The sequence below is a fragment of the Parus major genome, chromosome 3 (genome assembly GCF_001522545.3).
Source record: "Parus major isolate Abel chromosome 3, Parus_major1.1, whole genome shotgun sequence".
Lineage (NCBI taxonomy): Eukaryota > Metazoa > Chordata > Aves > Passeriformes > Paridae > Parus > Parus major.
Window position 1 is genome coordinate 15,177,633 of NC_031770.1, and position 70,434 is coordinate 15,248,066.

A 70,434-nucleotide genomic window follows, 5' to 3' on the forward strand; every position below is an offset into this window, starting at 1 on the left:
CCCTGCAGGGTCCGCACATGGAATAAAGATGGAAAAGTCTCCTCATGTCCGAGCACCCACAAGGTGGTGCCATTCAATAATCTTAGGAGAAGAGCCACCACCGAGGCATTGCGGAGGAAAAAACAAGATTACGAATTACGATTTATTGCACAAGAAACTCTGCTTTCTAAATCGTAGGCCAAATATCACCCGAACAGCAACTTGCACTCAGTCAATCCAAATGATCATATCAAGGATTCTGGCTTCTGCCTTGTGTGTCCTTCAGCCTCTTTCCTGATGCAGGTCGTGTCCACCTCTGTATGCAGCCCTAGGAACTTTCCTCTATATGGGGTGGCTCTGCTGCCCAAAAAACCTCAGGTCGGGACTGCCTCCCTGTCAGCACACCCGTGTGTTAAACAGAGACCACCTTTAACCTCATGGCCCCAGAATAAGCAGCTCAGTTTGCTTTGGATGGTTAACAAGCATGGGGAAAGTCCCTGGCAAGGGTTACTGTCAGCCCTCCTGATAATTCCTGTTTCCATACAGAGGCTGTTTGTTCTTCCTACACCATCATCTCCTGCTCACAGGACACACACTGTCCTCCCTTGGTGATAGACTCAGGATAACTGTGTCAACAGAGTGAAGAGTGGGAGCCCCTTGTTTTGCTATTAGCAAGACATCACCAGCTATACTCCACATCAGTTTTCCCACTCCATGGAGATTGGCCAGCTTATTTTCCAGCAAGCCTTGGATGAACAGAACATTTTGACATTTTGAAGACTTGGAGGCTTCTTGCCTATGTCAGATTCAGAGGAGCAGTTTAGAAGTGCACCACTCCCTCAGCCCCTGCCTGAACCCCTTGTTCTAGCAAAGCTGTTCTGGAGACTGGGGTTAGTTTCTGTAGGGTTCAGCTGGTTGTTCCTAACCTGCAGGCTCTCTCTTTCCCTTCAGGCCTTGTTCTTTGCTGAATGTCAAACTGCCTGCAAGATCAGTGACTTCGAAATCATGTAAACAGCATATGTTGAGCAGACATCAAAATAGTTGCTTGAGGTGCATACTGACTGTCCTCATAAACACAAACACCGGATTAGCAGAGCAAGAAGCTAAAACAATCTTTCAGAAAGAATTACAGCTCTTTTTTGCAGGTCTTTAACAGATTAAGCTGTTCTTTTTTCCCCAGTCAACTTCATCAGCAGCACTATTCAGAATCCTAATAAAATTCAGATGATAACACATCTGGGGGTCTTGAGAGCACCTCTACCTGTGGCTGTTCTTGACTTTATGGCCTGGAGGAATGCAGAGGAAAATTGTATTAACCTGTCTTTCAAAGGCAAGGAATTAAACTTGTTAGCATTGTGGTCTAAACTGTGTCAGTAAGTCCTATGTTTACCATTAAGCAATTGTCAGAACAACACAGGTAAATGAGCAGGAAAAGAGTTGTTTATGGCCTCAGTTACTCCTAGTTGCTGTTCACTGGTGGAGTGCAATAAAGACAAAGGAGAAGGAAACAATGGGAGACAATCTCCAAAGGTGATGCTCAAATGAAGTGTGAGGAGTCACATGGTTCAGGAAATAAAGGGAGAGAAAAGCAGAATGTAGCATTTGTCTTCCTCATGAATTTTGTCCTCTTTTGTTATCATTTGCATGGAGATCTATAAAATCAAGAAGGGCAGGGGCCTGATAAATGGTTCATTGTGCTTTCTTGTATGAGAACAAGAAATGAAACTAGCAATTAGCAAGCTCTCCACAAGCAGGAGGAAGTAGTCCTTCACACACTGTGCAAGAAAGCCCTAAAACTCCTTGCTGATTTTGAGATTTTAGATTCAAACCTTTACAGAGGTTCAAAAAGCAACTGGACAACTTCATGGGTAAAAAGAACCCATGAGTGCCTTCGACAGCAGCTCCTCCTTCAGAAAGCCTGTGTGTGCTCCTGGGGAGGAGGACAGCCAGCTCTGACAGAAGTTACTTATTCCAGACTGCCTGGTGGTGGGGAGGCAGTACCTGGGCTGTGTTCCAGCCTTGGTTTCCCTTCCCAGGTCAAGGGGATGTGGGGAAACTGGCAGGGTCCAGTGGGGCTGCCGTGTGTTCAGGGGGCTGCAGGATGCACCCCCTCAGAGAAGTGGAGGGAGCTGGGCTTCTTTTGGCTGGAGAGAGGTGTCTGAGAGGTGAGCTGGAGGTGGCCACAACCACCCAGCAGAGACTCACAAACAGCAAATACTTTTCAGGAGCAGTGGGCAATACAAGGAGTGGTATCCAAGGTTTGCTGTTTGGAAGAGCCAGGTTGGACTTTAGGGAAGACATTTGCACTAGGAGACCTGCAGAGGGGACTTTCAGCCAATATTTCCATGACTTGATGAGCACCAGTTTCAAAACTGAACACCTGCATTTTGCAGATCCCCAAAAAAAGTGGTGGGAGCTTTCTGAGGCAGAATCTGGAGACAATATATCTGATACGGGAGCACCTCTTTCTTGTTATCCCCTGATTTGTACTGAAACCATTACAGGTTTCCAGTGAGAGAGTCTGTTATTCATTCACCTCACTGAAAGGCCCATTCTCAGTGTTGCTGGGATGACTCTGTTCTTTGTACTGTAACAGAAGTGATGCAGTCACATCATGTTCCAATAAAGAGGCCCTGACCTCCAACAGTAGCTCCATGTGAAAGAAATGAGCACCTGCTAGGAAGCTGAGCGCCTGTCATCCCAGCCTCCCTGGTGAGGCATTCACAGGCTATTTTGGACCTCAACTGCAAGTCCACTTTCAGTTCTGCATGACTGAACTTGTCAAGCTGTGGTCCTAAAACACAGTACTAACATTTTGTTCATAAAACACAGGCATGCCAATCAGAGTACCCAATCCTCTAAGCTGTGCCCGAGACACAGACCCAGAGCAAAATTGCCAAGATGCTCTCAAAGAGTTTTCATGGCAGAGGAAAAACCTGAGCACAGCATGGCTGGGGGCTAAAAGTGAACATGAGAGCGGCAAGTCGGCCTACACACTGCCAGCTTTTGTTCAGGCATTTGGGCTTCCTGATTAGGATTTTAACAGAGAACAGCAAGTGAGATTTGGGGTTATGCTGAGGGAGTTCCTCTCAGCCATGGAGAGCATCATGAGACTCTCTTTGCTAAGGAAAGTAGAAGGGAGTAAAGAGAAAAGCAATGATATGAAGAGCTTGGGAATGAATGTTTGTAAGATCAAGGATATACTGTGGAAAGAGAAGATCTTTGTTGCTTGATAAAAAAGAGACCATCAAAGGAGATATGTACTGAAGGAATAACACCAGTCTCTTGTAGACCTCTTGTTGGGGCAAATAAGCCCTGCTGAGTGTATAGGGAATTTCCCCTCAACTTATGCAGAGCCCTTCTGTGTTTCATGCATTCTTCAGCCTCACTGCTAGGGCTAAAAAAAACCAACAAAACTTGTCTGTAATGGCTTGGTGGTGATTTTGTGGAATCCTGTCAATTATCCACTAGAAAATATCTTCTGTTCCCTTTGCTCTCTGTTAGGATGGGGCCTATTTCTGTCTGAAGTGTCTCAACCAACTTCAGATAAGGGTGTCCTGGAGATTAAATACTTCATAATCCTGGAATGTCCCAGAGCTTTCCTTCTGTACCTTCCTCAGCCTGAGATGTTAGAATATGGGAAAGGCAGGGAGCTTTTCAGAGGAAAATATTAATGGAAAATATAGGGAAATTGGGAAATCTGCCCCTACTTCTATCCACACTGGTACAGGATAACTTTTGTTATATTTAATAGAGAGTGTTTTAGTCAGGTTTTACATTACTTAGTATTTATATTGTTTGAAATTACTCTTCATTGCTCTGGGATCCTGCTGTGAGGAAGTTGCCTTGGTATTATTTTTATTTGGATTAATCTCATGAGGACAGATGAGCTCAAGTTAAACAGTCTGCACACAGAATTTTAAGATGTGATGACTTTGGACCTGAGGCTCCCCAGGCCAAGTAGCCCTGCTCTAGATCAAATGTTAAATTTCCTTAATGTCCCATGATGCTCAAATCTGAGGGCTTTGAACTTACTTCCACATTAACATGTCATTTCTCCTTATTACAGCTCTCCTGTGCTAGTGCAGAAACTCTAATGGAGGAGCCACAGGCTACCACTTGCAGCTGCAGTCCTGCTGTTTGAGCACCAATCCATCAGACAGCAGTGGAACATCACCTCTCATATTCTGGACAGGCAGGCTCTTCAGAATGTTTTCCAAGAAAATTATCTGCATAGAGCTCTGTAAAAATCTAATTCTACCCCATTAACCAATAGCTTATAACTGGCCCAGAAAAAAACCCCAGGTATAATAGCCCTGTGATAAATGGGGTAGCACTTAGTCAATTCATTTATGTATCTACTAAATGGATGCTTTAAACCCAAGAGCCTCACCTCTTAACCTTCCTGGTTAATGTTTCCAGATGACATGCCAAATGTATCCATTTTATAAAAGCACATTAAATTTAGAGAGGGGAAAAATCTGGTCATCTTGGTTAAACAGGATTGTTTCATAAAGAATAATACTGAAATTGTATTAACGAAGCTTCAAGACTGTTCTGACATTAAAAGGACTGATAATCATTCTCCATTTTGCTGTAACCAACTTGCTTATTAACTGTGTCTCAGCTCAGGACTCTAGTTTTGTACTGGGCTTCCCACTGTGCAAAAATAAAAGAGAAAGGTGACCCATGTGCCAGCAACCCAACCCAATGTGATAAAACACAACAGAGATGCTCCTCACAGGTCAGCCATGCTCAAAGTCAAGGGTCAGAACAGAGGTCTGTGCTTGGCAGTGTATTTAATGCATGCCAACAGTCTCATTCTCACTGCATTTTCCACAGAGCTCGTGACAAATAATTTTAGGAGGGAATTTATAGGATGACCTTGAGGGTGATGTCATGGTGTTTAAACAGAGGGACTCCCTTGCTGCATTGTGTGGAAAAAACAGCTTATCAATGAGAGTGTTGTGCTTTGCTAAATGGAGACACTTGAGCTGCACGAAAAGAGGCCACAAAAGGCCTTCAAGGAGCAAAGGTAAGAAAGAAATTTGGGGCTGGTGCTGCTAACAGAAGAGTTAGGCAGAGCAGTGGCAGGAGGTGATAATGGTGCTGGGGTGGTGTGGTTACTCCCTTTTTCCCTCCTCTGCTTTTGCAGTGTCTCACTCAAGTGGCCCCCACTCTCTGTCAAATATATCCAACAGACTGTTCTGCTGAGCAGCCTCTTCAATGGGCTCTGATGTTTCCAGCCCAGCTGGGACTCTGCACACCCTCTGCACTGGCTTCCATCACCACATACAGGAGCACAAAGGAGCAAAGACATGTAGGGATGAAGAATAGGTCACACAGTTAACTTGCTGTGGCTATGCAGAACTCCAGGGTTGTTGCAAGGAGTCTGGAAGTGCAGCTCTCTCAAACTGTCCTGTATTGTAGCCTCTCTGCTCCATAGCTTTTCATTAGCATGTCAGAAATATGTAAAGAGCTGGAATCAGGAGTGATCTCCATCCTGAATATACTGGGAAAGTAGGATATTCAAAATGATTGATGCTGTAAGATTTACAACACAGAAAGTCACTGGGACATAAGAAAGCAGCTCCTGAAAACATGGACAGTTGTAATCAAAGTCAGAGGCTGGATACATTTCAGGGAGGATGCAGCTCAGAGAATGAGAATGGAATATCCATTAGAAAGAAAGTATATCACAGATTTTATGTTTGACTAGGAAGACTGTTGAATCTTTGCCATTTGAGCTATTTAAAACATGCTTAGGATGATCCTGAAGTATTTGCTCCTGCCTTAGCCTAAGAGGTAGACATTGGTGATCTCTTGAGCTGGCTTCTGACTCTCTATTATCTGAGTCCCTGGTATCAAATACTGCTTTTCTGTGTCAACAACCTGTCACTGAGATAATGCACTGGACTATTTTTTTTCTCCTGGGAGTCTTATTACCTTGTGGCACTTGATGCCACCAAATCATCTTTATTGCAGTCTCCCGTGGGGATTTGTGGTCAGCCATTCGAATGCAAGCTGCCCTCACCAAGCTAACATGGACAAATATTTACCTGCAGCAGAGCACAGGCAGCTGTAGCTGCAGGCTCCTCTTTATTTATAGAGGAGCCTGCAGCTACAGTCTGCCTGTCTTTGGTCACCTGCTCAGAGCTGAGGTTAACACATGAGTAAGCAGTAACCTCCTAAAGGCAAAACTGCATTTGCAGAGATCGCTTTATCCCAGTCACCGCTATGGACGGATATGAAGTAATCCCTACGGACACGTGAAGGCTAAGCCTGCTTATCTGATGGTGCGAGGTCAGACAGAGGGACTGATAGGGGCAGGTGTTTATAGTAACAGCTCTGATTGCTCTGAAAAAAGACATCCCTCAAAGGGTTTCCTCAAAATATTGTCAGGTTAAAACACAAACTCTTGAGAAAATTAGGACTTTAATAATATATCATCTCCTATTTAGATATTTTGAATCTCTCAAACAAGAAATAGCTATGAGATACTTTCTTAGAGAGCCCAAGTTTATCAGATGTCACCTTGCAGGGTTAAGCCGATTAGCACAATGGTTAGGGAGGAAACTCTCCCCACCAGGCACAGTTATAGTAGCCGAGGTAGCCAAGGTCTTACCCAGCCTCCATGGTTAGGCACAAGCTGTGGTGGACCCAGAGCCAAGCGTGGGCTGACCAGGCTGACACTCTGGTCCAGTTGGCTCCAGTCTTTCCCAATTAAAGAGCTGGGTTATCCCTGCCTTCTCCTGCGTCAAGCCACCAGTCTCTCTGCAGAGGGAAGTGCACACTGTTCCATGGTCAAATTTGGCTGACGCTAGCCAATGGGCTCCAGATTTGCTGAGGAGCAATCAAAGGGGAAACAGATGGAAAAGCAGCGTGAGAACATAAGCTTTGTTTCCTTAGAAAGCCAAGCTAAAATGTTGTTCTTGGTTTAGAATAGCAAATACAGCCTCACATGTGCACAGCAACTACTTCTGCTACAGCCTTTTGTCTCTCCTGGCTGCAAAGCCATGGAAGCCCTGTGAAATATTGCCATACCCACCATTCTTAGCTATGCCAACAAAGTATCTCAAAGAGCAGAATCTAAATTAATATCTCATTGACCCAAAGTAGGTTTGGTTCCCCTCTGTGTGCTGGCTCCTGTCAGTCCCGTGGAAATTCACCAGAGAATCCAGCCTTTGGAGCAGAGCTAGTTGATCAGTAAGCCAAGAACTGTATGCAGAAAAATTCCCCAGTTCACAGCAGCTTGTAAGGTGAAGTGGGCTCTTTGGGAGAAGAAAGGGGTGAGGGGTCTTTCTGCAGGTGGTAGATGCTGGAAGAGAAAGGCAGTCAAGGCAAGCAGGGAGCACATTTTGGAGCCAGTTGATGAGCTTCCCATTCAAAAAAATACCCTAGGCTTAAGAGCTGTGCATTTCTGTGTTACACCACAGAATTCAGGTCTTAAGAGGGTACTTCAAAACAGCTGCTTTTCTGGTTTGCTGCAAGCAGTATCCTGGCTCATCCCTACAGTGACTTACACATGTACTTGTCCTGGAATATCCATAGTCCTCCCTGTCCTCAGCACAGCTGCCTTCCAGTCTGGGGCAGAGCAAGTTTCATGGGCCCAGAGGGGGTGAGGAACTAGTGTGGTGCAATGAGAGGTTTGTCAGAGCAGGAGCAGTCCTGTGACCTCCTGACAAGCAAGGCAGCTTGGTCCATTCTTTCCCTCCTCTGTGCATGTGGAAGCAATGCAAATCTGGCATAACCCTGGCTGATATTATTCATCAGAAGCTTTTTATTCATCAAATCTCACTTGATGGTGAGATTTGGCAACCAGCCAGTTCCATGGGGTGCTGTCTTCTTACAGCCATCATCATTTCATCTTCCCTAACATCTGCAAATTACCCTCCTTCAAATCATGCCTTTTAACTCCTCTTTTCTGGGATTTCAGTGAGAACTGTGGTTCACCCAGCAGCCTCTGATGTGATCTGCCCTTACCTCATTTTCTGTTTTTTCCTTCCTTGTGCTTCCTTCTCTGAAATAAAGCATGCTAAATCTCAACATGAATTTTGAATGCTGTTTAATCCCAATCTCTGTTGTTTCCAATTTTACGCCTGTACATACAAGCTACCGGTGGAGCCCAGTATGAAAGAAAATATCCCAGCATATAGTTGGCAAATGCAGCATGCTCAGCTCTTTTCTCTAAATGCTGTTTCCCAGTGCTTTCTTCAGAGAATCATCCCTGATTAAATGTGCCAGTATTTTTCATTGCATTTGGAGGATCTGCAGATCCTTCAGAAAAGTGGAAGCATGAAAAAGTAAGTAGGTAACCAAGAGCAGTTTAAGGTGGAAACTGCAATTGCACTTGCAATGTTTAAACCCAGATCTAGGGAAGAGATATCTCAGTGACTCCTGCACCCTTTAATCCCTTTGCAAACAGCAGCTGATGGCATTTGGATAAACATCTTCTGGAAGTGTGAATGAGAGACACCACAGTCATATCTGAGTTCAAGACTTCTTCAGGGTTTCCCAAGCTTTACAGTCAGACACTCCCAGACTCCAAGCCCTCTCCCTCAGATATTGCTGCTGCTGCTGTTGCTTCAAGCTTCTCACTGGATGGTGAACCTTGAGTTGAGGTGATTTTCACCAGCATGATTGTGGAGGTTACCAAACTGCACTGCCCAGGCTGCCTGGCTGGTGAGATGGTTCAGCTGGCCTTGGTGCAGCTCTTGAGCTGGCCCAAGTTGGCAACCTCACATTTTTCTGCTAGGCAGGCACCAGTCCTGCTCTGCAGCAGGAAGGTTTGAGAAGGCAGTGTAGGATCCACCTCATTAGCCCAATGTGAACCACCTTGGTTTGACAGCAGGACCCTATAACTCAAAAAGCTGGAAGTGTTTTGCACTTTTTTCCAAGGAAGTTCATATTTTCACCTTTTAAATTGATCTCAGGAGCTTTTCACCGTACAGAATGAAAATTAAAAAAAAACAACAAAACCAAAACAAAACAAAAAAAACCCAACTAAACTAAATCCAACAGTCTAAGGCTAATGTGAACAAAGAGCTCTCCTTTTGCCCCCTAAAATGGCACTTAATATTCTTCCTGTCCCTTGCCCAACAAGTGCTGTGTTTTCCTCATGGACCTTTTCTTGACCAGTGTGACACAAGCAGGTGAGACAGGACTGAAGACTGCAGCCTCTTTTTGGAAATCAAATGAAAAGCCCTGCCAAAGCCAGCAATGACTAATCCACTCACATAATTAGTTGTGGGACAGATGACAATGATTTTCAGAACCCAATACTCCCTGTGAACTGCTGTCCCTGAAAACACTTTTGTGTGGAAATCTGTCAGTGTGCCCTCCACATAGGTCCCAGATATCTCCGCTTCTTCCCTCTCCCATTTCAAACCAGTATCACTCTGTTTTCAAAGAGCATATTTTAAGCCCCTCTGAGAGGAAGAAAGGGCTAGTGCTGGGAGATTTTTCCACTATACAGGTAACAGGAATTACATCTTGCAGCTGGTATTGCTTCACTCAGATGGAACTGGCAATCATTCCCCACCGATGGTTTCTGCCAGTTAATTAAAAAGTGCTGTCGCCCCCCCGAGAGGGCTGTCCACACAAGGTCTCCTAGCCCAAATTTTCCAGGTGGTTTAGTTCCACTGGTGGGATCATGATGGGGGCCACCAGCAGAGATGTCAACTCCAGACAAAATCAATCATGAGCTTGGGCTGAGAATCATTCCCCACTCAAAGTGAACTGGGATGGGAAAGAGAAATAAAGGGGGAAGGTCACATTCACTATAAAAATCTGCATCTAAAGATCAAATCCATTCCTAAGTGTCAGCACCAGCTTGACTTATTAAAGCTGAAATTATTTTCTGAGGTTAATTTTCCTTTCCTTGCTTGTGTTAGCAGATCCTGCCTAGCAACAGAGGTGACCTCTCGAGGTTGCTTCTAGCAGCGTTTCACGTGGCTCTGTTTGTTCACTGTCTGCAGCTCCTTCCCATCCAGACAGCCCAACGAGAATAGCCAGTTTCTCCTCAGTATTATCCTCCAATTGCTATGTGACAGCCCTGCTTTGTGGCATGTCAAGTTACAAACACTGTCAAGACAGATTTAAATCCCACAGAAAACAATTAATCTTTAAATAAAAATAAGTATCTATGAATCATTCCTTTTAAAAATAAGCACTTATGAGAATTCACACTGTCTTGAGTAGTAAAAGCTTCTGTTTGACTCTAGCAAAATCAGAGTAAATCTGTGATAGAAATGGCTGGATTCCTAAAGCTTTTCTTCCCTCCCCTTCAATAAGGGATAAAGCTCAGGCCTTTATGGTCCCAGACAACCCCTGTTTTCTCAGCTTCTCTTTTTCAAATCAGGTTGAGTTTAATCTAAACTCTTAATTATAGAGTGGATCCTAAAAGCCGTTAAAATCAGGTGCCAATTACGAACTGCTCCTCAGTGATCCAGGCAGTGAGTTAATCACTGCCCTCACATCTGGTCCTGCCCCTACTGCCTTGCAAATCCCTGCCTGCAGACTGCTCCCAGCTGGGAACAGATTAACCCCTTTCTCTCAAGCATCTGAACTGCTCTAAAGGCTATATCCAGGAGTATTCACATCCGCAAGCTGATATGTTTCCCTTTCAGCTCCCAGGTCCCACTGAGGGCCTCAGAGGGCAGGAGCAAGGCTTATAATAGGATAGATATGGAAAATATCTGTGAACAAAGCTTGGAATTGATTTCCTACATGCCTGAGAGAGTGTAAGGCAGCGTGCAGTGTGTGCAGGATAGGTCCCAGAGAGCCTGCAGAGTCTGCAGTCACAGCAAGAACAGATCACAGGAGAAGGAACCTGCACCTATTCACCACATCTCTGCACGTGTTGCTTCGGTACTTTGAAGGGCTATTTATGCCTGACTTCTTTGCCTGGATGTAACCAATTCCTTTACCTCCCTTCTACTTTAATACATGAGTTTGTATAAAAAAGAACAGTTGGGATGTGTTTCTACCATCACACAGAGCACTAAAGGTGATTTGCTTTTAAGGCTAACAGCAAAGTCCTTGCATTTTGCCAGCTTTTTTCTTGGCATAGAGTCATCTGGGTGCCAGAGAGGAGACCTCCTCTCCTGTTCACCATAGCACAGATGGCCTCCTCTTCCCTCCCAAGCCACAGTTTTGCTACAGCTCCAACAGCTATACATAGGTATTCCTGACATTGCTTTCCTGGTATATCTAACAGATATACCAGGAAAGCAATGTCAGGAAATTATGTCCTAGATTTGCCTTTGCACTTGACATAGGCTGATTTCTAGAAATGGGTAAAGACACCAGTGTTAGTTGGAAACTTGAGTCCTGCTCAGCTGGTAGGAAAAAATTCCTCGATGCTGTGTCTCTCAGTTTGAGAGCTGGTGTCATGAGCCAAAAATTGGTTTATAAACTGTCCTGTGTCATGCTGAGTATTTATAATTCTACAACACTTTCCCAGAGAGGAGGGACCGCATAACAGCCCAGGCTTAAATGACTCCACAAAAAGCAAAGCAGTGGTGAATCAAGCTGTGCACAGCAAGGACAAACAGCCTGTCAGAAAAGTCCCAAATGCTGATTTGCTTAAGGCAAAAAAACCACATTAAGTTATGATATTGCAGTGCAATATGCATTAAAGGTCTCATTGGTAAGGTGGTCTCCTGCATCAACAAAGCAGCTCAGGATATTTTCAAGTGGTTTCTATACACAGTTATTTCAGCTCAATGTTTGCTCAGTCTGCTTACTTTAAACAGTGGTGACAAGATAAATATCTGGGTTCCATTTTACTGTGTTTCTCAGCTTTATCCCAACACTACCCAGACTATTGTGTTGAACAGCTGAATCGGAGCTGGAGCTTGCCCCTGCCTACATGCAAATGAATGATCAGATTTGTGGGTTTGGGCCAAAGAACTGGGGAACGCATTAAACAAACAAACTGCAGAGCAGTAATTTAATAGCTAGGACGGGGCTAAGTATCATCTGCCCTCAAGTATGATGAGTCAATTGTAGACAGAGCTATATCACACAAAGAAAACCTCCCAGGCCACCCAAGATAAAAACCTGCGATTAAGGAAGTTTTGATTAACTTAAATCGATCATTTAACAAGCATCTCTTGTTCTGTCCCAATCGTGTTAGCGCACCGGGAAAGAGCGGGGAGCTCCACGCAGTGAGTCACTGCACACGGACACCCACCCCTGTCCCGAGAGCCACCGTGTTCCCTTTGCAGCACAAAACGACAGGCAATAGTGACAGTGAGCCAGCACAGATGCCACTATGTGGGCTGCCCGTGGAGGGCTGTGTGGCAACCTAACGTGGCTCATGTGTGCATCACTGTCCCCGAAGTTAGGGATGTGGGCAGGAGTGATGTGTCACACGCTATCAATAGCCACTAACAGCGCCTTCAGAACCCGGGGGTAATTAACAACCACAGAAAACTCACCTGCCCGACACATGGTTCAGCTCTCCTTTCAGTTGCTTATCAGTTGCTCAAGTGAATTTGCCAGGGAAAGCAAGCTTTTCCTGGTATTCCAAACTGATTTGACCAATTTATTGTTTTAATCCATTCATTGGCTCTGTAATTTTGCTTTCTTGCCCCTAGTTCTGAGCTGTTCCTTGTGTTTAATCAGCTCCTGTTTTTCATGTAAGTGTCACTGCATTTATCTTGTTTGCTTGCTATTTTGGGGGAGAGTACCGCACTGGTCTATTCTTTTGGGAGCTACCCACAACAGGTATTCCAAACAGAAACACATTTTCTCGTGATTTACTCGGCCTGGGAGAAACCAGCTCCCCTTGCCCACAGGCAGTTACACTGTCTGCATTCTGTGAGTGTCTGAGTTTGCTTCTCAGCTTAAGGTAGCAAGGGAAGAAAAAAAAACAACCCCCAGACAAAGCTGAAATCCCCAGCAGGTTTGACTACCAGATTTTATCTGTCAGGGGAGGAGAAGCATGGAAAGGGCTCTGTGAGATCACTACTGAATTGATACTGGGAGACAGGAAAAGAGGAAGACACAGGTCAATTGAGTATCAAGTTCAAAAGCATCCCAATCCTTGTGATGTTCTTCTTCTTGAATTAATTTGTTCTCAACTATCTAAAATTGGATCTTCCCAAAGTGAGTTAGAAACTGCCAAGTGTCTGCATGATTTTTTGGGCAAAAATCTGCAAGGGATTGGAATGAGATCAGACCTGTTTCTCTTGCTAGCTGATCAGATTTGAACCTGAGATTCCGCCAGTCTGAGGTCAGTACATTTCCACAGAGAAAAGTCACACTAAATTATAATAGTTGAGTTTTTGAAAAACAAGAATAGGAAATTGCAATGTAAGTCCTGTACTGCATGAAATTTAAATGAATCTGTTCCTATCACCCACTTCCTTGTGCCATTTTACCTCTAAAGTATAGTCATGACTCTGAGGGCACTCGAAGACCTTAATTGCACTAGCTGGCCTCACCAGCAGCTGTGTTTAGCTCTTGTGCCATCCCTGAGAGCTCGCCTGTGCTGTCTCTGCCTCCAGCTGCTGGCTTGCCTGCCCTCTGGGAACATCAGGCCATTGCTGTGCCCTGGCAAATACTCTGAAGGCTGTTTTCCATGTGGCTTTCAAGGGCTGAGTGGTTAATTAGTTCAGTCTAACGAGTCTTTCCAAACTAGATTGATTGGTCTAGATTTTAACAGGGTACCTGTGAAAGTTCATTTGTTTTTTGCTGTTTAGAGGCTCTGAAGGGGTGATCCCTCTATGTAGCCTCCCACACTCCAGGCTGAGGCTGCACTATGAGCTAAGTCCCTATTGCCTAAGTCTCTGAAATGAACGGGAGTGAGGCACCTACATGATGCCTTTTGGAAATCTGTCTAAACACTGTAATAATAACAAATAGCTGTCACATTAGCAGATGCCTAGAAGCTTGACTAATAATGATGCAACAACAGTATGATGAAATACTCTTCCATGCTTTATTGGCAAGTTAGTGAGGTGCTTCTTTTCTTTGTTCCTGCTTTATGCCCCCTCAAAATGCATGGATTGTCCATCTCTTCCCCTAAAGACTTCCTCTTCAAGGACCTAGCCTGACATGCCCTCCATCCTGGTCCATATCAAGTGGTCGCTGCTGCAGCTCAGCTCCCTGCACTGTTGATGCCTTGTTGCCTGCCTGTGTTACACTTGTTGATGCATAATCATGTGTGAAGGCAAATATTCCCATCATGTCACATCCTGCAAACCTAGGAAGGGACCTTGCTCAACTCTGTCAAATGTGAACAATCTGCATGTGGAGTCCCAGTGAAATGAGAAAACTGAATCAGGCACATTGTGTGTTGCTTACATGAGTCATGTACTACAGTTTTGCGAGCCCACCTGAGTTTAAATCTGTAGTAATTCTTATTGTAATTCTTGTTCTCACCTGTTTCACTGGCTGATGAGTGACCCAGCTGCCTTTACTGGAAGTCCCTTGCTGGTGTAACTCAGAGCCTTGTGTAACTTGCACGTGTGACTTGCCCTGCGCAAGGCAATGCGCATGTGATGAATAATTGCATTGCTCGCCATATAAGTAACTGACCACATGAAAACCCTCAAGCACCCTTCCTTTGGGCTGTCATACAAAATGGAGCCTGGAAAGCAAACAGATGGAAGACTCTTTTCCTTGTGCTCCTGGCCTAACCCTGACAGTCCCCCTCTGGCAGGACAAGGGGCTTCAGTTCATTTGCTTGTACTGTCATATACACATAATTTTTTATCTCTGTAGCAAGAACTGCATTGCTTACTCAGTTTAGCAAACTACTTGAGAATCTTTGTGCACATGATACCGTGTGTTCTGATGTATGACTACAGAGAACTTCCTCCTTTTTGTTATTATTGTACCTGGGAAGGAAAGAAATCCTTTCTCACTTCTGTGGAGGTCTCAGGAATGCCCTGGAATAAACCGTGGATCATCTTTCCTAGGCTGCCCCAGAGGCAAACACGTTACTGTTTACTCAGCTGTGCAGCTGGGCTCCGAGGGACAGCCCCCTCGCAGACCTCTGAAGCACTTGCTGAAGGGGAGCTGGGCGTTTTCTGTTTCCTCAGGGGTGGGCTCCTCTCACAGGCTTCACTTGCTGAAACACGATGTTCCTGCAGGGAGCGGTGCCACCCACGGGCCATGGCTGACAGACAGAAACCAGATGTGAAGTCTCCCTTCTCAAGGTTTCTCCATCCTGGAGACTGGTGTTAAACACAGACACACATCTGCTGAGTTCTCCTCCTGGTCTCACATGCATTGTACCTTCACTGTTTGACTGTCTGACAATGGCCAAGGACCACAAAAGGATCACAAAATAAGTCTCTACCCCATCATTTCAGTGATATGGATGAAGCTGTTTATTGGGTAGATTTCCATAACCTGTCCCCCTTTTCCTTCCGTCTCCTGTCTCCTCTTTTTATGTAGGCCAAGTGTTTCTTCCCCCCGGCTCTGCTTACCTTTTTCACTCTGCTCCCTCTGAATTTAGCAACTTTGATAAATGTCTTTGGGTAGGTATCTGTGAACAAAAGGGAATAGTAAGCCTACAGTGGAGCTGGCTGTTTTCCTTTAAACAGGCTCACCTTTGACACTCAGAAGTGTGCCTCCTAAGCAGGGGGTGGTGCTGTTAAAAGACTGAAAGCAGTAGTGAATCAGCTTCAAGACCTTTGAGGAAATGCTGTGTTGACTGAGGCTGGGAAACTCCACCCAGAGCTCCAGGAACAGCGAATAGAAAAGACCAACAATACTACAAAGATTTCTTCTCACTCCCTGGTCTGTGAAGTGAGAATTGTAACAAACCAGTTTCATTTCTTGGTAAGTGCAACCAAAAATGAAACAGTTATGGGAATTCATCTGGGCCTTAGGTGCATGTACATTTATATATTCCCAAGTTAGTTGATTCTTCTGATTATATAAAAAATCCCAGCAACCCAGTACAGACATTAAAGTGTCCTGTTCTGTACAGGCTCTGAATGTCTCTGCATGGGGCCCTTTCTAGCCCAATCTGTCTTTGTTCTCACCCAGTGCTCACAAACAATAGGGACAGCCCAGACTGTCTGATGAAGTCCACGTGCGTTGGAGTAGCCGCTCTCCGCTCTCCCTCCCGAACAGTTTATCTTCTGGTAGACAGCTGTTGTGATGTTTTTCTTTGCCAAGGGGATGGTTTCAGCTTTACCTTCTCAGCTGAGGATAAAAGCTCCCTTGAAATCACCTCCTATAAAATACAGGGGAGTTGGCAGCTGGCTCATTGCATCAGCTGGGTCAGTGGGTCACCACCCCATGGCATCTTCTCTCCACTCAAACACATGTGCATCAAACCAAGCCTTTGTGTGGAGGAAGTGGCATAATCAGATGGCTGTCATCCATGAGTTGGACACCTGACAAAATCTCCCCCAAAGGAAAGTGATAACATATGTGATCGTGTAGAGCACTGCCAATGGACAGGATTTGTGAGACAGGACTTGCAGACTCAAACCTGAAAGTTCTCCTTATTTCAGTAACTGACCTTCACTGTGAAGGACCAAAAAGAGAAAAAAGAAATGAAAAACCCTGCAAGATCCTTGTCCCACTGTGATAGGTCTGTATCACCATCCCTCCTACTTAGCAACTTTGCTTTCTTTGCTAGGGCCTGGCAGTGAGGCTCTCTGCAACAGGGCCTGGCTTCAGAGGGCTCTGTGTCCCAGACCTCCCTGAGCTGCCGTGTGCACAGCGGTGACTCCTCGTTTCTCCAGGACACCATTCTGCATTCCCTGGCACCAGGCCTACTTACTGGCTCCATTCCTGATGTCTTAATAATGGCATGGAAATTCGAAGTCCCTCTTCAGACATTAAGTACTTTCTCTCATATGGCTCCTGGGTCTTTGGAGATTTACACTTAAATGCCTTTTTAAATCTAGCTACTAGGTATGGTGACAGGGTAATGAGACCAACTCTGTCATTATGGAGAGGGTGTGGAGGGACTGCTTCACCACTGACCTTCATCTTTTGATGTTGAGATTGATTTTGATGTACAAACAATTTCCCCTGGAAAAAAAATACAACCATCTGAAAAGTTCCTGTAAGAGTAGCACTTGTGCCTGTGTCAGCTTTCAGGTGAGCCAAAAAGCACTGCTTTTTGTCTGCTTGTGATATCAAATGAAAGACAATTACTTTTTTGTGTGTTTCAGTCAGATTACCTTATAAGAATGAAGCTGCAGGCTGTACCATCTCCTCTGAAAAACACAGGCTATCAGTAGCCATTGCCAAATAACAAGAGCAACTCGTGGGATGAACCCAGCCTTTGATGCGAGGCAAAGCTGAGAAGGCACAGAGGGGGCAGTGAGGAGTCACGCTGTCTCCCAGAGAGATCACAGCCTGTAAGCTTGGCTCTGTATTTCAACTGCCTCCTCTCTGATGCCAGAAATCCTGGGCATGGAAGGAACAGCAGTGGAAAATCCCACTGCATCATTGTCCCACCTCAGGCATGCCTGGTTTGGTAGGCTTAACTTTGCCACACAGGAATCCACAAGTGTACCAAAAGATTATTAGCGGTTCTGGAGATGAAGGAGGAACACAAACCACTGAGCTGTAATTTTTTCTTTTTAAAGGGAGAAGATGTGCACAAGCAGCCCCCAAGCCCTGACACTCATTCAGTGGGATGTAATCAGGTCCTGCTGAATTCCACTGAAGTTTTGTCACAGGTTTTAATTAGATTAATATGTTGGTGGTTGAGTTTCACTACACAGTTCCATCTGAGATTGTGATGATTCCTCAGTTAGCCAATTTGCTCTGAAATGCTTCTATAGAGCTGCTCACAGCACTGAAAAATGGCTTTAGATGGGTCAAATATTAAAGGTGGGTCTTACTAAGGCTGTTGGGTGTGGGCATCTCCTCTTTCTCTGGAATTTCCATGCCACCATTAAGTTCCAGATCTAACACAGCCTTTTTTGCTCAGTAGTGCTGCAGAGAGGACTGGCTCCTCCAGAGTAATTTGAGCTATTGTGATATGAATCAGCTGTGGAAAAGGCCCAGGGTCTTCCCGAAACCTGGCATAAGAAATAAAGGAACAAACTGCTGACTGCACTGCATCTCCCTATGTCAGAGGAGAATTAATTAATGTTTTCAGGCTGCTTTGAAAATTAAAAGTGCCATGTGGTACAATACTGCTGATTCTGTTTTTCACCCTGTAGCTGACATGTAGCATGTCCCTTACAAGCTAATTGGAAATTGCTTTTGGTATTTTTAGCGTTTTTCAGCAGAGCTGCTACAGTCTGCTGCTTTGTTCTATTAAACGTGCCCTACCTCACCCTCCTATACCCCCCCTTCCTCTAAGCTCCTCTGCTAGGGAAATAAAAACATCAGTCCCTGGCACCATCTGTCAAGCACAGGCTAATCCATTCTCTGCTTGTCTCATGGTCAATTTGGTTTCTCTCTGATTGGTACAGCTACTCTTCTTATTGCTGAGAATTTAATTCTATTCATAGGTTTGGGCTTTGCTTTGTTTTCATGGTAATATTATTGTGATGATTGCAATATTCAGACATACAACCCCTCCATATGTCCAGACTGGAGAAGGGTACTTAAGCAAACCTGCAACCTCCCAGTAAGGCAGGGAGCATCGCTCTGCCCCTTTTACAGAGGGAAAATGAGGCAGGAATGTGTGGGTGCCTCAGCAGCAGAGCTGAGCAGTGAACTCACAGGGCCCCAGATAAGAACCAGTCACCAGTGCTGACTAAAGCACCATTGCTGACTAAAGTACCATTGCTTTGATTCTCTTTCTGCTCTGTTTTGGCTTTGTTTATGGTGATCTCCACAAGAGCTGTGCAGAGGTAAGACATGGACCCTTGTACAGCTCCTGTGACAAGGTGGAGCAGATCCACCAGGGACACAGCTCGTGGTTACCCAGAAAGGATCAGCAGCAGATCAGGTCAGCCTGTCAACAAAGGGGGCATGTTAGGCCAGTTATTTCCTCCATTTGCTGGTAGTAAAATGGGACCCCAGGCACAGTTTTATGGCTTCCTTCTAATATTCTCAGTACTTCTGCTGTCCCTGTGCCATTAATTAAGTGGTGATTGCTGTCTGATGGACTGCTCTTACACCTTTCACTCCCCTTCCATGATCAAAAGAGAGGCTGATGTGAGGCCACTGAGAAACGTCAATGCTCAGTTCTGTTCAGGATCAGGCCAGAGCTGACCGTCTGTCCAAAGCAAACAGCAGCTCCTAGCACATTGTTGCTGACCGGCCACTGTCTACCCTCACACAGGCTGTGTGTGCTCTTCTACCTCGTCGTTTCTTCTCATAAAAGAATCCATGCAAAAGACACAGGCTGAAGAACAGCTGGGTGTGTAAGCATGTCCAATGTGCTGTACATGCACAGAGATGCCCCTTTGTCTTGGTGTGAAATGACAGAAGAATCCTGCTGAGTCATTCCTTCCTGCCATTACTGCAGCTCCTCTGGTGATACCACATGGATAGACCCAGGAATGAAAATACTTTTTCTAGAACAGAAATCCTTAAAATGGCATGGCTTGCCCCATAGGAGGAAAACAATGCCTTCTTGCATCTTCTTTTCATATCCAACAACTCAAGAGGATTTCTTTTTTCACTGTATTTTGTCCAAGACCACTATTTTCCAAGGACGCAGTCTGTGAGCCCTTAAAACTGGCAGGGAACTGACAGCACTTGCAAACAGTGGCCAAGAAGGGCCACACTGCCTCATTCTCCTCTGATCTTTCATCTCCACAGTGGGCAGTGTTTAAGGTATCCCACAAAGATTTCAATGTGAATGGCCTGAAAGTCTGCAAGCAGCATGAGTCACAGCTTAATTGAGGTGGGGATGTAGACAAAAGTCATCTCTGTGCCTTTCCACACCTCCAACCCTCACAGGGCCCCATAATGTGGATGAAGCTCACAGCCAGGGTAGGCCAAATCCCTTGGAATGCAGGTGCCTGGAGACAGGACTCCCCTTCCTCCCAGCCAGATCTATGGCAATGTGCTCTAGGGATGCAGGGAGGTGTTGGGTGTGTCAGGAAAATTAATCCACAAACGCCAGAGATTTATGTCCAAAAAGGAGACAGAGGAGTCTTTTTACTTTATTCGAATAAAGGGAGAGGCCATGGGGCATTCCCCTGGGGTCTCTCAAAGTTTGGCAGCCTCCTTTTTATCCTAATTTCCAGCTGCTTGTCCCTTCTCTCTTTCCCCATAGGCTGAGGTACTTGAGAGGTACAGACTTCCTGGAATGCCTGATACCTGGGATACCTTCCCCTCCCTCCCCCCCAGTGCATAATCTCTTCTTAATTCTTAACTCTTGTGGAATTCATAGTGCTCTTTCAGTGCCTCTTTCATTCCTCTTTCAGGGGAATCCATCCCATTGTTTCTGTTGTCTCTCACTGATAGCTGCATCTTATCAGCAGACCCGCAGCTTGTTTGCAAAGACAAACCCATCATTCCTCTCAGGTGTCTGTGGCATTCAGCTCCCCTAAGAGTGGGAATTTCTGCCAGGCTGTGAGGGAGGCAAGGGGGTCTGGGAGGCTGGTGGAGGGGGAGTGGAGGGCACCAGGCTCAGGGCAGAGGCTGCCAGGTGCCTGGGAAATGGAACTTGGAAATGGAACTTGGCAGGCGAGGAAGGGCTGAGCACTGCCATAAGGCTCCAGCTTTGGCTCTGACGCCGGCTTGAGGCCTGGCTCCATCTCCAGGTCTAGCCCTGACTCCAGCACCCCCAACACCTGAGCTGCAGCACTGAGCACTGTCCTGGCCCGTCCTCAGCACTGGTGGGAGTACTGTGCCCAGGTCTGAGCCTCATATTTTAGAAAGGACATTGAGGTGCTGGAGTGTGGCCAGCAAAGGGCAACAAGGCTTGTGAGGGGTCTAGAAAACACATCTTGTGAGCAATGTCTGAGGGAGCTGGGGTTGCTCAGCCTGGAGGAGAGCCCATTGCTCTATACATTTACCTGAGAGGATGCTGTAGGGAGGTGGGGGCCGGTCTTCTCTGACGTGTCTGCTGTGACAGGACCAGAGGAAATGGTGTTAAACTGAGACAGCAGATTCAGATTAGACAGAAAAAAAATGTCATTGTTAGGGGGGTGAGGATTAGAATAGGTTGTCCAGGGAGGTCACCAGCCCTGACGGTGCTCCAGAGGCTTCTGAAGGCGGTGCTAGGTGTTGTGGTTTAGTGATTATAGGGTTACTGAGTGATTTATGGTAGTGCTGAGTGGACCATCGAACTAGATAATCTTAAACGCCTCTCCTAGCTCTGATGATTCTATGATTCTGTAATTTTTCTATGATTAACTCTATAATTTTGTGATTCCGTGACCCCGCGTGCCCCGCCGGCAGCGGCCGTGAGGCGACCCGGGGCGGGGCGGAGCGTGAGGCGCCAGGGGCGGAGCCTCCCCGGCAGCGAGGGGGCGTGGCCTCTGTGCGCTGATTGACAGGCGGGGCGGGGCCACGGCGGGGCGGAGCCGCGCGGCCGATCCGGAGCGCCGGGGCCGTGGAGGGCGGGGGAGACAGCGGGCACGGATCCGCCGCCACCGCCGCTCTACAGCGCCAGGTAACCGGGCGGGGGCCGCGCCCGCCCCGTGCTACCCGGGGAGGCCGGGGCGGCTGGGGAGGGAGGTGGCGACCGCCGCTCCGCGCCGCGGCGCTGTGTCTGTCGGGCCGCGGCGGAGCCCCAGGCGAGCTGCTCCGGTCCGGTCCGGCGGCGGGCGCGGAGAGGGGCAGCGGTCGGCCCAGCCCGACCCGGTGCGTTACCCGGCGCCGCCACAAAGCACCGGCCTTCCCCCACCGCGTCCCTTTCTCTGTCAGCGTCTCTCAGCGCCGCCCAGCCTTCCCGGCGGGGGCCGGCACCGAGCACCCCCTCCCCGTCGCCGCCGACACAACTTCCTCCCCCGGCCCCGCACTGGGCAACTTTTCGGGCCAGTTCTTTTGCGGAGCCCCGGGCGGGTGGGCGCGGGGCCGGGCCCGTGTCCGGTGCGGGAGCGGGGACGGCTGGGGAGGGTGGGGGGCGGCGGTGGGCCCCGGGCACGGCCCTTTGGTGCGGCGGCGGCGGTGCCTCCCCGTCAGCTGTTTCCTGCTGTTTGTTGTCAGGGCTCCTGCGCTCCCGGCAGCGCCCGGCGGCGGCGCGGGGGGGACGGGACGAGCCGGGCCGGCCCCGGTTGGCTGCGCGCGCCCCCGTGACGGCGCGCGGGCCGGGCCGGGCCGGGGACCGCCCCCGCGTGCGCGCGGCTTTGTGTGTGCGCGGCACCGACACCGACACCGGCACCGCCCGCGGCGCCGCCCCCGGGCCCGGCCGCGGGGGTTGCGCGGGGGTTGAACCGCCCGGCCCTGTCGCACGGGGGGTGGCGGCGCCGCCTGACGCAGCGCCCCTCTCCCCGGGCGAAGGTGCCGCTTGGCGAGCGCTGGCCGGCGGAGCAGCCCCCTGTCCCCGCCGGACCGGTGCCTCCCCCGGGGAGCTGTCACAGATCCAGCCGTGGTGCTGTTTGCTTTGTGGAGGTGCTGGCGGCTCGCTCGGCAGCCAGGCACATTCGCCTGCTAGCGCTTAGGTTGGAGTTTTCCCTGTGGAAGTATGGATGCCCAGGGAGCAGAAATACTCTGCTGGCGCTTTTCCGCTCTGGGAAAGGTCTGAGTCGAAGCAAAAGGGAATGTGAAGACTGTTGTCTATCTGCTTCATTTGTTACTCTGTGCTCAGCCCTTAGCTGTAGAAAGTAGATGTAGATTAGATTAATCCAGCATGTTTATTTAAGAATAAAGGCCGTGTTTTGGACTGATATCGCCGTAGAATTTAATACATTATTTGTCTTTGGTTTCTTTAAACAATAAACACGGGTTTAGGGTTAGATTGAGGGAATAACAAAGCAAGTACACACGGTCTTCCGAGGGAGAAACAGGGCAGGGCTCTTTCGAAAGTGGTGTCACAGAACAGCTCTTGATGTCAGCAACTAATGGCTGTAGATTAACCATTATCTTAACTAATGTTTATGACTGATGGCTGAAAGGGAGGGAACTTGCTCCCCAGTTGTAAACATTCCCTCACGTGACTGTATGTAAGTGCTGTATATATAATCTTATATTTTTTTTATATAGAGCCTCATTCTGGATGCCTGAATTTAAGTTGTGTGTGTGACAAACAAAACTGTCAGTTTTTAAGTGCTGCTCTCTTTTTCTAAAGTAGTCTTTAAAAATATTATTTGGAGGCTTCAGTCATCTGCTACTTTCACTTCCGTTGTTACGGAAATACTTAGAGATGCAGAGCTTTTTGTTTGTGTACAGATTTTTTATAGTGACAAGTGAGTTTCAAGTGTGGTTGCCAAGTGTGTGAACAAATAAAACTGCATCTCAAGGTCCAGTAGAGAAGATGACAAGGATTTGTTGCTTGTCACAGACTGAGAGCTGTACACATGTTTATATATTTGTATTTAACATGGTAATAATCACAAGCTTGAAGGGATGTTGTCCAAGTCAGGTCATTGGTTCATGTTTGTTTACTAACGTCTGACCTGTGTTGAAATCTCTGGTTGCTCAGCTCTCACTGAAATACGTAATTCCCTTAAGCAACATTTAACTTAAAATTTGCTAAATGTGTGGATGAAATGCCTGTATGCTGTGGATGTTTGTTAGCAAGGCAATCTCTAATTTTGGAGCCTTTACCTACATTTAGGACCTTTCTAGTTAATACAAAAATCTCTTGGTGATTTGCACTTAGTGTGTTAGCACCCTTTCTGCCAGCTGGATGTTGCTGGTTTGGATGATGGTTGTCTTTACACCATTTCTTAAAAGGTTGTTTATTTGATTTCATTTTTAATGACTCAATAATTCAGTGATGTCTTTGGATGAAGTTTTGTATTATTTCAGCACTAAAATAAATGAAAACAGAAAATATGTTGTTTAGCTTTCAGAAAATTGCAGAATGGATTCACAGACATAAGTTGTGAGTCTCAATTGCTTAAGTAGTATAAGAATAAATTTATTACCAAGCAAGGTAATACAGCTTTCTTAAAAACAGGGGCGTAATTAGGAAGGGGAGAGAAGGAAAATGAAGAGGAAAAGAAGCAGGGAGACAGGTCTAGTTGCTGGTTTTGGGCTCTGTATAGTGGTGTGAAAGAAAATTAATCTTGGTCTGATACCACTTGTAAACCAATACTTTTATATGTTACCTAGCACAAGTATTGTGAGGGTTTAAGTTACTCTGTGGAAGATACTGAGATGGGGGGGCTGTATGAGAAACAAGCAACCATCTGTGTGGCTCTGCTCTCTGTAAATGTGAAACAAAGTACCCTGGATTAGTGTTTGAGTGCACCATATGACATAAATACCAGTATCCCAGTGCTCACCTTAGCTAGGAAAAAATCCAGTTTGCAATAGGAGATGATACTACTGCAACCTGCAATACTAAATTACACTGCTGCAACTTGCACAAGGGTGTTTTCATTCTGCAAGGCAGCCTCTTGTTGGCAGGTGCTGTGCCCTGCATCTGGGCACAGCTTCCGTTGCTTTGCCAAAGCCTCTTCTGTCATTGGACTGTATTAAGTTCCTTTTACTTAGTTTGCTACAGTAGCTGGATGGTTCTAATGAGCACAGTATGCTGTTCCAGTTCAGTTTCTCTCCACATTTGGCTACATGTGGTGGTTTCAATTCTGCATGTAGGCAGAGGCCAGGCCCTGTTTACTTGGACAGTCGCAGAAGTTGGTGGCGGACATTGAATCTTCAACCTCCTAAGAGACTGACGACATCTGTATTTTCGGATGCACCCCCACCTGTGAACAGGGAAACCTGGAAAGGTAAGGAGCAAGTTTTATTTTTTCCTTTATTATTCTTTAACGTCTTGTACAGCTGTGCTAAGAATTCTCTTTCCTCTTTTGTCCACCTCTGAGATGAGAAGAGGAAGCTGAAGCCCAGTTCTTGAGATGCAGTGATGAAGTTTCAGCCTAGTTCCAGGGTAAGTACATCTTGAGAATGTTTTAGTGTACTTAGGGGAATGCATAACCCTTTCTCAAAGGGTAGAGAATGCTTATTTGCTCACAAAGGAAAATGCTTTTAGTTTGTAAAATAGTGAAAGAGAGGTGGTCACAGTTTTTTGTCCTTTAACTAGCAGCTGTTCTCTGTTGTAGATGGGAATGCAGTAAATGATCCTGAAGCAACACTGAGGCTCCTCCTGTGAAATATCCACAGTCCAGTGTGTATAGAGAAAGTGCTTGCTGGCTCTCCCAAGTGTTGACGGTCCTGTGTCTTCAAGAGATGCATTCCAGGACAAGAAAACACTGACTGTTAGTTTTAAAGATGTTAATAAATAATTTTTTGTGTTACTTTTTCATTCTTTATTGTGGTGAAGGTAGGCAGGTGAGGTAGTAACAAATACCAACCAAGTGGTGCTTCAGGTGGTTTTGGGTGTGTGTGCAGATAGTGGTCAAATTTAAGCTGCTGAATGTCAGCCCTTTGATATGGTTGTTGCTCAGTGTTGCTGAAATCAACACTGAAAGTGTTGGGGAGTTTGGGAGCTACTGCTCTGGGAATACACATTATAGCACTCAGCCACAGTGCCTTTATTTCCTGTCTGTCCATGCACTCACTGGGAGAAGCATGCAGGGAGGAAGTATTTTCACGGTGTGATTGGGAAGTGGTATCAAGCTGTCAGAATAATGTACTGTCAAAATCATGCACTGTCAGCAAGCCTGACCTGCTAGGTAACATGAGCTATCATTGATGGCTTTCCTAAAGGTCCTCTCAGGAAGGTGGTCTGGGTGCTGAATAATGGCAGTGTCATCCTCTCTCAGTTCATGAAGTACCCCTCTCTTGGAACTGGGGAGATCTGACAAGTAGATACTTTATATCCCATTAAAGAAAGTTAATAAGCCTGCCTTTTACGTTGCAGCTGTTCATTTCATAAAATGACTTGGTTTGGTTATTTGAATGAAGACAGGAGCACTAGAACTTCATCGCTGATACATACCCAGTAAAGATTGCTTAGCTGATTTTAAAAGTGAAATCATGGGCCAAAAAAATCTGTTCTTTCCTCAGCATTTGGTTTTGTGAATAACCAAGACCCCTGTCCACTACTTCTGAAAATTCTGCTGGTAGCATGATGGAGAATTGGTGGGATACAGTAGTGTCACTTTCTGGAGCTGTAAGTAGCACCAGGGAACCTGTCTGGTTCTCTGGACCAGTAGAAGTTATTTTCTGTGTTTTTAAGTGTAAATGGTGAATGAATGGCCAAGTGCACTTACTGTATTTTCCTCCCCTGTTTAGAGGATCTTAAGGTTTAGAAATGCTTTTATGTTTCACAATTCTTCAGCTTCTCATTTAAGAGAACCCTCCTGCTGCCTATCAAAGCTGCCTATAAGTGGCTTTTTCAGATCACTTATGCATGTGTGAACATAAATAGACGCCCTCACCTTTTTGATTGGTAGTGAAACTATAGGGAAAAAAATCTGCAGTTAACTTGGGTGACTTTGTACACACCACTTCATTTGTAAGGGGCAGGAGCTTGAGGGCAATGGAAAATTGCTTTCCCCTTGTTCTGTTGTGCTGCTGTTTTTTTCTTGTGTGCAGTAAGTATACCCTACAGGATTCAGCACCCTTACATAAGGAGAGAGGAGTCTTTATCCACAGCAAGTACCTTCTGATTTAGTCTTATAAGTGAATGCTATGTTTTTGACTTGGAGGAAGAAAAAGGAACAGGAAAGCATAAAATGATTCCAAGTTGAAATTAGTTTCTCTATTTTACAGGAGAGGAAAAAGCAAAATTTCTGTGTTAGGTTTTTTAGAGAACTCATTATAAAGTGTGGCATTTTAAGTCTGCATTACTAGCAGTCATTTTGTAATTTTTTTCCTACTTTTTACTATTGTGAGTAGTAACATAAAGACTAATGTAAGAGGCCTAGTTTTATAATTCTTCACTGGGCCCTTAGAAATTAATTGAATTCAACAATCAAAACTGAGGTCAGAGGTACCTGTTGCCTGGTGTGTATTTTGACTGAAGTCTACCAGGTGGTAGTTAGTGTAGAGGTTACATTTTCAAAGTTTGACATTAGTAACCTTATAGTATTTTAGCAGTTTCTTAAAAAAACATACACAAAATCTGCATTGTTTTGACTGTTGTGCTGACTGTAGAATTTAATTTTCTAAATTTTTTAATGTGCATTATTTCAAGAATGTACATTTCCTTAGGCACTGTATTCTTAAAAAATGTGTTCTGGTACTGGCTGGTTTGTTAGATTCTACTATGACTTTAGGTTACTTTCAGCTCTTTAAGGAGACATAAATAAGCGAGGATTTTAGGCCTTATATTACTAGGCAGATTTTTCAGCCTTATGTCTTCGAATTTATTTATTTATGCATTTATTTTAATGTTTGAGATCTTTAGGATTCAGGACTTCAGTCCATGCCATAATGCCATATCCAGAAATAATACATTTGTGTGTTGCTGTGACTTCTAACTTGGTTGTTAGAATTGCTCTTGTGCTCCCTTCTGAAGTATTTAATTTCCATTTTTAGCATCTCTGGGCTACTGCTTTTCTGAGGGCACTAACAGACATGAGTTATGATTTTAGGCGGGTGATGCACTTGCATTTGAAGCATTTTGGTGCATTTTTCAAAATGTCATGCTGTGCAGGATCAGTCTGTGTAAAGGATCTGTTCTGGACACCAAGCTCTGTGTTTGTGTTGCTTTTGGTGAGATAGGGATGGGTTAGATTTATGTGATGTAACTATAAAAATACTGACAGGGTGGGCATTGTGTTTACTCTGAAAGAAATACCCCTTTGGAGGCTGATTCCAGATAACTGTAACTTGTGATCAGTTAATTGTTTTGAATCCACAATATAATCAGCACAAAGATAACATTATCCAAAATTAGGAAGGATGGCACATGGACCTGGGCCAAGTGCCTTATAGGCATATCTGTTACAATTGTGTTAATTGCTTGTGTTTGTGGTTTCTTCTGGCTGGAAACTTTGACCGATACTTGTTTATTCACACTTACTGTCTGTTGATTTCCCTTCATCCTTTCACTATTCACATTTTAATTATTTTTTTTTGCCTTTGCTGGGAAAGATAAAGGCATATTAGAAAGGTATAAAGCTTAGAGAAGTCTAAATGAAAATGCTTTCTGTATTTTGAGTGGACTCACACCTCTAAGACTCAGATCTGTTTTATTTATCCTTTGAAGGGGAGAAATGGGTATTATATCACCTTTAAAAGGAGGAGTCATGACATTGCTTTTACTTTTTATGTATCCTTCAGATGGGATACAGAAGATAAAAAGTGATTTGAAAAATCTGAAGGTAAGGAACCTGAGCTAAAATCACTCTGTTCAATATTAGGAATTCTTTTTGTTGCCTCACATTGTAAGAAAACAAAGTGTGAAATAAAGCGATTGGAAAAAAATCATTATGTCAGTGACTTCTGATTTTTAGATGTAAAAATGGTGTGTTAAGCTCTGTGTGTGCAGGTGCAAGTTTTAGTCCATTTGTTTTATGCATGTCAAGAGTAGGCTTTAAAAAACTGATCCCCTAAAACTTGAAATGAGTTTAAATTAGGTGTTTGTGCTTCTTAATGGTGTTTGACTTAGAATATTCAATTAGATGATCACAAAATTTGATTGACTTCTCTGTGATGGGCACAGTCTCCTGCTCTGAAAATTAAAACCCACACAATTCTAATATTGCAATGTGTCAGATTCACTTTGTGTTGCTCTGCATGACAAAAGCAGAGACAATACATTTTTCTGATTTCACATCTGAAGCATAAATGGAGGTACATTTAACTTGTTTAGCTGTAGAAGTTTAGTCATAAAACTTGGGCAGTTGAAAGGGAAATAAAATCATAATTACATTCCTTTGTCATGTTATATTATCCTTCATGATTGAAGTTTTTGGCTGTGTGTTCTGTGCCTACTCACTAGTTAACTTTGAGTAGTTGATGTTAGTTAGTTGGTGTGAAGTTGGTGAGACACTTCAATTTTCCTGTGCAGTGAAGAGGCTCATTTATTGGGCACTGCAGGTCATCTGCTATAAAGTTTTTAAGCTCTGGCTTTTTTCTCGTTGGACTTGCTGAGGTATTTTAGTGATGAGGCTTTGGAAATACCTCAGATAAATAACACAGTATTTTGTTTTTGGATTAGACAACTTTAAACATTTGTATATAAAACTGTCTGCTGTGAAGACTGGGTGGGTTGTTTATTATGTGAAATAGCATCCAAACCTTTCCTATGTTGGTGTGTATATGCAACAAAGAAGTGTCGAGTCAAATATAGCAGCCAGGGTGCTATACCAGCATGCTGGGTGGTGGTGGTGTGTGATGGTGTGTCATAAATTGTGCAAAGCTATGGGGAAGTGACATAATAAATATGTATTATAAAGAGTGGGGGTGACTTGGGAAAATTAAGCTGTAATTGTCTTGGTGACTCAGTGTAATTCTCAGTGCTTCATTTCTTAGTGCTGACTAAGATGAGTGAGTTGTTGGGAATGTACTGAAATAGAATTTCAGTATTGTATTAAAGGAAGTGGAAGCTTCTGAGTTTCAGAACTGTAGGAGCCAGTAGGGGGTCTGCAAGTTTGAACTGTATTTTAAAGGTTTCAGTTTGTGTTTTTCTCATTTAATGTAATTGGTTTGTATTTAAGTCATCTAATTGGTAAAGGGGTCACTTTGGGAAAGAACTTGTCTTGATGAGAGGGTAAAAGCAGACTGTAAGCTCAGGAATGACTTTGAGCATTCATTAGCTGAATTGAAGAATATTCTGCCATATATATGAGATGTTGGGGGGTTTCAAGTTTTTTGATGTAATGCTTTCTTTACATGATGTTTCTTTTTGTTTCCAGGTCTTGAGTGTAAACTTACATAAGTTCTAAAAATGGGAAGAATTTTTTTGGATCATATTGGTGGCACTCGCCTGTTCTCCTGTGCAAACTGCGACACGATCCTGACCAACCGCTCAGAGCTCATCTCCACTCGCTTTACAGGGGCAACAGGAAGGGCCTTTCTTTTTAACAAGGTGTGTAAGAAGCTGGAGGAACTGCTATTTACTTTAGAAAAATGAGTTTGTGGGATATGAATCTGTCCTGAAATCGAAAAAAAGTGTTGCATAATTACTATTTTAACTTCTCTTCAGTTTTCTTTGAAGTCAAATTTGACATTTACTGTTGATGGGAAACTTATCTGAATTAGTTTTGTTTGCCACACAGGAAGTCTATAAAGAAGACTGTGTATATAGAGGCATTAGGCCAAAATTGATGGATTTTAACTAAAGAGACTTCTGTAATATGAACCTCAGATTCACTCTGAAAGTATCTGGTGTCTGTCAAAAGGTTCCAGAGGTGTTTCCACTTTTATGCAGTCGAAAAAAGAAAAAGTCTAGATAATATTTTGTTTAATTTCTGAAATACATTTAAGTTAACAGTAGTCTGGCAACCTAAGTTGCCACAATCAATCACAATCTTTTTTACAGGCAATAATACTCTGGTTTAGTTTAATAATTTTTAATTTATCAAGATTCAATAGATTGAAACACAGAAGTCATACTTTTTTGAGTGAATTATAGGATTATTTATTAACCTTGCATAAAAACTTACCCATTAGATTAACTAAAAAATTGTGATTGTCCTTTGCTTTCTTGCAAAGTTCCTGGTCACGTAATTCTTGGTGTATTTTAGTTTTGATTTTGTCTTATAAGCCATTTGGCCGTGGGCAGAGTTGATAAAGGCATCAATAGTGTCTTAACTATGTTTTGCTCTGGGACTTGTGGTATCCTGAATCTTGTCAGTAATGAGAGGTTTCTTCCTTATCCAGTAAGCTCTGGGTGCTGGAGTTCAGAATTTTTTTTATGTTAAGTAGTGGGATTTAATTACAGCAGTTTGAGTTTTTGCATTTCTGCAGTCAGAAGCTATACATTTGAAGGACTCAGGTGCAAAGCTGAGAAAGCACTGCAGTCCCGTCTTTTAGAATCTCCATATCAGCAGCTTGGGTCTAGTTCTGACATCAACTTTTCAATGAATTATGGTTTTGTGGTGCTGCAAAAGAAGTTAAAAGTATATTTTAAATTGCTGATACAGCACACAAAAAGGTGCATGTTTCATGTCTACATTCTCAGCCACAGACCCTGGCTTTTTGTTAGGTAATTATTTCAAAAGCACCACAAGATTTTTAAAGAAGTAACTCTTCTAATATTTTGTTTCTGAGTTCTGGGACTTGGTGATCACATCAGCTGCTAAAAATGGGTTACATACATTACAATTGGATTGATATAAATTAAGTAAGTATAAACTATTTCATATTTATATTAATTATATAAATATAAATACGCTGTTCACTGGGAGTTTCTCACCCAGAGTTGAACACAACCTTTGCATATTTTGTGATAGCAATCCATGTCTCTCAGTTAAAATGTGAGGGTTTTACATTGCTGTGAAGCACATCTTTAAGGTGTTACAGTCTCACGAAGGAGACTTTTTACACTGCAGTTTTCAGTTTGTGTGCGGTTCCACAGGCTCTTCCCTTCTAACGTGCTGATTGTCCAGGTTTCCTGGAGGCAGACTAATGCTTTGTGTTCCCTGTGCGCTGTGTGTTTGTCCCAGGTGGTAAATCTGCAGTACAGTGAAGTTCAGGACCGGGTCATGCTCACTGGCCGCCACATGGTCCGGGACGTGAGCTGCAAGAACTGCAACAGCAAACTGGGCTGGATCTATGAGTTTGCCACTGAAGACAGCCAGCGCTACAAGGAAGGCCGCGTTATCCTGGAAAGAGCCTTGGTCCGGGAGAGCGAAGGCTTCGAGGAGCATGTTCCATCCGACAATTCCTGAAGAGGCTCCAGTCTCTTCTCAGGTTCTCTTCAATTGAAACTCAAATATAATAAAATCAACAAAAAAAATCTGCTTACATACACTGTCACCTTAGCATCAGAGTCGGATTCATGGACTACAAAGTGGGAAAGATTGTGAGAATATTTCAGATGGAACCTTCCTTTCTTTATTCCTTTTATATTTTACTTTCCCTCCAGCAGCTGTTTGTAGAAAGAATGTTGTGCAGATGCTGTAACTTTTACTCTCTTTCATTTACATCTGTTAGATTTGAGATTGTATCTTAAGGTACAGTGGGCTAGAAGGAAAATACTTGCAGGATTTGTCTTTTGTTGGAGAGAAATTCAATGAGGTGTTTTTTTGTTTTTTTTTAGTTTGCACAAACTAATGTCAACATCAAGTTATTTTAAATCTACAGATGTTTTTTTAAAAGTATATTCCAACTTTTGGCTTAAGTTTTTAGTTAGGTTTTTCGTTTTTTGGGCTTTTTTTTTTACCCAGCCTTTTCACCTGGTTTGCTAGTAAAAGTGAAGAGATCCGAATTTGTGCTGAGTGCTAAAGGTTCAGTGTTGGTACGGCTTGGGCTGGCCCATGTGCCATATTCTTGTTGAGGTTGATTGGTAGCACAGAGCCCATTATTTCTTGTCATTCTTGACCCAAAGATGTCACCATTCCTTGTTTATTTGTGAAGTCCCATTCACCACGTAAACTGGTGTTGATTGGAAACTATCCTTGAAATAGGGCAAAACTGCTTGGCTTTTTTTAACTTTAACAGATGTAACTTATGAGCATAGTAATAATATAAAGTAATAGCTGTCTGTTTAGTCTTGCATTGCTTATAAATCCAGCTGTGTTTGTAATGATAGGGATCCACTGAGAAACTACTGTTTCAGTAGTCGTTTTTTTTCGTTTCTCTACTAATCTCATTAAGTTAGACAAGGAATTGCAAATCTTAATTCTTCTTCAAGTAGCTTTCTTTAAACCCAGAACTTCCTATGTTAAACACAGCTGCTGTGTAAAAGGAGAAGATTGCCAGCATGTTTGTTCATGCGTAGAGTTATGCAATCTGCATCTCTTGAAACGATTAACTTAAACAGCTTGTTTTCAAATGCTGCTTCTGGTGTTGAAACCTTTATCTTTCAACTTTGTTGAACTTTTTCATTGTGATGTTACATTTTTATCTTTCTGGGCAGCAGTACATGTCAGCCTAGTAGTAACTAGTGACTTGGATTCCTGCTTTGTTCTTGTAGAGGTCAGCTCTGTTTAAAGCAGTGATCTTGCTTGCCTTTTTTAGCAAAAATGCTCTTCATTAACTTAATTCAAGGGTGCCCAAACACTTTCATTGTGTCTTAAGCCATAAGTCAAGATCTCAAGGGCTGAAATTTATTTGAATGTTAGATCTGTATGATTTCTTACCCAAGATATGAGTTGGTTGTGGTTTTTTTTTCCTTATTGGATAAATTGTGGTCAACGTGAAATAAGTTACCCACAGGCGTAGGAAAGGGGGGGGAGCCCCACCCAGCCAAACAGATCTGGGTTCTGACCTTTCAGAATAACTTTTCTTCTCTAGCCACAGCTCCATATCTGAAACTAAGGTGTGGAGGATGGCTATGCAGAGTATTTTTCTTAATGTTTTTTTGGTTGCCAAGTGGCAAGTTGGACACCCCTGACTTGAATCTACTGCCTCTTCCATGTAAAGGTAGCTTTGTTCTAGAAATGTCACATAGAAAGAAAACAGAGTAGATCACATACCAGAGCTGTGCTTGAATCAAGCTGCTTAAACAATAGTGTACTTGTGCCTCAAATGAATCAGTTTTTGCACTGAGTACAGTAGTACCCCATTATCTTGTACTTCTGTCCTTCACAGACCCTGGAAGCGCCATTAGCATGGTTCTCTGCAGTACTTTTCTTGTACTTCTGACATTACAGTACAATAAAGTATGTTTTGTCCTGAACTGATCTTTGCTGTCCTTCTAGAATTATTGTCACAGAGTGTGTCAAATCGCATAACCCATCTTTCATTCCTTGTGTTAAGTTTCTGCAGCATAGTGACAAGAGTGGCAAGAGTTCTGTTGATTTTGGAAGGTGCCAAGTAGAGCTTCATGCAAACCACTTGGATACTTGAAAGCCATCAATTTGCTTCTGTTAAAGAGAAAACAAAAAATGTCTCATTTAACGGAGTTCCGGGTGCCAAATGTCTTTCCATGACTTTGAAAAGACAGCAAGCTAAGCAAAAAATTCAACTTCTGCAAGAAACTTGAAGTTTTGGCTTCTGAAATGGCTTGGGAATTAATGAATTGGGTATTATGTATCTGGACTTTTTCCTTTGTGTTCAGATGTTAGGCAGAAACCTGCTAGCAGCTGGTCAACTTCTAAGGCTGTAGCTGAAGAACTGAGATGAGAGGATCATTCTGTTGGTGTGATGGGGACTGGGGCTCTTACTCTAACTTACATGAAGACCATTTTGATAGAATGTTGTGAGATGATAAAATTACTTTTCACAAAGCCTTTGATTTGATTTTAAAAACACATATGAGGTGAACTCTTAAAAATCCCATGAGACTTAAGACTCTGCAGCTTTAAAGCAGTAGACTTTGGCTTGCTGTTTTAGCTTACATGCTGTTCCCAACCATATCACTTTTGATGGCTCTGGGAGAGTTTAGTCTCCTATATTTTGGCTGCTCCTCCTTGAGACACTTGGTGTGTGAACACAGATAACTTATCTCCGGGGAACAAGGCCATTGGTTACAGCACTTCTAGAGACAGAGGAGACATTGCTATTTGGCATCAGCTGCAATTTTGTAGTAGTGGAGTAGTCTGGGATTCTCAAACAAGGGCTGGCACAGGAAAATGTGCCACTACAGTGATCTTTTGCCAGGCACATGGTGGGGTCTGAGGTAAAGAAGGGAGCAAGGAAATTGCAGTGCACAACAGACTGCACTGTGCATTCCTGGAGACCTCAGAATCTGCTCATAGGCTGCAGCTTGGGCCAGCAGTGGTGCTGTGACATTTCCATGACGTGAGCTGGATTGGAGTTCATGTCACCTGTGCTATGATCTCATCCTGTGGGTGTCCTCAAAACTGAAATACTTCCTTGCTACTGTTTCAGCAAAGCACAGCTTTGGGAAGTGGAAAAGATTGGATGGTGTGTTTGTGAAGTGTAAAAGCATTTTACTTATGCTCTCCAGGGATGTTAGAAGAACTTCTGAAGTGATGTACATGTCTCATGGCTCTATTAGGAAAAGTGACCTTGCATGTGGCTCTGGGGTTGGCTGTGGTTACTGCCACAGCCTTATTCTTACAGGGAAAGCTTGTCTCTGCTGATTTGAGTCAAAGCTTTAGAAAAAAAAGTCAGCAGGTCATCAATGGATGAGCAGGTAAGGAACAGGTGAAGCTGCAGTTGAGGTCATAATTGCCAGGTACAGGGATGAGGTGGCTGGGAAGGCTCTGACATTGATGTGGGAAGAGGCGAGCTGGTTGATGAACCCTGTTTTAGATGAGAAACACAAGCTGTGATACTGCAGTACCATTCTGCAAAACCCAGAAATAGTGTATTGTGTTTCTTTCTTTGGTTTGCCTTTACTTAGAACAGCAATAAATTTTAAAAATTCAGTGAAGCTTGCTTTCCTGTGGATCTCAAGGGCTTTTTAGACTTCTTGATGCCTGACAAGGATGAAATGCCTCTGTCTTTTTATTTTGCTTGGGCCACTGGTAAGAATTGCTCTCCAATCCTGGTTTTTCAGGACTTAAAAGGACTAAGCTTTTTTGAGTCTCCTCTCTTCATAGCCTGGAGTTAAAATTGCCCAAAAACTTCCAAGAGTGCTTTGAGTGGTGAGGAGGAGTATGACCTGATTGATAATCTTCCTGTGCAAGTTTTTTTTCAGTCTTTTTTGCATTTCTTGCAGGAAATCTGAAATATGGCCAAAGAAAGTGAGTTGCTGTCTGTTTCAGTACATGTTGTGTGGCAAAGACCTTCAACAGCTGATGACAAGCCTGGTTTCTGCAAGTGTGGAGCTCTTCCTGGTCTCATAGTTACTTCCTTCCCTACCTCTCTCTCATGTAAGAATTTTTGGTACATGTAGGAAAGTGCGAGGGCAGAAATCTCACATCTGCCTTCCAGCCTTTTGTTTACTGGTAGTGTTGCTCTTACTTGAATGGATTTCTGTGATCTCAGTAAAACTCCTGCCAAGCTGTTGCTGCTTTTTTATTTAAAGGCTCTTCTGGCAGAATACTAGTGACTTTCTCATCTCTCATCCCCAAGTCTAGGCAGAGGTTGTTTGGGAGTGTGCTTGACTGAACATTGTACTCTGGGTCTGGGTGATGTGAAGGAAGACCTCATTCACACCTTTCCAGGATACTTCCATTGTTGTGCTGCAGCTCTTTCCTTCTGATGCTATTTTAAGTGTGATTTGCTAAAGTTTGCATTGCAAGTCCTCCTTCTTAAAAGGAGGTGACAGCAGTGTGTGTCTCTTAAACATGGTGTTTCACTCTGAAGGACCTGAAATACTTGCAATTTGATACTGAGTGCTTTGTGTGCTACTCAGTTGGAAGGGGTGGCTGTGTTCCTGTTTGACTTGCTCCTGCAAAAATAAGCCCTGGTGCTTGTCTAAGATATGGCCAAAACTCTCCCTGCAATGGGAGTTAGGATATGGAGGAGAAACCCAGGTGAAAGTGTGTGCATGTGTCTGATTCATGTCAACTAAACTGGTCCCTCTGAAGCAACAGAGGTGGGAGAAATTCTAGAGGTAAGCTTGTGCCTTTTCTTTTTGCCTTGTGTGGTTTCAATCACACAAAATCACTTGGGCATGGCAGAGGATCTGAGGTCCCCTGATGAACAGAGTGGGAAGTGCAGCACCAGGGCTTTGGTACAGGCTCTGTGTTGTGTTTGGATGAAGGCAGCTGGAAGGTATTTGTCCTTTGAAGTAGGCTCTGTTTTTGTTCTCATTAGCTGAAGCATTTATTACTGTCAGGAACTGGACTTTGTATAGAAGTGAAAGTAGAAAGAACAAAAGGCTATGGTAATAATTTGGATTTTCTAAGCATGAGGGGTAAATGGGAGAAAGAAGAATGTTCAGATCTTGTATTTTGACTCTGCCCAGGACAGAGATGTTTGTTTGCCTGACATCAAGATCCAGTGCTGGTTCTCTCTGGGACTTGGGGATGTTTAGATACACGGTTTTGCTTTGTCCTTTTGTTAGTGTTTGATTTGACTGTTGTAAACATTTACAGGTGTTTGAAACAGTAAGTTTACTGGATTACAACAGACTGCATGCCATGGTTGTTTGCACTCTAATGGCAGATGTTGCAATAGATGTAGTTAGTGGAGTAGGGAGATCCCTTTTCTTCGAGGGGAACATAAGGTGGGATGGCTCATACAAGGCTGCTTAATCGAAGAATTTCCTGATGGCTTTCAGCTCTCTTTAGAGACAGCTATCCTCTGTCCCTGGAAGTTTGAAAACTGATATTCCAGACACAGGTATATGGTGAGTATAAAATGAAGAGGACATTTATTATTTTCAGGGGCAGATCTTGGCACATGTGCGTGGTCAAGAAGGTGGGATGCTCTGAATTTAGTAGTGAGAACTCAGGTACATCCCATGGACAGAGTGCTGAGAGCCTCTGTGGTTATGCTCCTGTTGGTATTTGGCCAACAGATCTTTTCCCCCATCCTACCCATTTTTATTTTCTTTGGTCTGGTCTGTAGTGATTGTTGTACCTTCCCTGCAGAATTAGTGCAGCTTAAGGAGGCAGTCACTTCTACTATCCTGTACTCTACCAGTACAATGGATTAGTTGTTGCAGCTCAGAGGGATCCATGGATTGTCTATTCCATGTCTCCCTGCTGAGGAGGGATTAGTTTAGAGATGTACTCAATGAGAGTGCATTCTTGGGACAAAGTTCCTCAGCAGGATTTCTTACTGTAGCCAAAAGTACATTAGAGAGATAGGATTTAGGTCACAAAAGTAGAACACTTGAAGAAAGCCAGGTTTCCAATGGATTGGGTAGCACATGGTTACCCTGTCCCTGCATACGTGCAGCTCGGGGATGAAAGTATGTGATCACAAGAGCAAGGATGGCACCATCATCACCCTTTTATATGGTATGCATTGAACTGGTAGCTGCAGTCTCCATCCCACCATTCCTAAATCTGGACTGCTGGACTTATTTTGTTCTAAAGGCAATTTGAAAATGAACTTTCCAATGTGCATTTAAGTACAAAAATGAAAAGGAAACGAGATTATATTTGTAATTGCTGGCTTCTTCATGACTGGGATTTGAACTGGAAACCCCCTTTCATCACCACTTAAGCTCCACAGCTGACTGCTTCTTAACCAGTGGCTGGAGGAAGATTTTTGGTGAAGAAAGATGAGCAGATGACAGATGAAGGCTTTAGATTTGATGTAAAGTCTCAGTATGGGACAGGGAATTTTATTTTCAGTTTGTACACTAGTTCTGGTTTGGTTGAGGCAGTTGTGGTTTTTTGGTTTTGGTTGGGGTTTGTGTTTTTCCCCTTCTGATACACAGAGTTGGTGAATTTCCTGCTCCATGTAGGACTTTGCAGGAAGAAATGGGAAGATGAAAAATATGCTGTATTTCCTATCCAGGCTGCCTATCTGACTCTTGCTTCCAGGCTCCTGAGCTTGGGAAGGTTCCTGCTCCATGCATGCTCCCTGTCAAGGAGAGAACATCGCCATCATTCATGTGCCACATTCCTGGGAAAGGGAGGAGCACTGGGAGGCAGCTTTCCATCTCACCCTGCTCCATTTGCTCTGTCAAGCAGCAGGTAAGCTCAGGGCTCCTGGAAGCTTTGGCTGCCTGTCAAAACAAACCAGAGGCACAGAAAAACAACAGCTTTTAGCACTCAGTCCCGTGCAAATTCAGGACCTAAAATTCTAGTGTTGCTCCTAAAAATAGACACAAAGCCATTTCCCCCATAAAACTCACTTCAGCAGCATTTGTATTTTTATGTCAAAAGGTTGAAGGAGAAGGTGGGGGATGCTTGCCACAGGAACTGAGGGCAGAGCAAAGGCAGAGAAGGATGCTCTGTCGGAGGTTTTGCCGTTTCTTGCCGGCAGTGTTGATGTTTAGATATCGGCTCCAGGTTCCTTGGGGAAGGTGATGCTTATCACTGGCTCCTTTACCTGGCTCCTTTTTGATCCCTTCTCCCCCTGTTCTCTGCAGCCCGGGGTGCTTTGTTCCTCCTGCAGTCTGTGCTTTCGCCGCTCATCACCTCCCCTCCGCTCCCTCCTTCCTGCCCCGCTCCTCTCCTCGCATCCCTGCTGGGATTTCAGCCGGTGGCCTCGTTCCTCCCCTCGGGCTCGGCCTCGCCGCGGCCGTGCGGTGACCCGGGGACACGGAGGGGCTGCTGCCGGTCTGATTCACCGGGCTGGCACGCAAACAGCACACACAGCCCTGCCAGCACGCTGCTGGGGGTGAGGCAAAGTGGCACTGCATCAGAGATGGGGGTTTCATCCCGCCCCTGTGTGCTGCCAGGGAGGCGTGAAGAACACTCACAGACACACAGACACGGACAGACACACACACACTGATCCTGCTGTTCTCAGCTCAGCCCCGCTGGCACTGATGCTCAGCAGAGACAGGTCTGGAGAAGGCTCTGCTCATCTCTGCTGCATGGGGCTGGCACCCAGGGATGTCCAAGGAGCTGAGATGGACACTGCACACCCCTCTGCAGACACACAGGTAATGGCAAAAGGTGTCTACTGGAATGGCAACCCTACCAGATTTCAAGGCCCAGCTCCAAAGTGTTGTGTCACAACCTTTTAACAAACTAATTAGACACCTTGTTTTAAAAGGGCAGAATCATGTAAGTCCCCTGAGTCTAGTTTTCAGAAATGCCTGTTTCTAGAGGAGCTATTTTAGAATACAATAACCTATCCCGATGCAGAACTCCAGCAGGGAAAACTTCAACTGTGTAATGCTTTGCAAGCAAAATCATGGCCAGCTGAAAAGAGCTGTGTGCTGGCAAGTGCCAAGCAGCCTTAATTTAGGAGCAGTTTTTTGCACAGACACTTCAGCTCAACAGAAAAGAGAGTCCAGCTGCCAACAAGTGCATCAGTTTGGACAGGGGAATGAAAAACTAAATTTTTCCTTTCATTTACTGTGCTTTGAGATGTCCTTTCAGGATGCATGCATACATCTGATTTTTCTTGTCTTCAATGGGAAGTGTTGTAAAATCTGTCAGAGGCATATACTTTTGTCCATCTTTTAACATTGTAAAATTGTCCAGGGTATTGCCTTAGAAATGCCTTAGTTCAGTGACCTTTTCAAACCCTGATTAGCTGCCAAATAATTGGTCTTTGAAAGACTTTGGACCTGATTATTCTCTCCTTTACACTTTTTTTCCCTTGACATCAGTTTACTTCATTTGAGCTACTAATTTCCTGCAGGTTTGGTACGAGTAGAAAATATATATATATATGAATATATATGTATATATCTATAGAGAAGCATTATATAGAACAAAAATGAACTCATAGTACCTGGTGGGTTTTGGTTTCACTTGATCTCGTGCACGTGTGCTGAGATTACCAGTCTCCCGAATCACACCTGTAAGCACCTCTTCCCTAAAGAATACCTTCTTTATACATGCCAGCATTCTTTAGAGTGTTGTGTGATTTTGTTGTTGCCTGTGAATTTTCTTCTCTGCTTCAGACAGAGGATGAGAATAAAACACTTGGTATAAAAACACTAAATAATTTCTTTCCATTTTGTAAGCAGTACAATTCCAAATATTAATTCAGTTGTGCTTCATGGCAAGGCTTAGGCTGGTGCTGAATTCAAAAGCAATGAAATTGTGTCATTTTTCAGTTACCTTTCAGATTGATTCCTTTTACATCCCCTTAGATAAACAAATTTGGTTATCTGCCATCTTAATTTCTTCCCTGTCTTTTGTCTCCATCTGTTCATCACAAGCTGAACACTTCTTATTGTGACATCCTTTCAAACTGCCATCTTTTTTCTTGGAGACCTTTTGCTCACTGTTTTCCCACCCACTCTGACCTTCACCGTCACATACTTTATTTTCTTGGCTTTGGCTCTTCGTATATCCTGTATTTGGCTATTTGTTGTATCCATTTTCTACCTTACCAAATCCATGTTATTTCTTGCTAGATCAAGTAGGGTTCAGAGCTCTTATTGACTCCTTTTTTTCTAGGTAGGATTGGTGTGGAAAGTGCTGGAGGCTCAGACAAGGTTCCACTACAGACATTCCACCTGTCTATTTTGAAACTGGTCCTGGAAGTCTTTAAGATCAGTGTAGGGTCCTTTCCATGGCTCCCTCAACAAATGCAGTACTTCTGACTAGAATGCTTTGATTGTATCTGATAACCATCCCCAGCTCACCTTTAATGAAATCCCAAGCTGCCCTGGCTGCAGCTGGTGGGCTGGGACAGAGGTGACAAAATTAATTTCCATAGAGGTGAAGAAAGCAGTTAAAGGGACCCCTGAATAGATGCCATTCATATACCCTGAATAAATACCATTATTTCCCTCCCTCAGCCTAGGAAACAAAAGTGAATGCTGCAGCTGGGCACTGCAGTGTGTATCCATAGACAGTGGATTGCCTTGCATACTCCTTTCAATATGTTTTTTTACAGGGGGATATTTTGTGCTCCTCTGATATTTTTTGTGACCAGACCTCAGAGGGGAGTGCCAGCCATTGTCAAATGTCTGCTACACATCTTGCTTCATGTGTGTGTGGGGTAAATCCATCTTCTCTGCAAAGCACCAGTGTTCCACATACCCATCAGCACTATATTGAAGATTTCTGCTGTTAAAAAAAAGCCACTGTTGCACTCCCTTCCCAAAGCATCTGGGAGCTGACCCTCATGGCATGGTATGAATCCAGCTCTGTGCCAGCTCACCTCCTGGGGGCATCTGCACATCCCTTCCCCTATCATCAGCTCTGCAGTGAAATGTGCCCATTCTAATAGTCAAGGTCTGTGTTTCAGAAATATCAATGGCTGGGGATATACCACATGCCATACCTTAGCAACCCTGTATTTTAATGAGGAGCTATTTTCTGACAGCACAAGAGAGTCTGTGGGAGTTTTAACATCCAGGAATGTTGGGGAGTGAAACCTGAAGCAGAACTTGTCAGCCTGCAAATTATTTATTACCTGTGAGCAAAAGAAGTGTGGGCTGGACTTCCACTAATTGCTGTGGCCTGGAGATGTGGTCCTGCCTGCTTTCTTGGCCAGATCTCCTCTGCCTACCTTTTAGCTGAGAGAATTGGGACTCCCTGTCCTTCCTGGGGAGAGCCTTTCTCCGTCCAAGGAGTGTACCTGGGTCTTGAAAGGTTTTCCTGGAAAATTCTCATTTTATTTTCCTGGTTGGTCAAAGCTGCTAACAAAGACACTTCGATTTGTCCTCATAGAAGAATAACTTCAGCCAATCTTCCCAAGGAGGCTGCTGCTACAATTTGTGATTAAAGTGATTTATGATTCCAGCTCATCCTGATCTGGCTGAACTAGACATCTATGGAATTTGAAAGGGAAGCACTGTTTGTGACTGGCTTGAAGGATATATGATATCTGACTATAATCTTTAGGATAAAACATGTCCACATCACTTCAAGTTCTTAGGCCAGACCTAAGTTTGCATGTTTCTTCTGAAAAAAACCTTGGGTCAGGTCCTTCCCAAGGCTGTGTTTAAGCACTGTTTATTACAACAACAAGCTTTGGGACAGACATTGTTTGTCTCATGTTGGTTGAAGTAGTATTTATAGGAAATCTGAAGCAACTTTATTTCCCCAGGATTCCACACAGAGAATGTCAGATTTGGAGCTTTCTAAAGGCAGCTGCCACCTTAAAATAGACTGGGAGAATTCCTATTGTTCAGGTGACATAATGAGGCTGAGATGCAAATGCAGAGGGAAGCAATAGCTGGTATGTTTTGACTGATTTTTTTTTTTTTTTTGGAGACATCTCTCTGTCTCTTTCTCCCCTTTCCTTAACAATAGATTTTATAGGGGAGATAGAGGAAGACCAGGGGCCAGCTCTGTCTGGAGAAGTTGGGATGTACAGCCTGCACAGAGGGTGAACGTGGCTTAACGCCTACATCTGACGGGAGCTGATTTAGACATTTCCTCCCGCTCTGCAGAGGGCTGCACTGCAGTATCAAACACTGGTGCCTCCCTCCATCCCCCTCCCCCTTTCCCAAAGGAGGAGAGGAGGAACAAGCAGCAGTCAATAGCTGGTGGCTGATACCTTCACTGTAGATGCAGAAGCACTGAATTGAGGTGTGGGTGTGTTCAGATATCCAGCACCAAGCCTGCCAGAGCTCTAGAAACGTTTGGACAACACTCTCAGGCACATGATTCTTGGGGAGTCCTGTGCAGGGTCCAGGGCTGGGCTTGATGATCCTTGTGTGTCCCCCCAATTCAGCATATTCTCTGATCTTTGCAGACCATGAGCGTTGCACTGTGGGGAGAGTGAGATGCTCTGTGTGTCACCCCACCAGCAACTCTGCTGAGGAGCACAGGAAAACACATCGGTCAAGCTTCATTGAATCCAGGACACCCTCACAGATTGCCTGAGTGAATCAGCAGTTACCAGCACTGGGCTACATTTTGTTGCTGAAAAATCCTACTTGCATCTAGAGGAGTCAGAAGGATGGCAGGTGGTACAGGCCTGGGAATGAAGAGGCCTCAGGCCGATGTCCACTGCTGCCACCAGCTTTCCCCTATACCCCATTTTCCCTACAAGGTCATCTCACTTTCTGACTTTCAAATTACCACCACCCTGTGTGAAATAAGAGGGCTGTGAAAGAGGTAGAAGTTGTCTGTCAAAAGTACTATTTTGTCAACTAAAGAAGCCATGGCAACATAAAGCTACAGCACAGTTTCCATCACAAGACTAACTTGAGTCAGTCACTGCCTTTGAAACATCTGTGGTGTGGGCTAAAAGTAGACTTTTCTACCAGAATTGAAGGACATTGAAGGAGTCACAAAAAGTAGCCTAAAATAGGGTGAGGAAAAGAGGATTATCAGATAAGGGTGGGGGGAGGAAGGAAGAACAGAAGAGTGCAAGAAGTGCCTCAAGTTTCCCTGCTTTTATTGGTGTTACTCTTCTTCAGCCAGACTGATGAGTTTACAGGACATGTTGAATGGTGACCTAGCAAGTGGAACCACTGTTGAGACTCTTGTTGCTAAGATTCTTAATAATAACCATGCTCCTGCCAGGAATTACCTGCAGCTGGGGAGTTACACCACTGCTTACTTCTGCAGGGACTGGGAACTTGTAGGAGCCGTACCTGGGGGTTTTTCCAGATGTGTACCAGTTCCTCTTTTGCCTTTGTTCTGTGTTATGCTAACTTCTGTCCTCCCTGCATTCCTGCTTGTTCTAGGAATGCATCTATCTGGAGACTGGAAATGTGAGAGAGCAATAGCAAGTTGATATTTTACCTGTGAAAATGCAAACATTAGTCCTAGAAGGACAAAGTTGCTTCTCTGTGAGAGCGATTTGAGATATCTGAAAGAGCTGAGATGTAGCAGGGAATATTTTGGAATGGCTTTGCGATGTGAGAAACAAAACAGGCCAGTTTGAGGCCTGCATGTATTATGGTAGCCTGCCCTTGGACACAACACACTTGTTTGGATGGCTAAACTGATTTTTATTAAAGAAAAACATTTCTACAGTGTTTTCCCTTTAATATCTCCAAGTGCTTTAATAGGCTTGGGAGATGCTGGGGAGCAATCAACACACAAGCTGTCTGTGAATCTTGCAGCATTTATTTCTATGAATGTAAACTTTTCTTACTCTCTTTTTATTCAGACATCAAAAGGAAAGGAACAAGAAAAAGGGAAAGGCTGAGACTTATGCAAAATACTTTTCTCTATCCTTTTTTCTGAAGAAAAGAACAATTACCATTGCATGTAAATAATCTTTTTTCCCCTTGCCTATTCTAGACACACTTTCACCACTTCAGTGTAATTAGGCATAACGTACTGAGATGATTTATATGCCAGACCTAAGGACAATATTGTGGTTCACTGCTATTAGGCAGAAGGCACTGAAATCTCAGTTTACATTTCAGACCTAACAAAAAATGCTGTAATTGTATCATTCTTTTAACAGATGCTTTGATGCTGATTTGAAATTTGGGGACTATGACTTCAGATTTTGAAGTAAAAGGCCACCTAAGATAATGAGCAAAAAGACAGGAACAGAGTTAAAATATTAAGGGTCGGGTGTGCAGGGATGCTTTTAAGATGTGCCAGAAAGCCGAATTCCAAGGACAGGAAGGCAAGCTGGCACACAGAGGAATTTGGATGCTTAAACAAATTGATGACTTCTGTAATTAGGAGTTTTAAAACCCCCTTAAAAAGAAATTAAGGGTCTGCAGTGTTGGTAGGAGATCACTGTCTGAGGGATGCACAGTGCCCTGAAGAAGGAGGAGAGGTTTATGTGCAGCCTTGAAGGAGGACAGAGAAATCACTGTGGTTCTGAACACATTCTGAACACAGTGCCAGGCTCCCTGCGCTCAGAGCTCACACAGCCACATGAACTCGGTGCTGCTGTTCCAGAGTTTGACTTGGGCAAGCTAGGGACAGGTTTGCAGGGGTGCAGTGAGCACAGAGATGTATGGGTACCTGCTTGCTCTGAAAATCAGGTTTTACTGTTCTCAGTCTAGCTGCTTTTGTAAATACTGACCTTGACAATTTTGGTTCCTTGTCCTGGTAGAGGAGTGCTTGGAGATGCTCTTGTGAGAAGGAAATTTCTTCTTGTTTTTGCAAATTTTTTGATTAAAATCTCCTGGCTCCCCTTCCCCCAGAGTGTATTCTCTTGTCTCCATAAGGAGTGTATGTGGCCTTGACTGGTGGGTCACCTCTTCATCACCTGTGGGACATAAACCTGTGATGAAACTCCACTGATGTGGAGCTCAAGAAAAATGTGTGGTGTTTCATTCTTTTCTGAATGAAAAGATGTGTAAAAGTCAATGCCAAGGTAAAGCAAATATTTTCAAATCCCTTTCTTGACAGGCAAGAGTCTGACTAGTAGCCTGATAGACAGGAACAGTCTCTGGGCATGGCTGGTAGGGTGTGGCTCTCAGTGCTGGGCTGGCTGCACCAAGCAATGGTCCAGGGTGACTCTCCTGAGGGCTGGTGGCAACAGCAAGGACAAAACGGACTCATAGTGGGGAGTTAGGAATTTTATTTAAAGGTATTTATGCAGGTGAGTGTCAGATCTGTGGTGCAGCATTTGTGTCTCACAGCGTGAAGTCTGTGTCACCATCTTCCTGAGGGACAAACCCCACATCATAGCTGCCAGCAGCTCTGTGTTCCCATTTAATGGGCACTGCCCCTGCACTGCTGGTTGCCATGAAGAACTTCTGGAGGACTGTGGAAGTAGAAATGCTAGGGTGTAAATAGCTCCCTGGCTGAACCTCCACCCTGTCTCCTGAAGCAGTAATCACTGTGTAACCTCTGTGTTAAACCAGTTCCTGTGCTGAAGAAAGAATCCAGCCTGGCCACGAGTGGTCTGGCAGCCCTGTGTGTGTGACAGACGTGTACAATCTGTACCCCACTATTTGTCTTTCACACAGCACCTCTAAGGGAGTGTAAACCTTCTATCCTTCCTGCAAACAGCACTCACAGCAGCAGAACCTGTTTCTCTCCCATAGCTTTTGTAAATCAATGGTTGCTCTTCTGACCTGACCCAGATTTGTTCTCTAGTTATTCCCTGGTGGGATGGAGGAGCCAGCAGCTTGCTCTTTGTTTGAACAACATTGTACACATCCTAAAATACCTGAGATAGGATGCTGTGGGCTGCTAGCTTCAGAGAAGGGGCTGGTGCACACTGGTTTTCAGTATCTGTGAGGCTGTGCTTCGGAAATTGGGTATTTCACTGAATTAGCTGCCCTGTGAGCAGAGAGATCATTTCATCACTTGCTGAGCAAGTGGCAGCACTGCAGAAAAAGGCCAAGAAGGCCTAGGCTTGATGGTGTAGCCTGGAAAGACAACGGAGACACTTAACTAGACCCAGTTCTCTGAGATTATCTTTGGATGCTCATCTTTCTCACCATCATTATTTCAGCTTAGAAAATACTTCCCTTATGGAAGCCAATGTTGTTTTACCACTACTTTTGCCATTTGTTGGCTAGAGAAACACAGCTAGTATGAGAAGACGTTTAATTTATTGTTAGTCTACTTAAAAATTTTACTTTAAAAAGTGTGCTCAGAGAGAACATGGAGTCATCAATTACAATGATGCTAAAAATGATAAACAATATCACCTAGAGTGTTAGAGAGAAAGGGTCAAAACTAACACATAAGAGCACTTTACTGCTGCAGCTTTCCCCGGGCTTTGCTCAGCCCTCCACTCCCAGGGTACCAGATTCAGAGGTGCTGTCTGTCCCCAGGAGAAGGGGGACAGCTGCAGGTGTCATGGGCCCATCAAGTCCTTTGTTCCAGCAGCACAGTGACAATGGTGGGAAGATGATCATGGTGATTCTGCCTCCTCCTCTGCTGGAGTCCACCTGGAGCTGCTTCTACCATGTCTTTAAGGCTCCCCTCGCAGTGCCCCTCGGCCGTCAGAGCTGGGTGCATTGCACTGACCCAGGCAGAGCTGTGCACACCTTGCAGAGCTGCTCCTGGCCCTCCTGGCTGTTGTGAGCCATGTTTCCCAGCCCCGAGGTCGCGTTCCTGTTGATGCAGCAGCTGCCTGGGAGGAGTAGTTCATAGCACTGGGGCTGCTGGGTCCCTGCATGTCCCAACCAAAGCAAGGTTCACAGACCTCTCTCTCAGGTTTTGCAGCATTAGTAAATGGCCTGAGGTGTTTCTGGCAGTGGCCAGGCTGTGTTTCATGTGCTGTTCATGGGGTGAACAGACCCCCTCTGCCACCCCATGGGTGTGAGCCATCACACACGAGTCCAGCAAGGACATTGCAAACCCTCCTGTGGCTCAAGGCTCCTCATCAGGACCGAGCAGCTGATCTTCTTGGAGGCATTTGCTCTTTCCTACCTGGTCTTGCCTCGTGTGGGTCTGAGGGTGGCCTGTGGCTCTTGACTTCGGTGCATGGCTGCTGCTTGGTTTACATATTTTTTTTTACAGCCAGTTTAATAGTTTTCACAATTTAACGAATTCTTGCAATTCCCAGGATTACACTTCTAGACTTGACGGCCTAGTTAAAAACACCAGTAGGTGATGGCAGTGCCAACAAGGAAGGATTTACACCAAGGATGATGGCCAGCATATTTTATTGCTTTTTTTTTTTTTTAGTAAGAGCAACTTGCTCATTTTTGTGACATACTGCAAACCTTGCTTTGGTACCTGTGAGACTACAGAAGTTGCAGGTAGATGCTTTAATCTGCAACAACTGATCAAAACCTAGCCCAAACATACACAGTTCGAAAGTTTCTTTGTTCAATACACAGCTAAAAAGTTTCTAGCAATTTTAGTCCACTTCTAAAACTATTGTGTCATTAAAATCATGCATTTAAATTGAAGTTACATTAAACAGTCATGCATTACCAGACAGCTTAGACATGCAGAGGTGATTTCTGGATTCTGGAGATACACACAAACACAGCTAGATCCTGTATAAGTGATTACATTCCCACTGGAAACCAAAGAGTATATTTCCTATTCACCTCTGGCTAGACCCAGTTCTTAACTGATTATCTTTCTGTAAGCAATTTGCATGTGTAAGTGCTTCTTGCTTGCTGGTGTCCCTCCAGAGAGGCAGCTAGGAGCACTCCACCTTTTTGGGCTGCTTGACAGGATCACTGTGCAGCTCTCATCCTAGGAAACCTGCTGGCAGTGTCTAAAGTCACCTCCTCATCTCCTCCATAACAAAATAAATTTTTTCATCAACACACTACATGTATCATCCATGTATGCAATTATTTGATATCTCCATCACTGGGGACTTTTAGTTTTCTACCTATCCCAGCACCATCAGTTTATACATAGGTGCTCTAAATTAAACGAAAAACTGTGCAAAGCTACACTAAGTGTATATATTTTTGAAATATAACTCACCCTACTAAAATTTTCTACACTTTATTTTTTCATCTTTGCTTCTCGTAGTATTTCAAAATACTATGTTTTTCAGCCCTGTGTTTCCTGTTTCACATATACAGGTCTTTGTCAGTTGGGATCACTGTCAATAACAGGAGTTATGCCCATACTCATCAAAGGAAACTAGATTTCTCTTATTTGGAGACGGTTATCACTTTAAAATGGATCAACTTTTTCCTTGTCACCACAGTTTGTTAATTCTTTTCTCTTATTTGAGCTTCAGTAATAGCAACTGTTCTAAAAAAAGGAGGCTATATTTTTCCACACATCTATGCATGTATGATAATAAAGCAAAATAAAAGCAAGCAAGCAAGCACTAAGCATGATACAATTAACAGTATCCAGAATTGTTACTTATTCTTCTGTGCTACCTATGGAAGACAAACAGCAAAGATTGTTATGAATAGTTATCTCAGTTAAACAAGGTAGAAAACATGTACACCCATACAACTTTTGATGATATTAAGGATCTAATAAATTGCTTCTTCACATATTTTTATACAATTTATTAGGTTATGTTTTTAAACAGTTGCTCACCAGGCCTCCATCGTAACTGCTTCAGCTGATTCCATATTATCTCTGTAACAGAAGAACTTTATATTTTAATTAAAAAATATTACATTAATGTGTGTATTTTACCATTTTAGGTGGTTTTAATTAATTTTTTTTACTTCTCTTTTTCTCCACTCTAAGAAAAAAATGCAGGTGTTAATGCACCAACCATGCATCACAGATTTAACTTTTTGCTTTCAGAGAGAATGCTGTCCCAAGTCAATTAGAATATTTTATCATTAATAACCATCTCAAAATTTTATAGGTACATACATAATCTGCCACTTTTCAAGCTTGTAACTTTTTAAGCATTGGTAGCAATTAGTTCACATTCCTCTGTTTCAATCTTTTTTCCCTTTTTTTTAATACCACTCCTAAATTTCTCAGCTTCACGTACTTCCACACCCTTATGTGAGAACACACTACTGAATTAAACAATACTAATTCTAAACATGAGCTGCTTCATTTTGTTGGTACCTCTTGAATTTACTCTGCTTGTACCTCTTGGTTTCTCTGCTTGGCCTCTGACAACAGGCAGGTATTATTTTTTTTAAATAATTGGCTTTTTTCCTAAATCCAAACCCTTTTGAATTGCCTACAGAAGACCCAGAAAGCAGATCTTATTCTTTCCTCCTTGCTCCATCCTCAGGGTTTATACCATGCTTGGGACTTTAACCTTTCTTGCACATCCCTCCGCACCTAGAGCTCATTCCCAGTCCTACCGCTGCACATCACTGCTCACAAACACTGCAGCCCAGCTGGGATCACAGCTCCAGTGTTTTATCAGTCCTAAAGGCCTTCTTTTGTTCCCAAAACACCTTCTGCTAGCTTGGTCTGAGCAGTATTTGACCCCCCTGCCCAGACTCAGCGCAGCAGAGTGGGCGCTGGGGTGGCTGTGGCAGAGCTCAAGCAGCCTCTGCTTTACTGCAGCCCGGACTTGTTCCTGCTGGAAAAGTCAACTTTTCCCTCTGTGTTTCTCCTGTGAAAATAAGCAAACCCCAAACCCCCTAACACTTCACTCCTCCTGCATTTCTCTCCCCAGAGGAGCCCTCTCGGTGTGCTCTGGAGGCGGTCTGGTGCCGCAGCTTTATGTGTGCCATGTATGATAATGATACCTGGTGGGCTCTGCTTCCCATGGCCCCCAGGTGTGGGAGCCTTCCCCAGTGATCCGCCTTTGGGCTGACCACGAGCCCGGGGAAGAGGGGCTCTGTCTGCCTCAGGCCATGACAGGGAGGGCAGGAGCCCCGGGCTCGCTTCCCTCTCTTCTCCGGCTGATCTCCAGCAGGCGATCCAACAAAACCCTGGTGGGAGCGTTATCCCAGCGGGCCATGTCCTCCCCCCGGCCCCGAAGCTCCCTCCAGATGTCCACTCGCATCGTGCTTAACTCCCTCCTGGCCATGGTGTTCTGTACCACGAATCGGGGGGCTGCACCGTACTGCCACTGCCTCCTGCCCTGCCACCTCCCTCTCCTCCCTTTTCCCGCGGAGGGGCTCGGGGGGCTCACAGCGGCAGAGGCGGGGGTCTGCGGCACCTCCGGCTCCCGCACATCCCTGGGGTTTTCCCTTCCTCTCCCGTATCCCCCTCTGTCCTCCCTCGGCCAGACACCGCCTGCCGGCTGCTCTCTCCTCCCCGGGGTGCTCCTGGGTTTGAGCTGGCGAGGAGCTGGGCAAGGGCTGGCTGTTCCCTCCGTGATAACTTGTCCTGCCTGTGGCTGCTCGTTCCTCTCACTGCCCTGCTCCGCTACTCCCCTCTCCCTTTCCCCAGCCATTGGAGCACAGGGAAGTGAAACACGATTTGCTTTTAATCTTTCTGGCCTCTCAAAAACTACTGACTGTGGGCTTGCAAGCTTACACTCCCCTGTGGAGGGGCTGCCTTCTGGATGAACCCGCTCCTTTCCATCCCAGTGCTCATCATCCCTCTGAAGGGGGGATTTTGTAGGGGCCACGACAGCCCCGTGCTTCGCCTCTAATGCAGCTTTTAACTTTTCCATCTTGACCTCACAGGCCTGGTGGTCTGTGCTCCTGTCTTTCAGGGTCTGTATTTTTTGTACCAGTAATTGGATTGTTCTTTGTGCCTCCTCTACAGCTTTTGTACTGATGGCTACTTTTTCCTTCAATGCCTGATTTTCATTCAAAATGGCCTTTTTTTGTTCACACGCCTCTTGATACTGGAGAACACTTCGCACTTGTTCCACGGCCACAGCTCCTTCTCGAGTTATACCCTCCTCTAGTTTAAGCTGCTGAGCCTTTATTTCTTCTTTCAGTTTCTTGTTTTCCTCCTTTAGGTTCTTAATTTCTACCTGGGCCGCCTGTTTTTCTTCTGCTAAGCTTTTGGCAACTAACCACACTGCCCATGCTCCTGCACATTTTAAGGATTTTTGGGAGAAAAGCTTACACTTGGTCATTTCTTTTAATTTGGAAAACTCTAGATCAGCCTGCTGCATACTTCTGCAAGAGTTTGGACCCCAGGGGTTTTTTCCCCACTGAATAACCCAATTTTCCAGCTCTGACATCTTTTTGTCTTCCCTAAAGGTCTCTAGACTTTACAGAAAGGTCCGTTTACAATCTACAGCTCAAGCAGGTTGAAAGAAGATGGCAGAGCCTCACCCAAATCTGGACTTGCTCCTCTGTTGTTTTCCTAGTGTACTTCTTCCCTCCAGAAGGTTTTCTCAAACAAGAAATCCCCTAAGCAGGGATTTCTAATTTATCTCTTCTCACAGACAAGGCAGAGAGCTTTCATTCCTCTGTTCAAAGATGGTTAGAGGCATCCCTTGAAGATTTCTCATACCTAGGCAGAAGGAAGAAGGCCCTCAAACCTTCTGGATTCCTCACTTCAATATTTTCAACTAGTCTGTGTTGCCCCCAAAACCAGGTGCTATTCTTTGAGCAAGACACTTGAGGCTATGTGAACACAGAGTAGCCTTGTTGCTGGTTGTCTCTGACTGCCACAGGATGGCATCTGAAAAAAGGCTCTCTCAGAAGGGCTACTCACAAAAATGCCATAAGGGCTCCCCAGAGGGCTGCTGCCTTCTCTGCTGGTTCTGTGCACCACAGCTTGTGCCTTTACGTGGGCTGGAGATACACACCTCACATAGGTGCTGTTTGACTATTTCACAGTTCTAACAGCCTGATCAAAGAGTGTCAATCAGTCCACTTGCAGTGCTGGATGATATTATCTAGACTATTAGAGAAAAAGGAGATAAAAGGGAAAAACAATCCCTTCTCAGTATCATCCCCCCGCCCTTGTCTGCTAGGCCTTTCCCCAGTTTATGCTCACCCCTCTGCTGCCCGAGGATGGCTGCAGGCGTCCTGGCACAAGTCCTCCACCTCCTAGGAGCACAATGCTGATGATGGAACCCCTCTGCCTGCCTCTCCAGGGTGCTGCTGCTGGTGGGATTCTGCCTCCTTCTCCTCCTCCTCCTCCTCCTCTGCTGGAGTCCGCCCGGGGTGTCTGTGTGCTGCCCCTGAGGCTCCCCTCGCCCTGCTCCCCTGCCCCCGCTGATGTTGGCACTGATCCTCCAGGCAGAGCCGTGCACACCTTGCAGAACAGCTCCTCACCCTCCTGCTGCCCGTGAGGGGAGTTTGCCAGCCCCAAGGCCACGTTCCCATGGGTACAGCAGCTGCCCATGGGGGAGTAGCTCGCAGCGCCGGGGCTGCCGCTATCACCCTGTGCCAGAGGTTTCAAGGCCCCACTGCCCTTCCCTACCTGCAATTTTCCTCCTGGCTAAGGGAGAGATTGCTGTGCTCCTGCTGCTCTGTAAAAATACAGCCAAGCCAAGCTGCTGGAGACCTTTTGGCACCCCTTGGAGCAGGGGAAGCAAAATTGAGCACTGATGGGTGAGGTCCCTGAGTCCTTAGACAAAACTCTCCAAGAGTTTTCTCCAACCAAAACAGGGTTGGTTGACCTCATGGCCAACCTCTGGCAGTGGCAAGACCATAGATCATGGGTTATGGGCATGCATTGCACCACCATCACCCTATTGCATTTCCCAAGAGTTCTGTGTTTTGCTACAACACCCGGAGAAGTAGAGGAGCAAAGGCCTTGTGCTTCACCCTGACCAAAAATACCATCACTGACGCTCCTCAGCATTTTCACCAGGAGCTGCAAGGAAAGCAGTGGGCTCAATGGGATCGTGGGTGATGGCCTGTCCTGCCCTATGGCCAAAGAAATCCATCAAGCAGTGCTGGCAGCAAGGGCGATAATCCTACATAGAATCATACATACAATCCCTCAAATAAGCAAAACCAGAAAAATATTTGAAGTTCAGCAGTTATTAAAACAAATAAATCCCTGATCATAAACCCCACCGTCCCCACAAATCAATGCTTTGAGAGACACCTGAAGCTTTGTAAACTAGAAGAGGTAATAGGATTAAAGCTGCAATGTGACAAGACAGCTAATTTTTAATTATTTCTAACTCCTTTCTAATTTCTACTTCATCCTGAATATTTAAAAACCTTTCCAAATGTATTTCACAGGTTTCAATAACAACCTAGTAACTGGATGTGGCATTATAGCAATTTATAATCACCTCCCAAAATGGATCTAAATTAATCTTTCTACATCTCATTAGTTTAGCTATCAGAGATCTTTTACAAGATAATTGGCTTTCAGTGGCTTTAATTTAATTTAATTTATTAATATCTTACATTTATATTTCATAGATGCTGTTTTAATTATTGAACTGATACATCTCGGAAACATAATTCTTTTATACAGCATCAAACTTTTGCTTTTAGGGCTCTAGAGCCTTTTAAAGATGTTTTAATGATAAATAATAAGTCCTTGTTTGTGTTTTCCTCTAGAGTGGATATCAATTTACTTTTGCCTTGGGTTCTCACAGAGGAAAATTAGATCTTATTTTGGAACATCCTGTTTTGCAGATGAGGCTGCCTTTATTGTTAAACCAAAGCTTGTTCCAACTTTGTAATGCTATAAAAGCACAAACAAGGGGAGGCAGAAGTGGCAGAAAGAATGGAATAAGGAATAAGGAGCCGATTCATAGCTGGCAGGTATTTGTGTAAATTATTCAGCGGGCAGCAGAGTTCAGGAAGCTGAGTTTTCCCACAGTGTTGTGTCCCATGGCTGAGCTCTCCAGTGCTGGCAGCAGAGCTGCCCTGCCTGGAGCTTCTCTTGCACCATCAGGTGCTTGCTCTTCCTGCACCCACACCAGTAGCTGGGTCTGGGGGGCTCCCCACCATCCCCTTGGGTAATTTATCTGCAGCAACACAGTGTGTGGAGACTTCCTACCTGACAAAAACTTAGGCTGAAGTGTCCTCACAGACTCTGTGAGGACAGACAGACAAGCACATGGCACAACTGTCTCCAAGAACATCCTTCCTTCGGAAACCAGCCTAAAAATATGTTCCCTCCTAGAGCAGAATAGCAGCGTTGAAACATCTGACAGTAAATGTGATGATGATAATTGATGCTTAATGAATAATCCAGGGCTGCTTTAATATTTAAGTTCATAGAATACCTTTCATCCCCAGGAGCTAAACCAATCTATAAAAGGTGTTCTCTTCCCCTGCAAGGCCTACAAGACCTGCAAGGTTTCAGGGGCACCAGCTACACGACTGGCCAGCACTGGGCAGGTTGCACAGCCCTGCAGCAGAGGTCCCTTTGTCCTGCTCCAGGACCTGCTAGGAGTGAGGCCATCTGCAACACCTGGGTTGGGGCAATCCCAGACATGAGTAGAGACAGGGAGAACTCCTTGAGAGCAGCCCTGATGAGGATTTAGGGGTTCTCATGGATGCATCACAAGCAGCACTTTCAGTAGGTGGAGGGAGGGGATCCTGCCCCTCTACTCTGCCCTTGTGAGACCCCACCTGGAGTTCTGTGCCCAGCTCTGGGGTCCAGCAGAAGAGAGACATGAGAGAGAGAAGAGAGACTCTTAGAGACAGTCCAGCAGAAGGCCAGAAAGATGCTCAGAGGGCTGGAGCACCTCTGCTATAAAAACAGGCTGAGAGAGATGGGGCTGTTCAGTCTGGAGAAGGCTCTGAAGAGACTATACATAGAGTACCTTCAAGTACTTAAAGGGGACTTATTTAAAAAGGGAGAGTGACTTTTTAAATGGGCAGATTGGGATAGGACAAGGGGAGGAGTTGTAAATTAGAAGATGAGTGATTTAGATTAGTGAGGAAGGAGTTCTTTGCTTAGAGGGTGATGAGGCACTGGCACAGGTTGCCCAGAGAAGCTGTGGATGCCCCATCCCTGGAAGTGTTCAAGGCCAGGCTGGATGGGGCTCTGAGCAACCTGGTCTAGTGGAAGGTGTCCCTGTCCCTGACAAGAGTTTGGAACTAAGTGACCCTTAAGGCTCCCTCCAACCCAAACCGTTCTACAGTTCTATGAATTTACCTCGGGCCTGTGACTGCCAGAGGCTGCAATCCAAGGCCCTACAGAGCTGAGCACTTCCAGTTCTCTGTGGGAACGAATCTCCACCCTCAACCGGGGGCCACTGTCCAGGTGTGAGCTGTGCTCCTGAGCTCGGACACAGCGCAGGAGCAGCCGAGGGGCCGCAGAAGCCGTCAGGACAAGACCCCCCTCTCCCACCCGAACGTGGAGATGAGGAGGGGGCGATAAGCCCTCGCAGAGCCCTCCACAGCTCCGTCTGACGGCGCACACCTGGGGCACACGATGGGAGCCGTGCTGCCCGGGCGGTGCGGTCCGGGCGGCTGCGCTGGCTCCCGGCGCCGGGAGCGGCCGCGCTGCGGAGCCGCCGAGCTCGGCACGGGATGCGCAGCAAAAGCGGCCCAACACCCCCCTCTGGTGTCGGCAAACACTCCGCACGGCTCCCCGCACCGCAAAAACCCCGGCGGGCCACCCCCACAGCCCGCCGGGCTCCTCTGTCCAGCTAAAGCGTAAAGCAAGTGTGTATCAGAGGAGAACAGCAGCATCTGCTCGTGTCCTGTAATGCCTGAAGCCTCTGACTTTAGACACGCGTGGATAAAAGTCATGGCAGTTTTTACTGAGTAACATCCCTTCCTCCTTGTCTTCAAAAGAAACAAGCTGCTTCTCTTCAAAGATACTCTGCAACGCAGCTCCTGCCAAATTTGCTGTTGCAAGTCGTGACTTCTTTGGGCACACAGCTGGTCCTCTGGTGTTGGGCTTTGTTTGCTGGGAGCCCATAAAAGAAGGCAGATGGGTTCCTGTTCTATTGTCATGTTGGCTTGGGCCAGTTCTACATAGTGGCCTTTTTATTTTAGATACATTTCAACAATTTAAAATAACTTTATTTGTAAAAGAAAGCTGCAAGTCCTTCTTTCTGACCCCAGTACAAGTGCCACATGTTGACTCTGCTTTTCCTTGTAAAACCTGCTGCAATGAGGACTTTTTGGATAATGCAGCCATTCATGGCAGCACCCCTAAACCATGAGGGGTGTCTTCCAACTGCGGCATTCAAGGTCTGGGACGTGGCATCTCAGTGAGCCTTGAGGAGCTCCACTGAGCTCATGGAGCTGTTGCAGGTCAGGCTGGGACAATTTTCCCTTCTCCAGGAGGCTCCTGACATGGCTCATCCACAGTTCACGGCTTCTCCTTGATGGCTTGTTATTAAAACTGTACAAATACGAAATTCTTCCTCCTATTAATCAAATCAGAAAGAAGGTCAAGTGGGTTCATTTTAGATCAGTCAGAAGCGAACATTTCTGGTAGTTTGGTTTGCTCAGAAAAATGAAAGAACTTCCCTGAAAGAAGTCTGAAGCCAGCCAGGGCTTCTTTGTACTTGGATTTAGCCCTAATGTCTGAAGCACTGGTGTGACTGTCTGCTGACTTGGGATGACATTTGCAAACATTCTCCTTTAGTCCAAACCAACCTTTATTTAGTGAGTAAATGATTGGTCCTGCCATGACCCTGAGCTCTATTCCTATACTAGCCAGAGATGCCCAAGTGTCACCCAGGGTCAGCTCGTGACTTTGGGATCATGTGCTCTTGCCCCAGACAGGCAGAAAGGCAAGTGTGTGATTTCTAGACAGCTAGGAGACTTCTCTTCCAAAAATACATGAAGAAATCCTCAGCTGCCACCCAGGTCTAGCTGTTCAGGAGCAGGGATGAGCAAGAGGTCCAGAACATGAGCCAAGGTCTGGATCTGCCCTTCTATGCTTCCACCACTGTAATGTGAGCATTTTTGTCTGTCCTGCCAAAAGGCAGGGCAAATAGTGTTTCTCATTGATTAAAAAAGGCAAATCAAGGTCCCATTAGATGCACTCCAGTTAGGGACTGGGACAGGGGTCTCACTGCCTTTGGAAGGTGAGATACATGAAATAAAAAAAATTTTAAAAATCTTCCTAACAGCCTGCTCTTGCTCCTCTCTACTAAATATAGTCCTGCAGCCAGACTCGAGTTCTGCATCCCCTGACTCCTACTTCAGGGATCTTGAAATTCCTATTGATTTCAGTGAGATTGGGTTCAAGCTGCCGGACCTTGTCCCTGGGTGGCAGCTGTCCCTGTGTGCTGCAGCGGGCTCCCCAGCCCCCAGGACAGCATATTCCTGGCTGTACCAGAGCAGAGTACATTGTGTTTCGTCCTTGCAAAAGGTTGTTATAAATGGTTTCATTTCAAGGGAGCTCAATTAAATCTGGGAACTCTTGCAACAAGTTCACTCCTAATTGTGACTCGGAGACTTTTCAATAGTCAAAAGACAAACGGATGGTGAGGGAAAAGGCAAACAGCAGGCATTTCCATGCTGTCCTCTTTGCTGCTTATTAGCTGTGCCCTGTCACGTACTGAGTACTTCGAGCCCTTCACCTGTGACTTCCAAGACTGTCACATCTCTCTTCCTAAGTTTCCATGTCATTTAGGGAAGAAGCTGAGTACAATACTTGCCAAAGGAACCATCCCGTCGTCTTTGGGAGACAAATTCTAAAAACACACATTGCTGCACCTGAAACTGCAGCTTTTGAGCTCCTTCCTCAGGCCTCAGGAGATCAGTCCTCACCAATGACTTCTAGATAAGCACAGTAATGTAACCTGCAGGACATCAGTCTGGCAGATGCTTTTTAATGGGACCTGATTGTCCTGAGTCCTGAGAGTGGCCTGGTTTCTTGGGGATTACAGCTGGCCTTGTTTCAACTTTCATCTCAGCTGAACGTGATCACCAAAGTCAGGTCAGTTCTCAGAGTGGGTGGTCTCTGTGCAAGCCAGTCCTCACAGCAAAAACCAGCACATTGTTCCTTTTTCCCACTGCTGGCCCTGGCCCTGGGACTGCCTTTCTGCAAGTCAAAATAAGACGTTTACTTTCCTTTCCCCATTTTCTCCAGCTATAAAAATATACCTGTGGATAGGATTATCATAAACAACAACGTCATTAAATTGTGCCTTGGTCTTTGCTGCTTTGTTTTCAGTGACTCATACTGCAATTCTTGCAAATACAGGTCAAACAGGAGCCAGAATTCAGAAACTGCAGTCCTGGCTCTTCCCCATCCTAAATGCTGACCCCCCCCAAGGCAGTGGGAAGGACTCTCCTGTAGATGACCCAGAGACAAGAGGTCCCTCAGCATCTCCTCCTTCCATTGAAAGCAAAAGCAAACTGGTTGCTGGTTCTCTGGCAGCTTTAAGCGGTGGATTTTGTCCTTTGGGAGCAGCCCCACATCGTGTTTCAGCAGCTCTGGTGCAGGGGCAAGGCTGGGCCAAGTAAGGAATTGAGCCGGTTTCCCCCCTCCTTGTCTTCCAAGCCCCTGTGCCACCGCACTCACGTGTTGTGTCTGGGAGTGGGTGACAGCTCACATAATGCAGACTGGCAGGTGACCACGGGAAATGCAGCCCAGGTCACGTCTCTGCAAGCCAGGCTCAGCCTAAGTCTCCCAAGATGCGTCACTAAGACTCTTAGGGCTAAATCCCTCCCCGCCTAAGTGCAGCCGGCAGCAGCCCTGCAGCAGGGATGCGCTTGGCCCCCACTTGTGCCCAGATGAGGCCACAGCTCTCTGCATTGCTAGCACAACTTGTCAAACTGCTTTTTTGTGAGCTCTCCTTAACCAGGGCTTAACCTTTCAGGAGCACAGAACAGTGGAAAAGATTTTACCCTTCTGTACCAGAGAGCAAGGTGTGCAGCTGAGGAGCGAGACTCTGGCAGGCTGCCTGCACATTGTCAGGAGGTTGTGACCATCCAGCAGCTTTGAGGGGGCTGTGATCTGGGGAGTCTTACTTAGGGAAAAACAGCTCTTGCACAGCAGGGCTTCACATCACCCTGGATGCGGTCAAGCACCTCTCCCTGCCTCTTGCAGGGATGAGGGATAGGAACCTCTCTTTGGCAGAGATGGTGTACAGCCTGCTTCCCCATGTGCCATGCCTTTGCTAGGGGCAGGCACTGACAAGGGGAAAGGCTGACCTTTGGGTGGTCATGCCCCATGGCAACTCTTTTACAAAAACAGCAGCACTATCCAAGCTTCTCTGCCATAACTGTCCCCACATGTAGCCAGTGCTGTCCTAACTACACAGCTCTCAATTTTGCCAGTCAGGTCCCAGCCACCCATCCATCTTGCATTCTTCTCTCCCTGTTCCTGTCTTTCCTTCTCCCCTCCCCTCCTGTGAGCATTACTAAACTGATCTCACCAGTCCCCATTTGGATTTCCTTCCAGCTGGAGGCAGGTCCTCACACATGTCCTGGGCAGGCCTGTTTCTGCCCCATTCCCTTGCTCTCCACACCTGAGGGGTTTACACCCTGCCAGAGCAGAGGCAAGACACCCCTGGCAAGGCAAGTGACAAGTGACAGCACCTCTCATACGATGGTGAGAGGGAGGCCTTAGCCTTTCTTTCCATGTGAGAAAAAGGTAGGAATAACATGCACATCCCCTCCAGAACGAGCAGACACCCTCACAGTATTGCTCTGCTGCCCACAGCAGCACTGGTGTAAGGAAAGGCCTTGTCTCACACAGACAGCAGCTTTGGAAACATTTAGTAATTAGTGCCAGAGACAGCAAAACTGAGAGCACTCCTGAAACTGCTCATTAAATCCCCAGTTCCTTGGAGTCGAGTCTGGTGGAAGCCTGGTGGCTTCCCGTGCATGGCAGGGAAAGGCAGGGGCCCAGGCTGGCCCAGCTCCCTGCCTGCCCTCCTGCCCACACTCTGGCCACCACGCTCAGCCCTCCACCCTCTAGTGGGGTGCCCTGTCCCCACCCTGAGGAGCTGTGTCCTTTCAGGCTGGAGATGGCCATGTGGTCAGTGCCCACAGCTGCAGCATCTCCAGCTGGGTGGGTCCTGGGCTCTGTTCCCTCTCCTCCTTGAGGATTTCTGCTGCAGTGGGCCATTTGCCTCTATGAAAAGGTTATACAAATGTTCTTTAATTATCTGGGGAAATAAGTGATCAAAGCCGTCCTTCAGAAGTTACAGCTGTAGGACACTGCCAAAGTGCCTGTGCTTGAGACCAGCTGGATGGTGTCATTGCTACGAGGACATTGTTTCACGTTATTCAGAGGTGGGTTTGGCCCATCTGGAGAGAAAGAAGCAAAGGGAGGATCTGGCTACTGTCATCCACCTCCTATGGGGGGCTGATGAGAAGGTGGGGCCAGACCCTTCTTGGGGGCACATAGCAAGAGGCAACAGGCACAAACTGCAGGGGGAAGTTCTGGTTAGAGAGAAAGAAAAATGTTCACCATGGCGATAGTGAGGCTCTGGACCTGTTGCCTGGGGAGGTGGTGGGATCTCTGCTCTTATAGCTCACCTACAGCAGCCCTCAGCTACCCACCCAACTTTTCAAGGTCAGCTTGGCTCCAGCAGAGGCTGGACAGGAGGCCCTGGACTGGTCCTTTCTGCCCAGAGCTGCTTTGTGATTCTGTCACCCATGTCCCCCACATTCTGCAACTAACCCAAGAGTTTACTGATGCACCACATCACAGAGTGCTGCAGCACTCATGCCAACAGGGTCAATCCCTGGAACTCCCTAAAGCAATGTCTTAAACCAGCCTCATGGCCTCAGCCTCCCCCACCTCCACAATTCCCCAAGCAGTCACAGTTCAGAGCAGACCTGGATTTATTAACCAGGGGAAATCACGGGAATTTCAGGCAAGAGGCTTTGGTCCATCTCATGGGTAAGCTTGTCAGCCAAGGTATCTGAACCTTGAGTTGCAAGGAGAAGATGACAGCAGAAGATGGTTCGGGGACTTTGCCTTGTTTCTGTGACACAGATGAATATGAGTGACTGAAGGACAGGTGCTGCTCTGTGCTGGGCCCAGCTGCATATAAAAATACACTGTTCCATCCGTCTCCACATAATAAACACATTCAAAAGGAACAAGGTGTGTCTCCAACTGTCTCCAAGGCTTTACATGGGCCAAGCTACATTTTTTTACCTTTTTACAACAAATGGAAGTAGAGCAGTGGGTTGGTTTCAGGAGAGAGAAAGGAGTGGGAGGCAGAATATCACATCCTATTTCCTCTTTTAAACACTTGGCAAGGGAGAGAACTTTCCATTCCCATCTGGCACAAGCAGACTAAACACAGGTTCCTTTCTGATAGCCATCTGCACTCTTCTGCTACCTTTTCCCATCAGTCTTCTGCAGACAAAATGCAAACCCACACACTATTTAAAGATTCTCAAATTCAGGGAGTGTAACAAAATGATCCCTTTTAGTTACCTTCTTTCCAAGTCACTGAGCTTCTAGTGCTGAGCCAAACAATAACCCGGTTAATCAACAGGCTCAGGACATGAAAGCAATTCTATTTCCTATTTGTGAATGCACAGATGTTGTTTATCTTAGATCTCCCCTTGTCGGTCCCCCAGGATTAAATCACAGGCCTTTAGGTGGAGCATGAATGATTGCTTTTGTATTGAAGCAGCTCACAGCAAGGTTTGGCCTTGTACCTCCTGCTGTATCATCCTCCTTCCCATCTCCCTAATGCTGGATCTCTCTGCTGGCCCAAGGGCTCCGCACAGGAAGTGGGGTGTGTCGTGGTGTTTGGGGACATGGCTCCAGAAACACCTGCTGACACGGATTTGGGTTATCTCTGCAAGGACCTGCCCCTGGCACACCCTCAGGATGGTGGGGCTGATAGTTCTCAAGACCCAGGCGAGGTTGGGTCAACACTGGCACTGATAAGGGAGATGAACTTCCTTGCAGACCCAGATGTGGGGCCTGATTCCTGTGCAGCTCCAAGCCCAGCCAGCCAGCCCTACTTTGCAAGACCAGCATGGTTTTGGCCAGGTCAGGGAACACCATGTTTCAAATGAGGTGCTGGTTTTGGTGTGGTGCTGCTATGAGAAAGCCATCCCTGGTCAGGGATCAGAGCCATCCCTTGCTCCCAGGCACCTCAGCTGAGCTGCAGGTTCTGACTTTGTCCAGCATAACCCAGGGAATCTGCTGGCTCCCTCTGTGAGCAGGCTTGGCCTCCATGTGTCCTATGGTGGTGAGACCGTCTGGTCCACAGTCAGGTGAGTGGGACAATTCCTCCTTTTTACAAACGGAGACACCCTGAAGGTCCAGGCACATTTGCCACCTATTGCCAGCTCCAGCCATCTCTCTCAGCCCTGTCAGAGGGGGCTGTTAGTTCTCCTGCCTGCTCGTGTAGCCTTTCATTTCAGGTGGAGGAGGGCATCCTCATCCTTCCCCACGCCTGTCAAACTGCTGCAGAGCCAGGCTGGCATGGCCTCATCTGCAAACCCTCCTGTAGGGGTGGCTGCACCATGGGGGTGTCAGCGATGCTCGTGCGGGGGGTCCGTGGAGCATTTCGAGAGGCTTCCCGTGGGACGAGTGCCACTTCCCGCAGCATGGGCTGTGACTGCGCTCTCAGTCTACTTGCTCGGCTGCCAAGTGCTCTTTTGCAGAGGGGGGAGCCACGGTGATAGTTTCCCATATTGCAGAAACGCCCCGACTGCAAGACTAAGCTGCTGGTGGCTGAGGCTGTGTTTGGAGACACCTTCCCACCCACAAACCCTCTGCTGCCGTCTGCCTACCGAGAGGGAGCCCCCCCCGCAAGCCCGGCACGCAGGCTCGCTCCGCAGCTGCCAGGCGCCGAGCACGGCCCGTCCGTCTGTCCCTTGCCGAGGACAGATGGGTGCGCTCCTCCCGGGCCGCAGAGGATGCTGCAGGGCCGGCCGCTCCCGGCAGGGAGCGTGTCCCGCACGCCGCGGGAGCAACGGGAGGGGCAGGGAGAGGGGCTGGAGAGCCATGGATCGAGACCTCGGCAGCCGGCCGCTGTCCCTGCTCCCCCAGGCACGCTCTGGAATGCCTGACACCGGTCCAGAATGACTCGGGGACCTGGACGAGCATCAGCCCGTGCCGCCGGTCCACGCTCTGGCCGCAGTTTGCCCCGAAGATGCTTTGTGCGGGAATTTCAGTGCCCAGGTTTCAGTGGCAGGAGGGGGGCCTATGGGCACAGGGTGGCATGGGGACACGGCGTGTCCTGGGTGCCCTCAGCAGCGGTCCCTGCAGCGGGGCAAAGGGGCTGGGCTTTCTCCTGGTGCGATTGCACTGAAGTCCATACAAGTAGAGGTAGGTGAGCAGAGAAATTTTCTCTTCTTTAGTGGCACGACTGAGCTGTCTGATTACTATTTCTCAACAGTAGTGACAGATCTAAGATAAAGCCCATCCTTTCCCCTTCGGGCTGGCCAGACAACGCAGCTGCCGGAGGACAGGAGCCCCCAGGCTGCTTCTGACCATGGGAAGTACCCCGAGCTGTGTAAGACAAACTACAGCGACTCTTCCTGGGGCTTTGTTGGATGAAGGGTTTACACAGTCATGACTGTCCCACTCTCATGTGTGTAACTGTATGGGATGTGGTGAGCTGGGGCCAGGATCCTTTCCCTGCTGATTTGGGAATGGTAGGAGTAGTGGTGGGTGAGGGGAAGAAGGAATCATCCTGCCACATGGTTATTCTGGGCAGTGGATCACAAACCAGGGATTGAGAAGTCTCACTGAGAGCAGGAACACAAATCCCTGTTGGGGCAATGTTGCAGCCTTTCGAAAGGGAGGGAAGAGCTGGCACTGAGTGGGCACAGGACTTCAGAGCTGAGCTACTTTAGCTATTCATTCCTCAAGTCCCCAAAGAAGCAATTACTGCATCGATCCCTGTCTTAGTGAGCTCTCGGAGCAGAAGGCAAAAGGATAACTAGCCTCCACTCTTAAGTAGGAAGCTGAGGATTTTATGGGATTACTTCTTGCTCTTTGACAGATGTGGGTCCTGTTAGGTCAGAGCTAAGGTCGGTGCTCAGCACCATGGTTTGATTTAACAGGCAACAGTAAGAAACTTTCATTGGGACAGGGATGGGACAGACTGACAGACAGACTGATGACCATAGGGGACCGTGCTGGCTCTTGCATACCCGTGCACACACAGGACAGAGCATGGAGATGAGCATTGCTGAGACCCCTGTGGTCAGAGTCCTCTCTCCCAAGTGCCTGGATTTGCTCCCCAAGCCTGGACCAGCCACAGACCTGGAGGAGCTGGATGCCTGCCAGGAGCCAGGCCACTCAGCACATCCTGGTTCAAGTTGTCCTCTGCCCCTCATCTGCAGTGTGGCCATAGCTCTTCCTAAGTCTGGCTTTCATCCAACAAGTAGAATAGCTTGGGGCTCTGCTGGGTGAGCAACTATCCCCCTAAATCAGTACTAAATTTTCATCACTAATTTTCTGCCCTAGGTTCTTTCAACTCTTTTTAACAATGCTGACTCTTCTGGGGAAACTCCAGGGGCTGCCATGCCCCTGTTCATCCTCTCCCATGCTTTGTGGTGGGGACACAATGGTTTGCCTGCTCTTACAGCAGCCAGAGCTAAAGCACTGACTCAGTTCTGTTGAGACAGATGCCTGACATAGAGAATTTTAGTTCTTCTTTGGTGCAAAAATAGTATTACCTGTGTAAAAGCTGCTCTGTGCTGTGACAGCAGTGGTCACAGCTTTAATTGCAGCACCAGAGCCAAACAAGTACAACAGCACAGAGGAGATGCTACAGAAGCAATAAATTCCCCCAGTCAGCTCCTGTGTTTTGGTGCCTTCTTGATGCTTGGATTTACATGTTGCTTCTCTCCCTCTTAGGCAGGGGATTTGTCTTTGTGTTTCTCATGCTCCCACTCTCTCCCTGATGTTTGCAAGAGACCTGCCAAAAAACTGGGAAGGGGTGATGTTGCCTCTAGGGTCTTCTAAGGGAACTACTCATCTGACCAACAGATTTAAAAAGGGAAATAAATACCAGTGTTAAAAAAAAAACACTAAAAAAAACCAAACAAAAACAAACAGCAGAAAAACCCACACGCAGTTAAAAAACATACCCTGTTAAAAAAAATAAACTCTTCAATAAATAAAACTCTAAAATGATGAAAAGGGGAAAGGCAGTGATTGAGTAAAGGATTCAATTTTTTAAATGGAAGGTCTTCCATACACCAATTCCAGCCAAAAGGCATTTCTGTTCCCTTGATAGAATATAAATATTAATCCAGACACTCGTTGTTCTCAATGTGTCCTTTTGTATTGGCATGATCTGGAGCCACACTGAGAGCTCACATCTTCTGCTGGCTTCCTTGAGGGTGCAGGGTGCTCTCTACAGCTCCAGAGAGTCCAGCAAGGACACATCCTCCTGCCCTGAACATGGGGCTCTCCTGCTCATCCATGCTTTCTCCGAGTGGATCTCCTGCAGGTGCCATCAGGGTTTAGCAGAAGGATGGAGAAGACACCTCCTTTCACAGGAACCTGAAGGGGATGATGGCAAAACACCTGTACTATGTGAGGTCCACATCAAACCCCCTTCACTGGGATTTTGAGGCCAATTCTCTTCTGCTTTGTGGAATTTTACCTTATTGCAAAATGTCTCTGAAATTCTGCCCCTCTGGTGAGAGCAGTGGGCAACAGAGAGGGCCAGGGAAGAGTCACAGAGACCAGCCATGCGCCCAGGAAGACTGCAGGCTCTGTGGGGACATGTCCCAGGCAGGGCTGGGTGAAACAAGGACCAGGCATCAGGTGAAACACTGGCCAGGCTGGACATAGCTGTGCCCCCTCATTAGAGGGGAAAAGAGCAAAAGTCATGAAGAAACCAAGGTCATCCGTATTTTAGGTTTCTTGAGACAGAGAAGCCATGTCCTCTGTCCTTTCCTCCTAACACCAGCCCTTCCACTCTCCTCCTGGTTATCTACAGGAGCTGTCACCAACCAAGGAAAGGCCCCAGTTCAGAAAAGTCCTTAAGCATAAAGCTAATTATCAGGACAAGATTAAGGTTTTCACTGAATTGGGCCTGCAGAGCTGGATGGAAGCCAGCCGAGCCAGAGACTCCAGACTCGGCTCCGGCACGGCCCCTTCCTTCCTGGGGGGTCAGTGTAAAATAAAACCAGAGGCAACCTTGCAAAAGCAGATCCAATTCCCAGGCCCTTAGCAAGGTCTGTAAGCTCAAACCCCTCTACTCTGCCAACTGTGTCCATCCTTTCTACTTTTCAACACAGAGTACGAACCCCATTTTTCCTCTCTGCTCTCCAACTCCCTTCACAGCCAGGCACACAGAGCAGGACAGCCAAACGTTGAGTGGCCTTTTCTTCTCAATCACTCTCTGAAAGTCACTCTGAAATGCGATGCTATGTGGAAAGTGGCTGGAAAGAATGACACTGTGAGAGCCTATCTTTTTTCCAAGGAAATAAATAGATTGTGTGCCACGAGCACGGAGAGGAGAGGAGAGGGTTTCTGCCAGGTCATGCACAGGTAGGGCCATGCAGGGACAGCCCAGAGTTTGTCTGAGCTGCAGTCACCACCTCTTAGGAAGATTTTGGTGGTCAGAGGCACACGGGACAGTCTGGTGGTGCCACCACCGTGGCAGCCTGCAGGTGGCAGCTGCTTCAGCTTGTCTGCAGCATCCCTGGGCATGCAAACTATTTGCAAGAGGGTCATGAAATGTGGTGAAGCAAAACAAGCTACTGCTCATTGTGTGTGAAGGAACCCAGAACTGGGGAAGGCTGAGCACCTCTCAGCTGAGGAGGGGGGACTTTAATGCCCAAGGTGCTGGTGGGATGTCAGGCAAGCTGGAGCTCGAGGCCTGGCTCCAACGTGGTTGCGGTGATGGCCTGGATTCAACTATTTCAAAGGGCACTGGACGGTCAAATCAAGCCCCAAATTTAAATTTGTTAAAATAACTTTTTGCAAAACATTAGGACAGAGAGAAATGTTTCCATGGTTTTGTTTTTAAATTCCAAGTGGGAAGAGTTTATTTTTTCACTAGGAAACTTTCCCCGTAGGATTCACAACGCTGGCTGGGAGACAAGAACCAGCGAGCTCCGCTCCCAGATGGAGGTGACCCTAAGGGTGACCCTGTGCTGGTCACGTCGCCTCGTGCAGCCTCAGTTAGCCCTTGGAAAAGGGAGGGGGACACGTGCATGGCTGCAGAGGTGCTGGGATGCCAGCGTGGCCGGCTATGGTGTGGTCAGCCCGTGCCGAGCGGGATCTAAATCTGGACACGTAGTGTCTTGTATTTGCTTGCAATGAAAACTCTTACATTCCAAGCAGGTTAGGGGAAAATATGGGTCAATCTTCTCGGCTCTGCTTATGCACAAGTGTCTTCCAGGGGGAGAGCCATGGTCTGTTCTTCACCACCACTCTGCTCCTGCTGGATTGCTGCTGATCCAGAATGTACGAGCTACCACTTGTTTACTCTCTGTTGGTTTATGCTGTCCTGAAAAGCAAAATATTGTAGAGATTTATAAAATTAACTGAAGATAATAAAAAAGGCACGGGGGCTCATCTGCTATCCCTCAGCTCAGTGCCCTGGAAAGCCCTTTATCCCAGCTGAGAGCTCAAGTGCTGCTGTTCCTGCCCCCAGGTAACCGGGGAGTCCCCAGTGTTTAACACAAAAATACACAGCTGTGAAATAGGGACTTTGGTGAACACTGAAATGAGGAAAGAAAGGGAAATCAGGGTAGGTTGAGCACCATTTACTAGAACTAGCTGAAAATAAAAGACAAAAAAAATAGCAATTTGAAGTGCCCGTATCTTGCTCCTATCAAGGGAGCAGAGAAAGAGCACAGGGGTTCATTCTCATTTGTGATCAAAGACTTTGAGCTGATCCCATTTTATTCTTTACTCCAATATACTGCTCTGTGACTATTGGACCACGGATGGCCATTTGCTTTGCTCTCTGAGAGAAGTGAGGACTTGGCATTTTTCATCCAACAAGTAGAGTAGCTTGGGGCTCTGCTGGGTGAGCAGCTATCCCCCTAAATCAGTACTAAATTTTCATCACTAATTTTCTGGGATGTAATGAAAACAGATTTCTTGGACATGTGGTTTCAAAGGTGTCAGCTCAACAGCTCACGGGTTAATTTGGCTCCCTCAGTTTCAGCCTAGACATTGCTATAAAGGCTTATCCAAAGGGCAAAGCTTGTTCTTAGCAAGGTGGGAGCTGCAGGTACAACAACCCCTCCTTCTCACCTGTGCAGCCCCAGCTTTTCACACCTGATTAGGGCAGGCAAAGCAGAAGGAGCTGTTATAGGACAACTCCCTCGCATGGAGAATCCTCCCGAGGCTTATAACACATCTTCCATGCCTGGGATACCTGGATGCCTCCAGCAAGGCAGGGCCAAAGGTGCAGTGTTGCTGGCAGGCAGCTCACCCAGGGAACCTGGCCCTGGTGGCATGGGCTGTGGAGCCACCCCGATGCAGGGAAGCAGCCAAGCGCTGCTGATGGGAATCACGGGAGGTGTGCCTTTGCTTTCAAAAGGGCTATTAACGCGCTTAGGGTTAATCACACGAATAAATCTCGCCGTGGCTTGGAGCCAAAGCCAGCAGTAAAAGCACCGATCCCCAGGCCTCCCGGTGGGAATTGGCCAGGGCCAGGGCCCGTGTTCTCACCCAATCGTTGGGAAGTAATCTGCGAGCTCAGCACAGAGACATCCAGGGATTTTGTTTGGTGTGGTCCCCAGCACACCCCCTGAAAGGCACTTATCCAGGTGGAAACGAGTATCTTCCCGTGCCAGCCAAGATGGCAAGGCAGTGCCCAGAGGACATGGGCAAAGGGCTGATCTGAGCTGCTTTTCCTCAGTGGTGGCTTCAGGAGCCATGGAGGGTGGTTGGAGGGGAGGGTGAGCTCTAGTTCTGTCTCTTGACCTCCTTCAGGGACTTTGATGTATCAAAAATTATATACTTAAAGGAATGAGCTTCCCAAGGAGGGAAAAACCTTGAACTTCAAACCCTGCTGAGTGTAGGAAGACATTTAGAGAGACAAATCAGTGTGCCTGGTGCAAGAGTGACTGGGGAGCATGAGGGTTTTTCATTAGCTTTTATTTTGTACAGACACCACCAGGAAATCCATAGCAGGTGTATGCATATGTTTAAGGGATACAGGCAGGGTTGCTTCAGATGAAATGTCCCAGGGAATTGAACTATGTCCCTATCTCATGTCCCACATTATAGCTGGACATAGTGGGAGACGAAAACAGTTGGGGTGGACTGTGAAGTTCATTTTAGGAGACTTGACTGAAGCAGCACCCTGTCTTTTTCCTTGTCCCAGAGTGGTCTCCCAGCCTCTGCACATACCACCAGGCACTGAGCTGGGCTGCTCAGCATCAAAAAAGCATTTTATAGGTCAAGTCTTTGCGTTCTCTTAGTGTAGAAATCGGCAAAGACAGTCAATGTCAATGTGTGTGTCCCGGGGGATGCAGCAGGGAGAGGGGGTCTGGGTGGACAGGCCAGCAAAATAGAGGGAAGCTGTTTCCCCAGCACTTGGGAGACTTGGTTGTCCTCTTACTTCTCTCCCTGGCTCCAAACCTCATTATCAAGAGGCTCAAGGAGGGCAAAAGGACCATGTGCATTGAGTCCCCTCTGCTGCCACCCCCATTAACCTTGCAGAAGGTGACTGGTGGCCCTTTGCAGGGAGCTCACTCGCACCCACCTGAATTTCCACACACTTGCAAGGGCTCGACCGACTCCTTGTGATTCATTTTAATGTGGCACAAAGCAGCAGCTTGCTGAAGCCTGATGTGAAACACCCACATACGCTTGCATTATATAATATGAATCTAAGAAGATTAAATTATCTGGTCTGAAGAAAAGCATGCATGTCTGGATGCACACATTTATACACAGTCTGGAGGGTAGTTGGGTGGAGCTGAGGGCAAGGCTTCCCTTCAGACATACGGAACTTGTGCTTTTTAGCACTTAAAAAATGGGACAAATAGAGTCTATTTGCCCGTGCATAGACACGTGTGTGAAGCACGGC

General features: G+C 46.0%; 1 protein-coding gene and 1 long non-coding RNA gene across 24 annotated transcripts; one reads left to right on the forward strand and one right to left on the reverse strand.

Moving 5' to 3' along the window:
• The first annotated feature begins 21,365 nt into the window (after nucleotides 1-21,365).
• YPEL5 (yippee like 5) lies at nucleotides 21,366-45,514 on the forward strand. Of its 23 annotated transcripts, none has more exons than XR_004496699.1 (11): nucleotides 21,381-21,490; nucleotides 24,583-24,716; nucleotides 24,810-24,874; nucleotides 25,047-25,202; nucleotides 25,954-26,059; nucleotides 28,177-28,217; nucleotides 29,754-29,926; nucleotides 31,506-39,427; nucleotides 41,344-41,684; nucleotides 42,502-42,633; nucleotides 43,153-45,514. XR_004496699.1 is itself a non-coding variant. In XM_015622302.3 (8 exons), the coding sequence occupies exons 7-8, from the start codon at nucleotides 29,786-29,788 to the stop codon at nucleotides 31,728-31,730; spliced, it is 366 nt and encodes a 121-aa protein (XP_015477788.1). In that variant the 5' UTR covers nucleotides 21,381-21,490; nucleotides 24,583-24,716; nucleotides 24,810-24,874; nucleotides 25,047-25,202; nucleotides 25,954-26,059; nucleotides 28,103-28,217; nucleotides 29,754-29,785; the 3' UTR covers nucleotides 31,731-33,686. The 23 variants fall into 23 exon arrangements, 7 of the variants coding, with proteins under 7 accessions (XP_015477793.1, XP_015477788.1, XP_015477789.1 ...); XR_004496700.1 differs by having other exon boundaries at nucleotides 41,344-41,582; XR_004496698.1 differs by having other exon boundaries at nucleotides 31,506-38,510; nucleotides 39,292-39,427; nucleotides 41,344-42,633.
• A 1,349-nt stretch (nucleotides 45,515-46,863) lies between these two features.
• Nucleotides 46,864-51,994, reverse strand: LOC117244155. The gene is made up of 2 exons (XR_004496712.1): nucleotides 51,926-51,994; nucleotides 46,864-49,346 (listed from the first exon to the last, which is right to left on the reverse strand). It is a non-coding gene; the product is annotated as an uncharacterized LOC117244155 (long non-coding RNA).
• Between the last annotated feature and the right edge of the window lie 18,440 nt (nucleotides 51,995-70,434).

Bases quoted from the DNA above. Each gene is read 5' to 3' on its own strand.
- YPEL5 (XM_015622307.1), top strand. From the start codon at position 29,786: ATGGGAAGAATTTTTTTGGATCATATTGGTGGCACTCGCCTGTTCTCC. The intron at 29,927-31,505 runs GTGTGTAAGAAG...TGTTTGTCCCAG, and splicing joins GGGCCTTTCTTTTTAACAAG to GTGGTAAATCTGCAGTACAG.